General features: G+C 45.0%; 4 protein-coding genes and 2 pseudogenes across 4 annotated transcripts; 4 read left to right on the forward strand and 2 right to left on the reverse strand.

The window, feature by feature from the left end:
• The first annotated feature begins 10,392 nt into the window (after positions 1-10,392).
• On the forward strand, positions 10,393-13,070 carry LOC128298308 (uncharacterized). Its single transcript, XM_053034059.1, has 4 exons — positions 10,393-10,564; positions 12,166-12,637; positions 12,706-13,013; positions 13,063-13,070. Exons 1-4 carry the CDS (start codon positions 10,393-10,395, stop codon positions 13,068-13,070), a joined length of 960 nt encoding a protein of 319 aa, XP_052890019.1.
• Positions 13,071-13,379: 309 nt separating this feature from the next.
• Positions 13,380-14,372, forward strand: LOC128309863 (uncharacterized). Its single transcript, XM_053046346.1, has one exon. It carries the CDS (start codon positions 13,380-13,382, stop codon positions 14,370-14,372), a length of 993 nt encoding a protein of 330 aa, XP_052902306.1.
• A 6,531-nt stretch (positions 14,373-20,903) lies between these two features.
• On the forward strand, positions 20,904-22,717 carry LOC128298317 (uncharacterized; annotated as a pseudogene).
• Positions 22,718-25,034: 2,317 nt separating this feature from the next.
• Positions 25,035-36,223, reverse strand: LOC128298328 (uncharacterized; annotated as a pseudogene).
• A 5,963-nt stretch (positions 36,224-42,186) lies between these two features.
• Positions 42,187-42,804, reverse strand: LOC128298338 (uncharacterized). Its single transcript, XM_053034091.1, has one exon. It carries the CDS (start codon positions 42,802-42,804, stop codon positions 42,187-42,189), a length of 618 nt encoding a protein of 205 aa, XP_052890051.1.
• Positions 42,805-51,178: 8,374 nt separating this feature from the next.
• Positions 51,179-52,156, forward strand: LOC128298349 (uncharacterized). The gene has a single exon (XM_053034102.1). It carries the CDS (start codon positions 51,179-51,181, stop codon positions 52,154-52,156), a length of 978 nt encoding a protein of 325 aa, XP_052890062.1.
• Positions 52,157-72,089: the final 19,933 nt, after the last annotated feature.

Raw genomic sequence — 72,089 nt, forward strand, 5'->3', positions numbered from 1 at the left:
TTGAAAATCAACGGTTGGATGTTAAAATCCGAAAATCCGGAAACTTAAAAATATTGAGAAAACATAGCAAAAATATCATGTATAAAAATTTCAAAATATAAAACATTGAATATAGAACTTTTTTGTTCACATATTAGAAAATTCACTGGAAAGTATTAGAACTAATTCGTTACAACGTACTATTAAAAAAAAGGTTATTGGGTTGTGGTGTTTAAAAAATAGTCCTTAAAAATATCTCTAATCTCTGTTGCTTCACGAGATGAATGGTTGTTTGCTCTGTATCTATTGGCATTAGAATTATGTGTGGAACTATTGACCGGATTTACAACAGTGTCTTTAAAATCTATGCATAAGTTGTGCAATAAACACACTGTTTGCACGATTGTTGTAACGTGATCCGTAGTTATCTGCAATTCTGTTTTTAAGCATCGCCATTTAGCGACCAGTATTCAGCATTCTACGCAACGTCTTGCTATGCTGAGCGATTCGTTAAATTGTAATTTTGCTGGATCTGAATCGTTCTCTGGATAGGGTCGTAGTAAAAAACTTTTCAGAGGATAACCCTGATCGCCCACGAAAACGTGTGGTACACTGCGCGTAGTCCCCGGAAGAGGTTTAGGAGGAGGAATATTGAGACGATTTGATCGCATTAGTTCGTACAACCTACAACAGTTGAACACACCACTATCACTACGACTGCCGTATTCGCCAACATCTACGGTTATAAACTTGCATTTCGCATCTGCTACAGCTTGCAAATGCACAGAGGAATATTTTTTATAATAAAAATATTTTGTGCCAGAGTTTGCCGGAGCCTTCTGACGTACATGTTTGCCATCGATGGCACCAACACAATTAGGAAAATTCCACTTTTCGTAGAATTCTTTTTCTACTCTCTCCAAGGCATCTGTCGTTGGAAAAGGTAAGAACTCTGCGTTCAGTGTGTTCCAAATTGCTTCACATGTTTTGTAGACAATGTTTCCAATCGTGTTATTGTTGTGATTTGTACATTGTTTGAACCAACTCGAAAGACAACTAGCAGACAACTAACTCGTTTATTCGATGCAACCAAATATATACAAAATTTGCTTATACCTAAACTCGCGTTTACACGTTGGAACTGATTTCAGTATATCGCACCAGGATCGGATACTTGAATTGATCCTTTGACACCCTCGCACAATTCATGTATACTACCTAAACATTTTTAATTTCTTTCTGCAATCCTAACTTTTCACAAAATTCTTTGAATGTTTTTAATGGTAGACCCTTTGTCATAATGTCGGCTTGTTGCATTGATGACGGCATAAACTGAACATCGATCCGTTTTTGTTGAATTTGCTCTCTTATGAAATGATATTTCGTGTCTACATGCTTCATTCTTTTAATATCTCTTGATTCCTCTACAATCTTTATTGTAGATTGGTTATCTTCATACAGAGGTATCGGATCTATTATGGTAATCCACAAATCTTTCAATAAATGCAACAACCAGATTGTGTGACATGTTGCCGTACATAATGCATTCAACTCTGCTTCAGTTGAAGACAACGAAACACTTTGTTGTTTTCTTGTCAGCCATCCAACAGTATTACCATAAAGTTTCACTATATAACCAGATATTGAACGCCGATCAAATATGTCGTTTGCCCAATCCGCATCACAAAATACGTGTAAGATTGATTCTTTTCTGTCAGCTCTATACAACAATTTAACGTTCAAACTGCCCTTAATGTATCTCAATATACGCTTAAGATGAATCCAGTGTTCCTCATTTGGACAAGATTGAAACTGGCTGAAGAAATTAACTGCCGCTGATATGTCGGGTCTTGTTGTAACAGACGCATACGTAAGACATCCTATCAATTCGCGATACGGTTTAGATGTTCTTTGTGCTTCATTTCCTTTACTTAATTTTAAACGATTCTCAATAGGTATTGATATAGGCTTGCATTCAGTCATATTGAATCGATTTAACAATTTTTCGAAATAATCTTTTTGGCTAATTTCCATTATTCCCCTATTAATGTCGCGTTCGATTTTCATTCCTAAAAACATCTTTACTTGACCGTCATCGGTCATTTCAAAAATTTCAGCACATTTTTGTTTGATAATTTCCAATTCCGTCAACGAAGAACTTGCTATTAAAATGTCGTCGACATACAAAACAAGTATTATCTTTTCTGTTCCTTTTTGTTGTGTATACAGACACATATCATTCGAGCTTCGTATAAATCCAATACTTGATATGAAATTATGAAACTTTTCATTCCATGCACGCGAGGCTTGTTTCAATCCGTATATTGAACGATTCAACCGACAAACTAGTCCCTTTTCTTCTTCATAGCCCTCAGGCTGTTCCATATAAATTTCTTCGCATAAATCACCATTTAGAAATGCAGTTTTCACATCCATCCGATGGATGTGCAATTTTTCTTCATTTGCCAATGCAAGAACTATTCGTAGTGTATCTAGTTTGGCCACAGGAGCATATGTTTCAGTATAATCTATACCTAGTTTCTGAGAAAAACCCCTGGCAACTAATCTGGCTTTATAGATCTCTTTGTTATCTCCTCGTTTTATCTTGAAAACCCATTTACAGGTGATAACTTTTCTACCTTTAGGAAGTTCCATAAGTGTCCAGCTATTGTTCCTTTTCATGGATTGGATTTCTCTATCCATAGCAGATTGCCATTTTCTCCAATCAGACCTTTGACTTAGTTCGTTAATCGAACTTGGAATTTCATCCACAAAACTTAAAGCGTTTAATGCATAACCAGCATAGTTCATGTCATAATCTTCGTGCCATTTTGGCGTTTTTCTTTCGCGTTGAGAAGCTTCTTCTACTAATGTTTCTTCACAATCACTTAATGATGTATCTCTTGCACTGTTGAAACTTATTTCATTGGAATCTTCTTTTACTTCTAACTGTGGAATGATTTGCTCTTCTAATTGCTCTTTTTCTTGCAAATTATTGGAACTATCTTCATTTGGTAAAATCACTACACTGTTTTTCATACCGGAAACTTCTTCTTCATCAAAAATCACATCGCGAGAAGCGCTGATGCAATTTCTCTCAGGATTCCAAATCCTATAGCCGTTTGCAGTATATCCAACAAAAATCCCTTTCCAAGATTTGACTCCGAACTTACCTCGAAATTGTTTTGGGATGTGTACAAAAGCATTTGTTCCAAAAACCTTCAAGTTCTGCACGTTTGGTTTCCGCTCATTCCATACCTCATATGGAGTTTTTCCAAGAGAAGCAGCCGGACTCCTGTTCACCAAATAGGCAGCAGTTTCTATTGCAGGACCCCACAGCTTTTCTTCGACTCCTTTGTCTTCCAGCATGCAGCGTGCTTTCTCAACAAGCGTTCTATTCATCCGCTCACTTGTTCCATTTTGTTCGGGTGTGTATGCATTTGTCCATTCCATTTGTATGCCTCTTTGCTTGCAATACATTTGAAATTCGTGGTTTTTGTACTCACCACCGTTGTCACATTTAAGTTTGGAAATACGCCTTCCAAACTTAGCACATACCACCGCTTCGTATTCACGGAACTTCCGATAAACCTCGTCCTTTGTTTTCATCAAAAACACAACGGTGAATTTGCTCCAATCGTCGATAAAGGATACAAAATATCTCTCACCGCTCACTCCATTGTTTGGCATCGGACCGCACACGTCCGAGTGTATAATTTCTATAACTCGCGAGGATTGTCTTCCTTTCTGCGAACAATAAGAAGCCCTTGTTTGCTTGCCTGTGACACATGTTTCACATACTTTGTCCGTTTTACCAGGAAAAACATTCATCGGTAGTCCTAACACCAAATTGTTCTTGACCAGCATTTGAAGGTTTGTTGAACTTAGATGTCCATACCTTCGATGCCACAGATCTTGTTCCTTTGGTATTTTTCCACTAAATAATAAATCTGTTCCTGTTTCCACGTTTTCACGGTAAAGTTCAACTGTATAAAGCTTACCACATCTTTCACCGGCTAGCAACAATTCTGAGTTTTTGAATACTCTGACATTTCCACCCATGAAAATAACTTTTAAACCAGCCTCTTCCATTTTTCGAACGGACAATAAATTCACTCTTGCATCCGGAATGTACAACACGTTTTGTAGAGTGTTAGACCAGCTTTTTCACTTTTCAAACATTTCAATTGTTTTATATCACCTCTATGTGTAGCTGTGATTTCCGTACCTTCCTTTGCTACCGCAATCTTCAAAGGTTTTTCAATGTTTTCTAAACTTGAAAACATAATCATATTGTTCGTGATGTGCTCTGAAGCACCCGAATCAACAATCCATGTTGTTGATCCACATATAACCGAAGTGGTTGTTGTTGCACTTGTTGCACTCATGAAACATGTTTCATTATGCTTTTCACTTTTTCTTTTGTCTGTTCTAATGTTCGTCGACGTACGGCAGTCCTTTTTCATGTGTCCTGTTTTTCCACACTTATGACATTTTCCCGTAAAACCTTTACGTTTGTAATCCTTGTGCCCTACAAAGGCCGCTGGTGTACCACTGTCTTTTTCTTTTACGCGTTCACTTCTTTTACTTTCTTCCGCTAAGAAACGTTGCTTTACTAATTCCATACTTAATTCCTCTTCCGGGAGGTTTTCAAGCGCCGTGACCAGCGGGTCATATGAATCGGGTAAACTTAGAAAAAGTTGGGAAATTACTTCCCCTTCTATTACATTTGAACCAGCCGTCCGGAGCTGCCGCACTATGTCCTCGAAAGCATTAATATGCGCACGCATGGAATCACCTTCGTGCAACTTGAGTAGTGCCAGTTGTTTCCTCAAAATTGTACGACTTGTTACACATTTATTCGAGTACACTTCGTTTAAACAATTCCACATATGCTTCGCGGTTTTCGCATCACGCACTGTTTCTAAACATTGATCCGTTAGAAACCCCACTAACAGGCACTTTGCTTTTCGATCAGCAAGATCGAATTTCTCCTTGAGTTTTGTGTCCTCAGGAACTTCATCGGTAAGTGTGTGCAACACACTTTCCGCATCCAGCACCATTTTTATACGGAAACTCCAATTATCAAAATTTCCATCACCGTTAAACCGCGGTATTCCGAGAATGACTTTCTCCATGGTGCCTGGGCCCATAACCTGTTGTGATTTGTACATTGTTTGAACCAACTCGAAAGACAACTAGCAGACAACTAACTCGTTTATTCGATGCAACCAAATATATACAAAATTTGCTTATACCTAAACTCGCGTTTACACGTTGGAACTGATTTCAGTATATCGCACCAGGATCGGATACTTGAATTGATCCTTTGACAGTTATAGCTGAACACAATACAAACATAATACAAAACCCATATGACATTTCCCGAAGTTTGCGTTCGGTTTTTGCTGTACGAACACGAAATTTAGCGCGTTTGCTCTGGTGTTGGTGTCGAATTTTCCGTATCGAGCAATACGAATCTGTTTTTTTACTCAATTTTGTCAATGTGTAGTGGCAATTGCAACCGCGATCGGAAAAGATCGAGAGTGAAAGAAGAACACACTCATGCACACAGTCCGTGAGGCCGTCGGTAAATGTTGTGCTCAGCTGTGGTGAAGCAGCTTGCAAGATGGACGCTTGTAAGTCGGCCGTGGAGCAGTGAAATATTAGAGCATCATGTTGCATACGGTAAGATAAAGTGTAGGATAATGTTTGGGACCTTTTCTAATATCATTTTTTTCTGGTTCCTTGTGTTTCAGACGACGATTCCAGGAGCGACCGACGGCGTCATTGGAAGCGTCATCCGCACAGTCATGTACTCAGCGAGGGAAGGTTGCATTCGTTCAGCCATAAAAGTGATTTTTTTTTTCTATTGTTTCGCAGTGTTTTCGCAGTTTCTATTTTCTAAGTGCAGTGAAAGTAGTGTGCAAGTGACCTTATAATTATTTTTATATTAAAAATAAAGTTAAATATTTCGTGTTGCAAGTGTTGTGTATCGACTGTGTTTCCTTCGTCGCCGAACAGAACGAAAGAAATGGAAGGGAAAACTAACACTAACACATGGAAAGAAATATGTCTCGATACCCGAAGAGGACACGAACGCCGGAGAGACACGAACACGCACACATGTTCAAAACCTTCTCAATAACGACGCCTTTCGCGAAGGTATTGAGAAATTATTGAGAAGGTTTTGTATATGTATGGGTGGGATTTTGCCAGGTGGGAAGCCATACAAAAGCTGAACGACAGTGATTTGAAGGTTATTCCAGTTGATAAAAACCTAAAAATAGAAGAAAAAAATTTAACGGAAATTGAAGTTAAATTTTTGATGCGCTAACACTATTATAAGGTATATAATAAAGAATTTACTTAAGAGTACAATTATAGCAACGATATTTATTGTTTGTTTCAGGAATCGTTGCCAAAAACAAATGGCGCAACTTGCGCGAAGTGTTTTCGCGCAAACTGGCGGAAACGCATCAGCCATCTGGGTCTGGATACAAGCATATCCGATGGAAGTTCTTTCACCAAATGAGCTTCCTGAGAGATACCTTGGCATCCAGACCCAGAAAGGGCAATCTGGAAGCAGCAGTGGGTTCGTATAAAAAGAACATTGAAGTAACTATTCTTAAACGTTAACCATTTCTTATGTTATTATCTGCAGAACATGCTAACGAAGAATATGTCGAGGAGTTCCTCGAGGAGGACATTGACTGCGTCGGAGGGGAGTCCAGCAGCCATCAGCCTCCAACCACCAGCCACCAGCCGTTAGCGCAACCGTCAGGCAGTCGGCCGAAACGGGATGCCGACGGTGCGCTGTTGGTAGAGCTGGTGCAGTTGGAAAAGGAGAGGCATGCGATGCGGAAGGAGTCGAGAAGTGGCAATTATTATGCTATGACGAGCCTGGTGCCCCTGATGGACATGCTTACCGTGGAGGATCAGATGGACGCACGGGAAAAAATTTTAAGGTTTGGCCATCGAATTTTAAAAGAAAAGTTGAGTAGTTATAAGGATAGTTAGTAGTTAGATAGTTTCAGGAATTTTTTTAATTAGTTAGGTAGTTAGTTTTGTAGAATTTGTTTTCATGAGTTTATGTTTAGTTTATTAGTTATGTAGTTTTGTAGAATTTTTTTTCATGAATTTATGTTTAGTTTATTAGTTATGTAGTTTTTAGAACTTTTTTTTATGCAGTTTTTTTCCTACAGCAGTCGCCAAAAAATGAATAATGTTTCACTTCCATGGACTTCTGTTGCAGGCTGAGACCGCGAAGCAGCTATGGTGCCTGATAAGTAACTACAGAAATACAGACATAGCTTAACCAAAAACAAGCTGTTAAGAAGAAATATTTTATAAACAGAACAGTATGTTCCTATAAACCTACGTCTTTATAGGTTGAAAAGCAATTACATAGGCCTAAATTTAGAGTGCCCACCGAAAGTCTCTGACCGTAGAAAGCCGTGTTGTAATCATCATGGTTAACGAAGCTAGTCGTTTAGCCAAAAAGTAGCATTAATTAGTGTAACTATGGACTAATATATAACTAAACGGCGAAGCTGATAGATGCTTTATCATAAAATCGTAATGACGCAACGTGAATAATAAAATCATACATTTGAAATCACTAAAAGTGAAGACTATTGTGTTCGTGAGAGAACCTTCACAGATTTCTAATAATTATTATTTTAAGTAATAACAACACATACCTGAAAGTTACCATCTGCAGGGTAAAACACGAGTTTTCTCAACTTTTGTAATAACTGCCAAAACTGCGTGCTTTCAGATTCGTATAACGATGACTACTCTCGTTTATTTCTCACAAATACAACTAAGTTCGCTGGTCGACGAGTTCGATAGTGTTCCATACCAGTTGCTATAAAAACGCAATAATTCATCTATTCTCTCTCCCGCTCCACAGCGCAATAATTCACTCAACACCATCAATCTTTCTTCTGGAGAAATGAATGGTTTGTGGGTAGGCAATTTTGAGATGAGATGCTCTATCTTTCCTAATATATAAGAAAATGCTCGTTTCGACATCCTCATGTACTCGAAAAATTTGACTCTATCTTGCAAGAGCTTTGGAAATTACACATAATATTCTCCATTTTTTTGCGATCCTTGAAAATATCGTTGATTTCGTTACTTTTATTCCGCTTCCACAAAAAGTAGAGTAAGGCCATGCTTGTCCCCTCTTCCAGTTCGTCATCTGATTCCATTCTAAAAATAAAACAAAAATGAAAATAAACAAATATTAATTTTAATTGCAGCTTAGTACAGTAGTGCAGTAGTGATCATAACAATTTAGGTTGTGATACCACTGACTAAAGGCATATGTTTTTTAAGGTCGATGTAACGCAGAATCATTATTAAGTAGCAGCAAGCAACTTGACGCAATAGCGATTGCCAAAATATAAACTGTTTTGATGAAATGCATCGAATAAAATCGGCTTGTTGTTAAAATCTAATGAAGGCAGTGCTAATGAAGTACTTCGATGGTTCCATAGACGAGCTCTAACGATTAACGATGCCGGTAGAAACAAAGTAGAGAGACACTTGACTAACGAAAACACAAAACTTAAAACGAAAACTTGACTTACGAAAAGAGCTCAAAGCTGAATTGAATGAAAAAAAATCAATTTTTTTTTGTGGTAGGCTCATCGCAAAGGACGCGTCCGCTACGAACGCTACTACGTGTAATGTTTCAGCCGAATATTCTTTGGTGCCTCCCATCCAGCATGACCCACCGGATGGTGAGTAATGTGTGCAGCTTAACGAACATAATACTTCCAGCAGGAATATATAATATATCTTTCGATGTTGAATAATTGACATGGATAACTGGTATGTCACTAACATTCGTACTTCTATTCAAAGTTAAACTTCTTCCGGCCATCTGGATGCAACAATATCATCAACACTGCAAAGACAGGCGGTTCCTGATGTTGAGTATTTACGGCACGGGTTTCGTATCAGACCTCCCACCTGGCAAAATCCCACCCATACATATACAAAACCTTTTCAATAATTTCTCAATACCTTCGCGAAAGGCGTCGTTATTGAGAAGGTTTTGAACATGTGTGCGTGTTCGTGTCCCTCCGGCGTTCGTGTTCTCTTCGGGTATTGGGACATTTCTTTCCATGTGTTAGTGTTAGTTTTCCCTTCCATTTCTTTCGTTCTGTTAGGCGACGAAGGAAACACAGTCGATACCCAACACTTGCAACACGAAATATTTAACTTTATTTTTATTATAAAAATATTTGTTACATCACTTTCACACTATTTTCACTGCACTTTGAACAACCAATACCAAGAAATGAACGAACAACACTATTCACTATTTTCACTATTACGGCTGTACGAAAGCAGCCTTCCCTCGCAGTGCACATGACTGTGTGGATGACGCTTCCAATGACGCCGTCGTTCGCTCCTGGAATCGTCGTCTGAAACACAAGGAACCAGAAAAAAATGATATTAGAAAAGGTCCCAAACATTATCTTACACTTTATCTTACCTTATGCAACATGATGCACTAATATTTCACTGCTCCACGGCCGACTTACAAGCGTCCATCTTGCAAGCTGCTTCACCACAGCTGAGCACAACATTTACCGACGGCCTCACGGACTGTGTGCATGAGTGTGTTCTTCTTTCACTCTCGATCTTTTCCGATCGCGGTTGCAATTGCCACTACACATTGACAAAATTGAGTAAAAAAACAGATTCGTATTGCTCGATACGGTAAATTCGACACCAACACCAGAGCAAACGCGCTAAATTTCGTGTTCGTACAGCAAAAACCGAACGCAAACTTCGGGAAATGTCATATGGGCTGCCCCCCCCATCTGGCAAAAACCGACTTTTTCATATTGACCTCTCGTTTTTTCATCGTTTCCTCTCGCTCTAATTGAGCGCTTTCGGCCGCTCGGGAGCCGCGGTGAGCACTTCTATATATATATATAGAAGTGCTCACCGCGGCTCCCGAGCGGCCGAAAGCGCTCAATTAGAGCGAGAGGAAACGATGAAAAAACGAGAGGTCAATATGAAAAAATCGGTTTTTGCCAGATGGGGAGCACATTCTCGAACATTTTTTTCGTTTTTTCGACACGATCGTGTCATTTTGAGCAAAAATCTAAAAATTGAAAGAAGAAGTTGAGTGTTGCATCGGAAACGAAGGATTGGTTTTGTGGTATAAGTGCGGGAACGATTTTAACGCGATAGATGCAGAATAGAACAATTGTTTGATTGTGTAGTAGCCACAGAAAAATCACTTTCAACACGATTCAACGCATGCCGGTACGTTCAAGTGTTTTGTCAAAAGTTTTGTGAAATATAGGTTTAAAAAGTGAAATATGTACATGTTCGTGGTTTTAATTTGATACAGATGTTGTGTTATTTTAGTGATTAGTGATCAAAATGGATCCGAAAATGCCGAAATTGCCGAAAATGCCAAAAATGAATGGCTATTTCTATACGAAATATCGCCAAGCAATGGAAGAGCTGGACCGGGATTTCGATGAGGCAAAGGAGCGGCAGCGCCGTATAGGAAATAGTGGAATGTTCAATTTCGTTCCTCTTCCGGACATTGGTAAGTATTAAATAGTGTAGTTCTATTTATATACGAAATGTAAAGTGTGTCAAAGTATGTCAAGTGCGCGAAATAATAATTAAAAAGATCGTAATCGTAATTTAAAGTGTGTCAAAGTACGTCAAGTGCGCGAAATAATATTGTGTAAAAAGTGCGTTTGTGTTTTTGTTAAGTGTATAGCACGGTCCAGTTGTGGCTAAATTCTTGGCTGGTCCGTGTGTCCTATAGGCGACTGTAGGACATTTTTAAAACAGATAGTTTTTCACTGTGCATGGCAAGCCTTGACCGACTTAAGTTGTGCCTGACCAAATGATCAGAAATACAAACAAATATTATCTTCAAATTAAGATAACAAATTATTCAAAATTTTAAATGCAAGACCATCGGGAGGTGGCCCCGGTGGTGTGGATCGGTGCTCTCCAAACTTATTAGTGCCGCGGACCACTTTGGTTTAACCTACATATATTAATAAATTGCAATTGCGGCCCACACGCGCAGGCTGTGAGGCTGGGGTTGCCAATAATAATGGCAAAAGATTAATTAAAGTGTGTAATTAGCATACGATTAACTGCTCAGTAGAATAAATATATGTGTCTATGCACATTATATCCACCAAAGAAATTTGTTTGGCATAGAGTTTAAAGTGATAGCGATCGGTTCAAGGACCAAAGATTTTTTTTCCCGGACCACTTTTACTTGTGCCACGGAACCCCAGTGGTCCGCGGACTATAGGTTGGAGATCACTGATGTAGATAATAGTGCCGCTCGTCTTCAAACGATAGCAAAACCAATTTCCATCCGTGCTGTAATCTCGTACGCTGGGCTGTGCCTGTCGTACTACCTTTGATTCTGACAAGTCAGAAATGACATGCCAGGACATTTACTAAATTAAAAAAAACACAACTATGTGATAATATAATGCTACGCAGGTGGTGCAGCGGTTGCGGCTTTGCTACATTGCAGGTCCGGTTCCAAATCCCAGTTTAAAAAAGACGGAGTGCACGCAAGGGTGAAATCCTGAACAAAACAACGATGATGTTATCTCTACAATATAGTGTTACCCATCAGAAAGTGTGTTAATTAATTTTTTGTGGAATAAAATTAATGAAATTGTGAGTTATTAACTAAGTATTTAACTGATGAATAATAAATAGTTGTTCGATAATTTAATCTGCTAATGCAAAAACCGAACTAAAATGCTAAAAACAAACTAACATGACTGTAATGTAGTGAATAGTTCAAACAGAACTTAAACAAAAACTCACGCTCTGTCTCTTAATGAAAGAATTTTATCAGTAAGAGACCATGGACGAATTATAAGTATGAAGCTAACGGCAACAAAACGCTTTGAGATCGTAATAGAAAAACTTTTTAATTTACGTTATAATTAATTAAAGCGCAAAAACATTTATAGTGCTTCTGCGTAACGATCACGTAGCCGTAAAAAGAAACTAACATAATCGTTTCTTACACGCCCGGATAGTATAATCGCGAGTGCAAGCGTTAAAAGAATGAAAAGCTCGTACGCATTGTCATGTTATTTTGTAATATATATAAGATACTATTGTAACGAGATTGAATATTTCATGTTCTTCTTTTAGATTTAATCGCAGCATCACCCATACCTGACACCAGCGCAGCAATTGAAGGACCACGACCAGGAACCAGCAAACACGGAGGACAAAATTGCATGGATTTTAATTTTAATAATGGTGGAGGGTATAATAATATTACTAACATTAATATAGATACCGACCAGGAGGACATGTATTCGGACGGGGACGACTGTGCCGATTTTGAAGAAGATGCGGTCGGTTGGGACGATGCGTTCGACATATTCGATGACATGTCTTTAATTGACTGCCTGAGATACCTTGCTGTATCGCATCAGCTCCCCCGTTCGACGGTCAACATGATGCTGGCGATCCTACGGAAGAAGCTGAATTTAAATCTTCCCAAAGATGCGCGGACGCTTGTAAAGACACCCACTGGGGTTGGGAAAATTATAACTCCCATTCCTGGTGGTGATTTTTGGTATGGAGGTCTTAAGCCGGTCCTGACCCAGCATTTGCAGTAAGTATTTAATGATCCAATTTGTACACAACATAGAAGACTCATTTTCGTATATGATTTGATTACAGGAACGTCAATCCCGAAGTGACACCTTTTTCCTTGGACGTGTCAATCGACGGGCTACCACTTCACCACAGTGGGCCAACCCAGCTTTGGCCAATACTCGTGCGAGTGGTAGAGTTGCCAAAGCTACCGGTGATGGTGGTTGCTACATTTAGTGGTCCATCAAAGCCGGAAAGCATCATCCCGTTTCTTCGGCCGTTTATAGATGAGCTGAATCTGATTCAGCGGGAAGGCTTGGTAATCGGCGATAAAACGGTGCAATTTGGAGTTCGCGCTTTTATCGCTGATTCGCCTGCTCGAGCACTTTTAAAGGGTAAGATTTTTGAAAATGTTTTACTATTTTAATTTACTATTTATAATAGAGCAATAATAAGATAGACTATTAATAAATTTTTCGTTTTTACTTACAGCAACAACGAGCTACAACGGATATCACGGTTGTATGAAGTGTTCTGCTGTTGGCGAATACTTAAGCGATCGTAAAAAAATGATTTTTGATACCGTCGATGCTCCCCTGCGAACGGACGCAGGGTTTCGTAGTCGAGTGTGTAAGGACCATCATAAGTCTTGGCGATCACCATTGGAAAATTTAGACAATTTTGATATGATCAAAGGTGTTGTCTCCTGCGATCGTCAACACCTAATTGAATTGGGTGGAACCCGGAAAATTTTGCGGGGTATGTTGGATGGAGACTATCCAGGGGTTTGTGAAAAGTGGTCCACTCGAACGAAGGAAGTTGCATCGCGTTTTTTGTTAAGCATACAGCTTCCTTCGGAGGTGCATCGGCGTATGCGGCACCTAAAACACGTCGCCTTTTGGAAGGGAACGGAATTGCGGTCCTTCCTACATTATGTTAGTATTGTGGTCATGAAGGACTTTATGAATTATCGCACATATCGTCACTTCCTACTCTACTTCTGCGGTGTGACAATATTTTCTTCATTGGCACACCAGCGCCTTTGGCCTCTAGCAGACAAATTCCTTCGCTTATTCGTGAAGGAGTTTGGCTCGATATATGGTCGTGCCTACTTGACGAGCAATATCCACAATCTCCAACACGTGTATGGAGAGATTGCGTTGTATGGACCGCTCGATGGGTTCTCAGCGTATCCCTTCGAAAATCATTTGCAATTGATTAAACGCTGGGTCCGTTCGGGCACCAAATGTGCGCAGCAAGTGGCAGCCCGATCAGACGAACTTGCACGCGTCTATCGGGCTGTTAACGTAATTGCTCCACAATATCCTAGATTAAAGGTAAATGGTGATGGTGTACACGTGACCGCCGATTTTGCCTTAATGCCAACTTTTAAGGATCAATGGTTTTTAACCAAAGACAACGGCATTGTTAAATTTTTAGAAGCAAAGAAATCTTCTGCGCTTCCCATCTCCGTAGTTGGAGTCCGGTTTTTGTCAGTGGCGGAGCATTTTAACGTATCAGCGGACGACAATGCTTTTCCTCCATTGTCGTCCGCTGCTCTGCACATATATGAGGTGCAAGAGAATGCTCCGTCGCGAATGGTGGAAGTGCCATGGACTGAAATCAGGTGCAAGCTGGTTGCAGTCCGGTTACCTACCCACTGCCTTAATCCTAATTCCACACAACCACTTCCACGTCCTGCTCCCAATACTATTGTCTTCTTTCCTCTTCTTCATACTTTCATTCTTGAATAATCACTCAACTTTTAACAAACTAACTTTTTAATTAATTCCTCCATCACTACCTACTAATTTATCCCTACTACTTCAACTAAAACACTAAAAAACAAATAACAATATTTCCAATTGGTTGTTCACGCTAAATTTTAAATTTGCTCATAGTTTATGTTGTAGGAACTTTCTGTGGCCGCGTGAACAGCCTTATTTAATACGGGAGGTAACAAGTGGTAAGTTTTGATACTTCCATGGAATGGTTAAAAGATTCTAATTCAATGTTATGGTTTTATTTACAGACACTTTCATCGCGATTCCGGTACATCGGTGCCCAGTTCGTAGCCGACCCTTTTAACCGCATGGATGGCACCTCGATGATCCAACCCCATTAAACATGGGATTAAATTTCCTTTTGAATTAACCTATCTAATCACTATTTACGTTAATTAGGTTTTACAGGTTGTTATGAAGTTAGTTACATAAATGAATAGCTAGATAGATTGATAGATAGACAGATAGATAGATAGGTAGATAGATAGATAGATTGATAGATAGACAGATAGATAGATAGGTAGATAGATAGATAGATAGATAGATAGATAAATAGATAGATAGATAGGTAGATAGATAGATAGATAGATAGATAGATAGATAGATAAATAGATAGATAGATAGGTAGATAGATAGATAGATATATTGATAGATAGATAGATAGATAGATATATTGATAGATAGATAGATAGATAAATAAATAGATAGATAGATATATTGATAGATAGATAGATAGATAGATAAATAGATAGATAGATAGATAGATAGATAGGTAAATAAATAGATAGATAGGTAGATAGATGGATAGGTAGATAGATAGATAGATAGATAGATAAATAAATAGATAGATAGGTAGATGGATAGGTAGATAGATAGATAGATAGATAGATAAATAAATAGATAGATAGATAGATAGATAGATAGATAAATAGACAGATAGATAGATAGGTAGATAGATAGATAGGTAGATATGTAGATAGATAGGTCGATATGTAGATAGATAGGTCGATAGATAGTTAGAGAAGTTCAATCGATCGATCGAACGAAGAGATAGCTGATAAAATAAAGGTAGGTAGCTAGGCAGGCAGAAACTTTTTTGGGGTTTGTAACGAAAGGTTGGATCATCGAGGATTTTATCTTTAAGCTTGTGGGACATCGTGATCTGTCCAAGCCTTCTCCTAGACGTGCGCATTTGTCCTCTTGGTTGATGACTTTGGTTTGGTTTGGTAACTGGATGTGGTGTGTTTGCATCGCAGAAATGTAATGCGTATTAACAATACTAACATTACTAACAATACTAACATGTTCGGTAAGAGGGCGGATCCGACGCCACAAGGGGGCAGCTCATACAGCATATAAAAGTAACAGATTTAAATGTTACATTTGAAAATCCCCCTAAAGGCTAACAAAGGCTCTCCTCCCTAACTCCTACTCATTACGTCCACGACGTACCGAATGGCAACATGTAATTTTTTGCATGGCTAAAATGAGAGGGGAACTTTGGTTTTCTGCTGTGTGAATCTTTTGCTTACTAGCTACAAAAAAAGAAAAATTGTATGTTATGCAAAGGATTTTAACTTGTCCTAATAGTATATATATTAACAAATTGAATGTTTAATATTCTTTTCCCACTAATTCAATTGCTCTGGTTACGGTTATTTCATAATATATTTTGATGTTTATTAACTACAACTTTTCCTACTATATATATTTTTATAGCAAGCAGATATCCGTTGTGGTATGTATTTAGAATATTAATAATATATATTTTACGGCTGAATTGTATTTATTTTTTATGATTTTTTAATCTCATTTTAGTAGTGGTGCTGATTGCAGTTCACATGAATAGGAATTTCTGCACACAACATTTCCGGTATTTTGCACGACACGATGGCCTTTAAACGACAAAACTTTTGACTGACCGCAAACACGACACGCACCACTGACTATTCAGGTACGGATTAACAAATATGAAAATCAGTAATGCGTACATGCGTAAGATTCTTGTCTTTTGCGCTCATAGGGAGCACGTAAAAGCATCCTACACACAGTTGCGGATTCTATTACTGAGCCTGAAACGTTCACGCTCTCTGCACAAGATATAAATATTTATCCAACACCACCAATGATTAATGTTAGAAACAAGAATGCAAGTCGAATATTCTTTTAATTAACTTTATTGGTAGTCCTGAAAAGGACCTTTTGGAAAGGTAATAATACCTTTGATGGATATTGTTGTCCGTTACTGGCCCGTCCGCTCTACCGATGTCCTTTTGCGATATTCACAACTCCGCACGGTTTTTGCTGTTTTTTTGTTTTTTTTAAGTGTCATCAATAATTGAGTTTAGAAATGCAAGTCAAATATTCTTTTAATTAACTTTTTTGGTAGTCCTGAAAAGGACTTTTTAAAAAGGTAATAATACCTTTGATGTTCATTGCTGTGTTACTGGCCCGTCCGCTCTACCGATGTCCGTTTCCGACATGCACTTCTCCGCATGTTTTTTAAACGCAGCCTATCAGCTGCATGGAAAATTTTGAGCTTCAACATTCTTTCAAACTCTTTCATTTCCTGCCTTGAAAAACCAGAAACTCGTAGCAGTAAAGTTTGAATAGCCACATATGGTTTAAAGGAAATTTTGGATCCAGTTTTACCGCCCCCTAGCCAGCTACACTGCACCAACAAGTCTGCACTGATAATAATATGAAGCGCATCACTCAAACGGTTTGGTGCGTCACGACGAAGCACCAAACAATCTAATCGCGCAACCATACTTTGCATATTATGATCGTGGCTTAAAAATTCCTCCAGTTTATCCAACTCCTCCTTGGATTTCACAGGAGAAATTCTTTCAGGCATAGTTTCGCCGGCGGAGATTGCGCGTATCCCTGTTCCTTGAACACGCTGTTGTACAATTGTTCGCGTCAATTTGTACATATGAGCATTCATATGTGCCAAACCATCTGACATTCTTTTGATGTCTTCCCTCATTTCAGCCACCGCAGACATTACGTTGGCCATATCATCCACTGCTGGCTGATGCAACGAACGAGCATGCCCACTCTGGCTGGCAAGTGAAGGCGATGGCGTATTTGGTGCTGGCTGTTGCAGCGAAAAATCGTGGCCACGCGGATCGTGGAAGGCAGCCTGCGGAGGAGTTGGCCCATTTGCAGGCTGCTGTGGCGCACCAATCCGACCACTAAAATATATAAGTGGCGGCACCGGAATAGGCGCCTGTGGTACACTCACTCTCGGCTGTGGCGCACTTACACGGTCACTGAAGTACGCAAGTGGCGGCATAGAAATGGGCGAAAGAGCCGTCAACGTATCTTCAGATGCACTTACCGTTGTACCACTGTGCTCAGCAGTGGCGTTGATGTGCAGCGGTGGTAAATGCTGCACATGAAAACTAAAACTTTCCATTTGAACGGATTGTTGCGTGTCCTCGAACAACGGCGGAGAATTCGTACCTTCCATGTTGATCACAGCGTTAAACTAAGCTTGTCAATCCAATTATCTATCAAATACATCTAGGTAATCTAATAAGAAAATATCATTTTCCTAGAAATGATGTACCTTTCCCCCCTTTACCTATACGCTGCGAAAGAAACGGTAAAAGCGAAACCGAAATAGTAGCGGTTCATATTCACATACATGTATTGGTGCGGTCAAACGTGCGAGTACAATAGTATGCAGCAGTGGCGAGCGTCGAACGATCGGGATCTCAATCATGCGAGCAATTTTCGGATCCCAATGGTTCGGGATCTAAATCATTCGAGCAACATTCGGATCGCGATCGGATCGACCATCGGATCGCGCGAGGTCAAACGTTCGGGTTGCTTCGGTTTTTTTCGGAAAAATCATGCGACTAACTTCGACTAGTCTCCCGAACGTCGATGCTCTAGTCGCATGATTTTTGAGCGTCGTGAGTTACTCTCTGCCAGATGGGCCAATCCACCAACGATCGGTGTGTGCTCACCGGACTATAATTGCGCATGTTGCAACCGAAAACACACAACTGTGCTTGCAGCATAATGTTTGTAGGCTCCATCCCAACTACTGTCTTGCCGGCATCAGTAGACCGGCTTCTACAATATTGCCGGCGTAGAACGGGAGGCAGCTAGGAAAGCAATAGTTTCATACGTAATTTTGGTTAGGAAACGCACTGGCAATCTGGGACATAATAGCATAAAACATCATTTTTATGCACGTATACTAACCTTACTTTCACCTACAGTTCACAGTTCACAACACCTCGTTTTTTCGGGTTTGTTATTGCCCTGGCAGCACAATTGTACTGATTCCCTGGCAGCACAATTGTACTGATAGCGCACCGGTTAGAGCAATTGCAATTGTACGAGTAGGGGTACGAAGAAGAAGATCTATCCGTACAATTCAGATTGACAGCTCGGATGCTTCCCCCAAGGTTCATAATGATTATTATTTCTCAAGGTTATTAAATAGTAATTAAAATAATTTTTTATCCTTTTTTTTTGTTTACAATTTATATTTCACTACAATGTTTTTATATTACAATACATTACCGCACAATCTTTTAAATAGTTTTAGTCAGGCATTCTGACCGAAACTGGAACACACGTTCGGAACATCCTATCATGACGAACGCAGGATGATGATGATGATGATGCCCACCGGAATGATCATCTACTTCCAGTATTGCATTGTCCTCGTCCTCGATGTTTGTCCGTGTGTAGATATCGTCTTCCTGCGGTTGCTGCTGGTTCCTGCAGTGTAGCTCCCTTCTGTGCCATCTGGAAATATAGTTATGGTGCATGTTTAATAGAAACTGTGACTTTTTCAACAGTTCCAACTAATGTATGTAATAAGTACTTACTTGAAGGTGTATATTCCTTGCACTATCTTTGGTCAGTTGTTCTGTTCTCTTTGATAAACTTTTCACAAACTGCAACTACTTGGCACGAACGTAGAGTGAAACCTGTAGCCAAACAACGCAAGGAACAAAGCCACACAAGCCAATGATACGATGACGAGCTGGGTGATACACACGCTCGCGACCACGCACATATCTACATACGGGAAGCATAGGCTGATCGGTTTGACAGCTAGCCTATTCGTACAATTGTGCCGCCAGGGTTGCACCGGTTAGAGCAATTGCAATTGTACGATTAGGGGTACGAAGAAGAAGATCTATCCGTACAATTCAGATTGACAGCTCGGATGCTTCCCCCAAGGTTCATAATGATTATTATTTCTCAAGGTTATTAAATAGTAATGAAAATAATTTGTTTTCGTTTGTTTTGTTCATTATTTTATTTCACTAAAATGTTTTTATATCACAATACATATCCGCACAATCTTTAAAATAATTCTAGTCAGGCATTCTGACCGAAACTGCAACATACGATCGGAACATTCTATCACGACGAACGTAGGATGATGATGATGATGATGCCCACCGGAATGATGATCTACTTCCAGTATTGCATTGTCCTCGTCCTCGATGTTTGTCCGTGTGCCGAAATCGTCTTCCTACGGTTGCTGCTGGTTCCTGCAGTGGTTCCTGTGCCCTGTGCCATCTGGAAATATAGTTATGGTACATGTTTAATAGAAACTGTAACTTTTTCAACAGTTCCAGCTAATGTATGTAATAAATACTTACTTCAAGGTGTATATTCCTTGCACAATCTTTGGTCAGTTGTTCTACGCTCCTAGATAAACTTTTCACAAACTGCAACTACTACAACTTTACGAACGTAGAGTGAAACCTGTAGCCAAACAACGCAAGGTACAAAGAAACTCAAGACAAAGATACGATGATGAGCTGGGTGACAGGCACGCTCGCGACCACGCACATATCTACATACGGGAAGCATAGGCTGATCTGTTTGACAGCTAGCCTATTCGTACAATTGTGCCGCCAGGGTAAGAATTGTCTCTCTCATTCGCAGACTTGCCTTAACACACGGTAGTGAGCTCGGATTATGCATCGGCATCCGATCTTGCTCACATCTTCTGTACTGTTAGCTGTACGGTATGATCGCCGTGTGTGGCTATGTGTAGCGTGTGAGTGAACTGCACTCAAATTTTGCTCAGGCGAGTTTAACTGTTTTCTGTACGGTATGATTGCCGTGTGTGGCTATGTATAACATGTATGTGAACTACACCCACATTTTGCTCACGCAAGTTGAACTGTGTACTGTACAGTAGGATCGCCGTGTGTGGCTATGTGTAGCGTGTGTATGGACTGACGTGATCAGCTGAGATTAATAACCGCCAAAACATTAGCTGCTTCTGGATTGTGCAAAAATCGCTGCGATAATTCTGAACAATTTTGCCAAAATTATCAACAGATTTAATACAATTTTACGGCTGATAGGAGGAAAACGCTTTCTGACCAAAATTTATTAATTTTGAACAATAACAGTTTCGAGAAAGTGTTTTTCTTAGTTTTCATTTTCAGCCGGAAATTGCGGGTGTTCGTGTAATATCACCGTGTGCTTATCGTGTGATAATCGTGTAATATGTTCCCGAAAAAATTTAAGCGAAGTGGCATGCTGTTCAAGAGGTGTGCGCAACTAGAGGCGCAGTTTGAAAAAGAGTGGGCTGAACAGGACAATTTAGCCGGAACCAGTGGCCAAGCGACAGTTGTGCAATCTGCGGAAGGTTAATGATAAAGGTTAGTTAATTAGGTTAATGGTTTAATGATTTAAAACGTTGCACATTTTTTTAAACTATTCACTAATAAGTGCTTCTTATTTCTAGATGTTGCTGTTAATCGCGATATGGCTGACGAATATGTCGAAGAGGAGTATTTAGAAGACATTGAGGAATATATCAGCGATGAAGCATCAATCCTCAACGACGACTGTGATGACGGAGAGTGGTTTGAGGAAGAATATTTAGACGAAGAAATTTCATAAATTGATTCTGCAGGCTTGATGTTGCGAGACTCTTTGCGAACATGGATTATTCGCAATAAAGTTTCTCGCAACGCAAGTAATAATTTACTTTCGATACTGCGTAATGTGTCTTCTTTTTCTGCTTTTTCATCTCTTCCACAGGATGTAAGGACATTGCTAAAAGCTCCGGTAAACGTTAGCGAACAGATCGTTGCAGTTCCAGGAGGAGGCCAAATGTGGTACCAGGGTGTTGAATGTTGTTTGCAGCATTATTTCCGGTAATTTAATTATTTTTTCATTATGTGCATGTATTATGTGCAAATCATAATCCTATGAAAACCTTTTAATTGTATTTTCCAGAAATGTGGTTGTTACACAGAACAAATTTGAGTTTAATCTTTCGACAGATGGAGTTCCTGTTTACAATCGTAGCCCTATGCAGATGTGGCCTAATTTGATGCAGCTACATAATATTCCGGATGTTCCCGTGATGGTTGTAAGAATATTTCGTGGCGCTAACAAACCATCAGATGCCGAGACGTTTCTAAGACCATTGGTGACGGAGCTCAATAACCTGCAGGACAACAAAATTAATATTAATGGCAAAGAAATATCTATTTCTGTGCGAGTGTTCATCGCCGACTCTCCAGCACGGGCCTTCATTAAACGTAAGTATTTGAAAATTTATAAACAATTATATGGAGTATACAATTTTTGCTCTTGGTTTTTTAGAGGTTCGCTATTACAACGGCGTTCGCGGATGCATGAAATGTAAAGGACTCGGTACCAGCTTAAAAAAGCCCAAAAAAGTGATATTTGAGAACACTACAGCAGATTTAAGAACCGACCTAAATTGAGCCGACCGGAATGAGCCATGTAGCGCAAAAGGGCACCGCAGAGGTGAAACACCATTAACCGACCTCAAGCATTTTGACATAGTGAAGGATGTAAGTACTAACGATATTTTGCATCTGGTTCATGTTGGTGTTGTACATAAGCTTCTGCTAGGCTGGACCGAAGGTGATCTTAAGCCCTTCAAAAAATGGTCCAAAGATGAGATAGTTGAAATTTCAGAAGAGCTTGTGAATATACAATTACCTTCAGAAATCCACAGCAGATTTAGGTCCCTTGATTCATTGCATTATTGAAAAGCTTCTGAATTAGGTAGTTTTTTACAATACGGAGGTATAGTAGTTCTACAGGATAGAATAGGCAGACTAGCGTACGATCATTTTAAATTATTGTATTGCATTATTGTATTTTAAATTATTGTATGTTATCGTCTACGGCTTTTAAGGAACACTAGAACTATGCTAACATATTATTGCGGAAATTTGTTGAAGACTACAAAATAGTGTAAAACCGTATATATTTAGTCAGTAACGTTCATCTCCTAATCCATGTATACGATGACGTTTGTAGATTTGGCCCTATGAACACTATTTCCACATACCCTTTTGAAGATAAGCTCCAACATATTAAACATGGTTATGTACGATCTGGCTACCGAAGTTTACAACAAGCGATAGGAAAAATTACCTTGTTAAGAGATATTGAAACTGCAGATAGGCGTGATAAAATTGTATATCCCATATTAAAAATTAAGAAGGATGAGGTTATTTTACAGGTTAGAAAAGGGTTTCTGCTTAGGAATCGATTCAAGGATTGTTGGTTTTTAACTAAATGAAATATTATAGTAAAGTACGATAAATCGATAGAAGAATCAGGGACCGTCGTTGTATACGGGTATCCTTTGATAAGAAGTTTTCAGGCATTTTAAGTAGGTTTTTAAGTAGGTTAAGTATAGATTGTAAGCAACCGAGTAGACCCGGTATAAGGTCGGACTTAATCCAGAGGCAGAACTAAATACTCTGCCTCAATTTTGCCCTAGGTTAAGTATAGATTGTAAGCAACCGAGTAGACCCGGTATAAGGTCGGATTTAATCCAGAGGCAGAACTAAATACTCTGCCTCAATTAGGTTATAAGGTTATTATAAATTGTGGCTTAGCATGTAAGAAAGATATGTAATAAAACAAATGTTTGATTGATATTTTTATATTGAGCCTTTGGTTTTCAATGGATATTTTAATAAATATAAATGGTCCTTTGGTTTTAATGTATAATATCTGTAAGAGCAATAAACCAAAACGCGATAATATTCGTTGCTTGTTGTTTATTAACAGCGGTCCTCGTTTGACAGCAGACAGCGGGGCGAAAAAGACTGTCGAGAGAGAGGGCGAAACGATACGTCGGTCAGGCTTAGGGCCGTTCATCCGAACCGCTCGATCCTTCGGAGGTTCGGATGAATCTAGGAAGGAGTAATGACCGCTATCGGGAGGAAAGAAAAAGGATAAAAGTGCGTGCAAAGAGGCACCAGGCCTCTTTTTATCGCAGAAAGCAGAATTGAATTTTTTAATGTTTTAAAATAAAGCTAGATATTAAAGAAACTTCTAGCTTTCTTAATCGACGAAAAGGGCATCGTTGCTGGACGCAACAGTTTAAAAAATTCAATTGCTAGTTGGTGCTCACGGTTGGTACGCAAGCGAAACCGCAACGTTTAGCGAAACCGCAGCATCAGCGTGAAGTGCAACAAGAACTCTCTTACGACTGGACAATGGAAGGCAAAGTGTGTGGTGTGTGCAATGGTGCAGATACGGATAATGCAGTGGAATGCGATCGATGCGAACGGATGTTTCATCTGAATTGTGTGAACGAAGATGAAACTGTGTACAGTAGGGATTGGACATGCCTTATGTGCGCGCCCGGAACGCCGCCCCCCGCTTCGTCTACGCTGCATCGAGCAACACCCATTGTAACCGAGCCAGGCGTTAGTGAAATGGCGGATACGAACCAGGTGAATCGGGAACCATTCACGAGAGCTAGATCGACGGAAGTAATTTCCAATCTACCGAATCGTCCCTCCGATACATCGATCACATCGCCCGTCCATAATGCAAATCTCATATGGGATGAGATAAGTAGAAGCTTCCATCGTATGATGGAGGAAATAGACGCGGCCCGCGAACCGCGTAGGCCGGAGCATGACGTCATACATCGACTCGAGTCAGTGTTAGAAAAATTTGCCCAACGCATCAACAGAGAAGATTCGCAAGGGTCAAGACGCGAAAACAGGTCCGCTGCAACATCCTTCGCTCTAGACGAAAGTCAGGTATTAGCGAGACGTTCTGTTAGTTCCAAGTTACCAGCGTTTTCCGGTAAACCCGAGGAGTGGTGTGCATTTGCAAATCAATTCTACGAGACAACAGAGCTGAGCGGTCCATATTTACAGAAGTACAAAAAACGGAATTCCCAGAAGAATACCAGCGCCTTCTGGAAGAAAAGTCAGGTACGAACCAAAATAAAAAGAGCATTAATAAACATGATCCTCTTTTTAGACGCAGCGCTTACATCGACGAAAACGATATTTTACGTGTACGTGGAAGAATCGATGCCTGTCGTTATGTAGGTGACGATACAAAGAGGCCGATAATTCTTCCAAAAAGGTCCTGGGTGACTGATCTGGTGGTAGCAGAATTTCACTGGAAATATAAACACCAAAATCATCAAACGGTCATGAACGAAGTGCGGCAGCGGTTTGACATACCTGCATTAAGAAGCGCGTGTCACAGAGTGAGAAGCAATTGCTTTATATGCAGGATTCGACAAGCGTTCCCAAGATCGCCCGTAATGAATGAGTTGCCTCTAGCACGATTGTCACCGTTCACCAGACCGTTTTCCTATACCGGAATTGATTACTTTGGCCCCTTTTTGGTTGCTAACGGACGTAGACAAGAGAAACGCTGGGGCGTACTGTTTACGTGCCTAACAATTCGAGCAATACATATAGAGGTAGCCTATAGTTTGAATACGAGCGCCTGCATCATCGCACTACGCAATTTCATCGCGCGCAGAGGTACTCCGATCGAAATCGTGACGGACCGAGGAACAAATTTCATCGGCGCTGATCGTGAGTTGAAGGACGCTGCTAAGCAAATTGACTACGAAGAGCTGATTGATGCAGTATATCTTCCCGATACGAAGTGGAGATACAACCCTCCTGGAGCTCCACACTTCGGCGGTGCATGGGAGAGATTGGTACAATCTGTAAAACGCACTCTTTCCAGTATGCAGTTTACGAGAACACCAACAGACGCTATTTTCGCCAACTGGTTGATCGAGGTCGAACACATAGTCAACACGCGTCCACTAACACACGTATCAGTTGATAATGAAGAAGAAGCTCCACTAACACCCAATCATTTTCTACTGGGATCATCTTCTGGGGCAAAAGCAATAAATAAGTTTGACGACTCTTCCGCAGCATTAAAAAACAGCTCGAAAACATCACAACTTTATACGGATCAGTTTTGGCGACGGTGGGTAGCCTCATACTTGCCTACGCTTACTCGTCGCAGCAAATGGTTTCAGCCTCAACCACCTCTGATGGAAGGAGACCTAGTGCTAGTGGTGGATGACGCTCTACCAAGAGGATGTTGGCCCAAAGGAAGAATCGTCAAGCTAATACCATCGAAAGACGGCGTAGTTCGTCGAGTGCATGTGCAGTTAGGAAACCGGAAGATTTTGGAACGACCTGCTGTAAAAATCGCAACTATTAACGTTGAACCGCACGGAGGTGTTTAACGTGGTCAAACACCGGGGGCCAGTGTTGTTTATTAACAGCGGTCCTCGTTTGACAGCAGACAGCGGGGCGAAAAAGACTGTCGAGAGAGAGGGCGAAACGATACGTCGGTCAGGCTTAGGGCCGTTCATCCGAACCGCTCGATCCTTCGGAGGTTCGGATGAATCTAGGAAGGAGTAATGACCGCTATCGGGAGGAAAGAAAAAGGATAAAAGTGCGTGCAAAGAGGCACCAGGCCTCTTTTTATCGCAGAAAGCAGAATTGAATTTTTTAATGTTTTAAAATAAAGCTAGATATTAAAGAAACTTCTAGCTTTCTTAATCGACGAAAAGGGCATCGTTGCTGGACGCAACATTGCTAAAACTTTCACATGTATTTTTACGTCCGCACTCGGTGATGGTTGGAATCGAAGAGAATCCTTCCTATCCTATTCCAAATCCTCTGAACTACAAGAGTAGAGCTTACTTATACAACTGTCTCCCTCTTTACTCCCTCCTAGTGCTGCTGTCCTGACTGCCTACATTTTGGCGTAAACAATATCAATGTCAAGCAATACGGACTTAATTTCCTTTTTTATTGCGCGGCAGACTGTCAAACAGGCGCGGAAACGCGGCTTTGTTCAAGATGGACAAGTCTGCGGAACCGTTCACAACCGCGGAAATTGACAGCTTGCCGCGGAGAATGACAGCCTGCCGCGGAGATTTGGCAGGCGACCGCGGCCAAGTGGCATACAAGTTATACGCGTTTTCCGCGGTACCGCGGAAAACGCGGCCCATGTGGAGACGACCTAACAGTGATTAAAGTAAAAACAGCAATAGGTTACAAATGAAGAAAAACAGAACGATTGAAGAATGTGATTTGATTCGAAAAAGCCCATTGCGTTGCAGATTACAACAAGAATAGTGATTCGTTTTGTTACCCATTATTTTCTCCCATTCTGCTACCGATACAAGCCTATGCAGGATTTATTTTCGGGTTTTTCCATAAGCCTTTGGAGAATCTTTGGATTAGAATCGTTTGATTAGAAACCGGACCACCTTTCCAGCTGCAACCTGCAAACAATTCTGAACTGAAGATGATATCACGTGCCTCATTCATTCTGTTTTTCATATCACCTTTGGTAATAGTTTCGTCCAACGATTCAATAACATTATTTTTGAATTCCTTATTTGAAACTAATGTTTCATGGAAATTATCTAAATCCTGTTTAGTTTCTAATTGTCTAAATCCCTCTGGGGGATTTTTTTCCAAAGCTTTTCCTGCACATACAACTCCACTTATCTTCTCCACAAACGCTTGTAGTTGGAATATATTTTTTGAATGTTTGTTAAAATTTTCATTTAAAGATTTATGAGTTTCTTTTACTTCCATAATGTCCAACTTTTGCCGCCGCAACTCATTAATAATAATATTTTGGTTAACCAAAATTTGTTTCAACATTGCCATCATGTCGTTGACACCCTCATGCTGGCCCTGCATCGTCCCTGAATCGTCCTGGCAAGGGACCAATTCATCTACAAAATCATCAATAGACGAAGCTTCCGCGGTATGGCGTTGACGTTTAGCCTCATGTAAATCCATTTTTACTAAAATGGAAATAAAATTAAAAAAAAATATCAAAGGGGCTGAAAAACCTCCTACGTAAACACACACCTCACTGTTGCAGTCCGCAAATTTTATGCGCTTGCTGTTGATCGTAGCTTTTATACGGTTCTGTGCAACCTGCTATCAACGCTCCAAATTGGCCAAACGTAGATGATACTGGATCACTAAACACAGCGCACCACGGTTCAATCGATAAAATAAAGGTAAATCCCATTGAATAAAAATATAATTCTTTTTTTCTTCTCTACTTACAGCTCTACTCCTAAATGCAACACGATACGTTCACCATTGAAAGCTCACGCTGATATGAAAATACCCAATTGATAACACACATACACAATGCTCCCAATAGGCAATATCTCTCAAGATCGATTTTTTTTTTGTTACCGTTATTCGGTTTGTTTTATTTTAAAATTGTTTATCATTCTCCTTATTTTTCTCACTTGCTCTTGTTCTCACATTTTCAAGCTCTCATTCCTCTCATCTCATCACATCGCTCTCGCGTCGGATTTTGATTCAACCCAAATGACAATTTGACAGCATCTCACTATGGCGAGCGTGATGACAGCAGAAGGTTTCCATACTGAGCCGCTGTGACTGGTTGTGTTTTCCATAGTCATTCTGTTTCTCTCCGCCACGGTGAGACGATACAGGGTTTGGCAATAGATAGGATACGGCGTGCCCAACTTATGGAATCGCGCAAACGAATAAGATAAAGCGTACCATTGATAGGGAAACGCGAAACAGTTTATGGTATCGCGTGAAATAAATAGGGAATCGCGTGCACAATTTAGTGAATGCCAAATCGGCCGACCGGTATTGGAGCTGCGTATATATTACCCCGGTTGAAGAGTTGCAATTTAAAAACAAACATTTTAAATTAATGTTGCATGAAATATCGAATTTTGGAGGTAAAAAAAGGGATGTAAAATATTGTTTGATAACATTAGAGCATAAAATAATTGATTTTCACCGACAAACAACAACATTTAATAACATATACAACTAAAGCATTCAAAAATTTGAATTGGATCTTTCAAACATCGTATGTATACACAGGATTCCAAAACACGGGCATATGCTGTCGTTAGGTATAATTCACGGGTACTGAAAATATTTAATATTGGTCTAGCAAGCGAAGCGTCTAAAGTTAATCCAAGTGTGCAAAACAAGTACTTGTGTCCTGCGTTAAATTTTCTATTTAACACAAATCGTGCGTTCATTTTTGGTGTCGGTTAACATACTTGTAAAGGTACGTATTTGCGTACAGCGACTAAAAGATGCTCTTCATGGCACATATGATGGATATGTTCCGAGTTCTTAGCTGTGGGACGGTGATGGTGGCCGCCGCTCCTCTCGCTGATCGTCCTTTAAGCGTGCGCATGCTGACGTTGAACCCCACTTCGTCCAGGTAGATTAGGCCATTGTCCGGAATTTCCCGAGCTATTTCGTAAAACTGCGTAGCATATAAATTGCGATCTTCTATATTTGGCAGAGTGTTGCGCCGTTCTGGGATCAGCTTAATCATCTTCAAGGATTAATTGAAACCTTTTATTTCCCTCGCGATGGTAGTAGTCGAAACTTGTATCCCGTGTTCTTCCAATACTTTTTCGGCGAGCGTTTTCAGCGTCACCGTACAATCGTCGTCGATCCAACTCCGAACATCGCTTATAGCTTGCTGCGACAACACTTTCTGCCTGTTGCCACCACGTTTCTTGGCTTCGATCTGCCATGTTGTTTGGTACTTTTTGATGATCCCATAAACGGTCTGCAGTTTGATGTTTAGCATCTGGCTAATATGTGCATGCGTTGCTCCGTTCTCATACGCCGTTACCACACGTTCTCTATCTTCGTTGCTCGTGGTTTTTCGTCGACGGGGCGTTTGAACCGATCTGCCTGCATTTTGCACTTGCTCAGAGCTTTGATTGGAGCTCATGTCTGTTAGGATGTAAATAGAACGATGTAAGTTAGAGTTCGGTTGTTGCGGTCCGTAGCTGTATTTTAACTTACTTTATCCGCTTGCAGTTTGCTAGTCACAACAATTAAGCGAGTTGGAAATGATACCTGTTGTACCCTAGCGCCTGAAACACACAATAATGCAAGAGCGTTTTCAAATTTCGCATTTTTTAGTCGCTGTACGCAAATACGTACCTTTACAAGTATGTTAACCGACACCAAAAATGAACGCACGATTTGTGTTAAATAGAAAATTTAACGCAGGACACAAGTACTTGTTTTGCACACTTGGATTAACTTTAGATGCTTCGCTTGCTAGACCAATATTAAATATTTTCAGTACCAGTGAATTATACCTAACGACAGCATATGCCCGTGTTTTTAAATCCTGTGTATACATACGATGTTTGAAAGATCCAATTCAAATTTTTGAATGCTTTAGTTGTATATGTTATTAAATGTTGTTGTTTGTCGGTGAAAATCAATTATTTTATGCTCTAATGTTATCAAACAATATTTTACATCCCTTTTTTTACCTCCAAAATTCGATATTTCATGCAACATTAATTTAAAATGTTTGTTTTTAAATTGCAACTCTTCAACCGGGGTAATATATACGCAGCTCCAATACCGGTCGGCCGATTTGGCATTCACTAAATTGTGCACGCGATTCCCTATTTATTTCACGCGATACCATAAACTGTTTCGCGTTTCCCTATCAATGGTACGCTTTATCTTATTCGTTTGCGCGATTCCATAAGTTGGGCACGCCGTATCCTATCTATTGCCAAACCCTGTAATACTCTTTTACTCACTCTTGCAGAGTGATTATAATCCACAGAGTGATAAAACAGGTATACTCACTCTTGTGTGAGTTTCTAGTCGGCACAGAGAGTGCGAGTGAGTATAGGCACAAAAGAGTGGTAAAACATTAATGCAGTGTAATACTTTTAATGAATCTCAAAAGAGTGAGTAAACGTTTCAAATCTTTAAACCCACTCTTTGACTCTGATTCAAATCCTTGAAAAGAGTGATTATTCTCATCTCTAGTGTGTATAAATAATACATTTAATTAACCATTATAAATCGTTAATCAATTTTTTATTTCATTATCCGCAGAACCAGTAAGCGAGGAATACTTGGAGGAGTTCCTCGAAGAAGCGGAAGAGATCCACCACGCTGGGGGTTAGACCAGCAACAGCGGTCTCCAATCTATCCCCATCAGGAATATTCAGCCGTCAGGGCAGGCATCAGCCGGCCGGTCAAGGCGCGAGACCGACGGTGGCCTTCAAGAAGGAGAGGCACTCGATGATGTCGAAAAAAACCGGTAACTACCATACCATGATGAGTTTGGTCACACTCATGGACATGTTGACCGTGGAGGACCAAATCGACGCGCGGGAGGAGATCCTAAGGTTTGGACACCGCGTATTAAAGGAAAAGTTGCGTAGCTGTAAGGATAGTTAGTAAGTTAGTTTAGTTAGGTTATTTCATGATTTTTTTTTTGTTAGATAGGTTAATGAATTTTGTCTTTAGGTTAGGGTGTTTTTCGAATTTTGTTATGATGAATTTTTTTCCATGAGGTTTTTTAGTAGGTATACAGTTTTTGAATTATTTTCATGATTTTATTCTTCATAGTTAGTACAACATTTTTTTATTCTTTTTTTATTGTTTTAGTTTTAGTTAGTGTAGTGTTTTAGTGCCAAGAGCTTCTGTAGCAGGCAAAGACCGCGAAGCGGTTAGGGTGACCGATAAGCAACTCAGGTTGGTGGCAGCGATGCCGGTCTGTAACAGACACTGTTGCTTTATAACACCTTGGCGATTCCAGCCCCTACGTTGTTATATATCTTTTTTATTACAAAGTGATCGAGACGTCTGCTCATGATCTTGTTTCCAGCGAGAGTGTGTCCGCTTTTATTATTTAAAATAATCCATGCAGAACTGTCACCTGCAGTGCTGACATACCCAATACATTTTTCCCAAGTAGCAAAAAATTCAAATGGCAGACTGCCCGTTACAGTAAACGAATTCCAACATAGCGGCCACCTAAATTTCCAACATTTAAAAAGTAAATCTACTTCCTATAAGACATCTTAGTATTTTTCTTCAAAAGGCAATAGACTAAACCAATTCTGGTCTTTTGTATAAGCCGTTATTGGTTTTAACATTAACAACACGCACCTCACCCTCAGGGCCAGGAAACACGTCCGTAATACGATCTTGCGCAACTCCTCGTAAAGTTTGAATCTGTTGATAGGCACATCACCAACATTAGGTTCATTTGAGAACTGATGAGAAAATGCCCCGGCGTTAGCACATCACGTTCCTCAGGATCATCAGACAATGGAATCAACGGTCTACTATTAAGTTGTGCTACTACCTGCGCCAGCATCGTCGATATTTCCCCAAACGCCAACCGCAGCCTCCCAAAGACCGCCAAAGTTCGGCGCATGAGGGAGAATAAAATGCCACTTAATTTGGCAAAGCATTTAGCATTTTCGAAATATCATCCGTTGCCGCACTTTACATACCCCTTAAAAATTGAGACCATTGTCAGAATAGACTTCGCACGGCAATCCATGTCTTGACGCAAACCGACGAAACGCTGACAAAAACGTCTGGGTAGATAAGGACTCCACTAATTCAATGTGAACTGCTTTCACCGAAAAACACACAAAAATGCTAATGTATGCCTGTAAAATGCCTTTTCCGCAGCGGCTCTCCGATGTACTGGCTTCAAATAAATTGGTCCTCAGAAATCTACACCAACTATCGAGAACGCGCGAGCAAGCGTCACTCGAGCCACAGGCATCTGTCCGGGCGTTTGTTGAATTAATACCGGATTCATCTTGTAGCATACCAAACAACTTCTGCAAACATAGTTGACTAAGGATCGACCTTGCACCGGCCAAAATTCTGTCCTGAGTGTGCTTAATGTTGCAGATGGTCCGCCATGAAGCGTTAATCGGTGCTAGTATTCCGCTATTATTCGTGCAAAGCGAGATTTCTTGGGTAGCGTTAGCGGGAACTTGATGCCGCCCTGTAGTGCGTTAGCGCGATTCAGGCGGCCACCAACTCTGAGAAAACCGTCACCATCCAAAAAAGGACCCAATGCCTTCAACGGTGACTTAGATCGTATAGGTTGGCCAGTAGATAGCTCCCTAATATCAACTGCAAAATGTATTCTCTGCGCTATTCTCACGATGATCGTTTTAGCATCCATTATTTCTCTGACCGATAAAATGCTTTCTCTACGATGCTTGTGCTTCCGCTGGCAAAACCGTATAAACCTCAGGCAATAAGCAGTGATCCGCAGAAGATATCATAAGAAGAAACCCTATTGCACTACCGAAATTTTCCACCGCTCCAATAACTCCACATCCGGAGGTGGCATTATGCCACTAATCGGCCATTCTTCCTTTGCGCACTGTAGCCACGATGGACAATGGAACCACGCCCGCGACGCCAACAGCTCCAGCTAGGCAAGGCTCCCCTTGAAACGACGTCGGCAGGATTATCGATTCCTTTCACGTGCATCTAGGGACAACCATGCGTCAAATCCTGTATCTCGGAGACTCTATTGGCGACGTACGTTGCCCAAGAATGCGCTCGCAGCCAATGCAGGACGATTGTAGCATCCATCCACATTAAGATTTCCACCTCTGCTAGCTTTAATGCGTCCCGTACCGTTTTCTGCGATCTTGAAGCAAGCAACGCACCGCAAAGCTCCAACCGAGCTAAACCTACTCTTTTGAGCGGCGCTGGACGAGACTTAGCTGCGCATAGTTCTACCATCACCTTCCCGTTGCTATCAATAGATCGCAAATATACACACGCACCGTAAGCAGCCTCGGATGCGTCTGAAAAACAATGCATCTGAATAGCAATGGGGTTAGGCACGACAGCTTTGCGAGAGAACTTCAATTCCTTTAATAACACCAGATATGACTGAAATGTATTCCATCTCTCTTGCATATCAGCGGGTATGTCTTGACCCCAGTCGCTTGTTGACAACCATATTATCTGCATGTTGATTTTTCCCACGCCGTTACTGGAGCAACTAGACCCAGTGGATCGTATATGCGTGCTATTAATGAGTACACCTTTCGGCGGGACCAACACCTATTGTTCATCGCACTGTTGGACTCGTTGATCCGAAGCAGGCAGCCACGCTATGCCAAAATTTGTTATAGGCTCCTCGGGGTCTTCAAATATTCTTACCTCAGATGTTGCTCTTTCTTCTGCTGGCACGTTACGAAAGGCCTCCGGTTTGTTAGAGCTCCACTTCGTAAGATGTAAACCTTCTCTTCCTAACAGCATCGTGAGCTCAGTTTGCAACTTGATGGCTTCCTTCTCACTCCGATATAGTCATCCACGTAGAAATCCTTCAAAAGTGCTTGCTTTGCTAACGGAAACTGTACACCTTCATAATTTGCCAATTAGTGTAGCACTCGAATGGACAGGAATGAGGATGGTGCCAAACCAAACGTAACCCTTTGTAGCTCGTACACTTCTAATGGCTGATCGGATGACTCACGCCACAGGATACGTTGAAAACGAGTGTGGTCAGGATGCACCTTGACCTGAAGGTACATCTGCTTGATGTCTGCCACTAATACCACGCTCTTCATGCGAAACTTCATCAACAACGCCAACAAGCTTTCTTGGATCACAGGTGCTGTCATCAACAAATCATTAAGAGACTTACTGCTGTTGGTACTGGCTGAACCGTCGAATACAGGTCGAACTTTGGTACTGTTACTTGACCCTTTGATCACTGGATGATGCGGCAAGTAATAGTGTGCTTCAGCGCTATCTAGTTTTTCTGTGGCTTTGCTTAAAAAACCTTAACCGATGTAGTCATTAATCACAGCCGTATATTCTTGTTGCAACCATTGATCCCGCTTGAAACGGTGTTCCAATTGAAAAAATCTTTTTCGTGCTGTTAACTCTAATTGTCCTAATTGATTTCGCAATTCACATCTAAATGGGAGCTTGACAACATAACTGCCCTTTTCATACTTATTATGGTATTGCACAAAGTGACCTTCGCAATCCTTTTCTTCCTGAGTGTGTTGCGGCGCCTCACGAATCTCTTCGTTAATCCAAAACCGTTCAATTAAGTCCTCTAAACGAGTGCAAGAGGCACAAGTCGCAGTTTCACCATCATTTGCCACTGCTGGAGTTTTGCCTATTGCCACCCAACCACAAACGGTACCCAACGAGCAATTCGACTCCGCCTATCCATTTTTTATTCGGATCTCTCGTTCTGGCCTACATGCGACGCGAGATAAAAAATCGAACACACACGTGATACACACGCAAAATCACGGTACGCGATCCACGCCCTCCATCGCGCGTATACCGACACCGCAACGCACCAACACATTCAAAGCGACCGACCGACAACGCGTGTGTCGACAGGTACCTATGTACTGTGTGTCGAGTTTGAGCCGGACTTTGTCCAACAGCGTACGCGCCTATGTACTGTGCTCGCGTCTGCCGAGTTTGAGCCGGTGTTTGTCCTACAGCGTACGCGCCTATGTACTGTGCTCGCGTCTGTCGAGTTTGAACGGGACTTTATTCAAAGCGTCCAACTGACCGGCTTGTGTGGATTTCTGCATTTAATCGTACTTCTTCTTCTTCTTCTTTATTTAGTCGAGGGGGAAGATCTCATAGAGAACCAACATCCCAGAAGGGGAAGCCTGCTAGTTGACAGGAACCACCACGGTCATGGCACTGCCCGATTTGCATTATGCACCTACGGACTAGAAGCCCCTCTATCCTCGGCAATACTAGCGGATCGCCTGTAATAGCATTAACTTCACTAGTAAAGACCTTAGGGCACGCTCGAAAACCTCAATATCGAACCTCCCACGGCAGCACACTGTGGCCCTTGGTTAGAGGGCCAGGCGAAAATAGACAGCTCACAGCGCACGCAGTTGAAATTCAAGCAACTGACAAGCGCCGGTACCATCGCCGACCACGTTTAGCGCGGCCGACACCTAAAACGCACCTCTGTGTTTGGCATGAATCCAACTACACGTCCCCTTGGCAGAACCCAGAGGAAGGCAGAACGGAATCACGCCTAACACTCTACGGTGCCTTGGGTATGACCACATACCGTTTCGGGCACATGACACTAGCGGTCACGTGCCGTTGCGGTACGGGTCCTACACATTCCAAACAGACCACTTCGGACTTGCATTTGCAAGCCTGGTGGCCTGTTTCGCCGCACCTCCTACAGAGGCTACGGCGATCCTCCTTAGTGCAGCTATAGCTGTAGTGCCCCACGCACCAACATCTATAGCATCGCACTATTGTCCTACGCTCTCTAATGCGGCTCACACTGCATCCAATGGGCATTGAGCCCATCTTCAGCAGCTTCGCCGCCTCGGAGATCCCGAGCTTAACGTTGGCAACCTGGGTGCCAGCAGCATGACCCTTGCGGATACGGATGCTGCTTAGCGGCACGACCAGGTTGGCCCGCTCCTTAAGAGCTAAGGCGACCTCCGCTAAGTCGGTGATCTCGTCCAGATCACACAATTCAACGAAGAGCTTCGGTGAAAGGACCGTAGTCTTCGTTGAATTCTTCTCCTTGACCGCCCCGGCAAGGAGTGGAGCGACGGCGCTAGCCGACTCTCCCTTCTTGAGAGTAATCAGCAAGCCACCGTTCTGAGCCCGGCGGACTTTGCTGATTTTCTCCCTCGTACCACTTAGGCTCTCCTGTTCACGGAGCATTTAATCGTACTTAAATTATTCTTTATTTATAAACCATCGGTTGTAAAGTATTGTGTAAGCAGGAAAATTTTAACTGTTAGATACATACATTGTTCTACAAAGTGGATAAGAATAAGAAATGTAGTTTTTCTATGCATATCAGTGGTGATTTTTCCATAATTTTTACATATTTTAAAGAATAACTAGAAAAGTAGCAGAGATAGATAGAAATGCTTTAAATGAGAGATTGAATATGTGGGCTTCGAGCCGAACAAACTGAACCTACACGACCACAGTACATAGGCACCTACGCCGTTGGACGCTTTGAAGGAGCGCAAACTCAAGTCGGTTAAGCGGACACGCAGTACATAGGTACCTGTCGACACACGCGTTGTCGGTCGGTCGCTTTGAATGTGTTCGCCTATGTGTACATAGGCGCGTACGCTGTACGAACAAACAGCGATTCTATATCGGCAAACGCGAGCATAGTACATAGGTACCTGTCGACACACGCGTTGTCGGTCGGTCGCTTTGAATGTAGTTTTTCTATGCATATCAGTGGTGATTTTTCCATAATTTTTACATATTTTAAAGAATAACTAGAAAAGTAGCAGAGATAGATAGAAATGCTTTAAATGAGAGATTGAATATGTGGGCTTCGAGCCGAACAAACTGAACCTACACGACCACAGTACATAGGCACCTACGCCGTTGGACGCTTTGAAGGAGCGCAAACTCAAGTCGGTTAAGCGGACACGCAGTACATAGGTACCTGTCGACACACGCGTTGTCGGTCGGTCGCTTTGAATGTGTTCGCCTATGTGTACATAGGCGCGTACGCTGTACGAACAAACAGCGATTCTATATCGGCAAACGCGAGCATAGTACATAGGTACCTGTCGACACACGCGTTGTCGGTCGGTCGCTTTGAATGTGTTGGTGCGTTGCGATATCCGTATACGCGCGATGGAGGGCGTGGATCGCGTACCGTGATTTAGCGTGTGTATCACGTGTGTGTTCGATTCGAGTCCCCAACCAGCAAATGGACTCCGCCTACCCATTTTTTATTCGGATCTCTCATTCTGGCCTACATGCGACGCGAGATAAAAAATCGAACACACACGTGATACACACGCAAAATCACGGTACGCGATCCACGCCCTCACATTCACATTCAAAACAACCACACATTCAAAGCAACCGACCGACAACGCGTGTGTCGACAGGTACCTGTGTACTGTGCTCGCGTCTGCCGACTTAGAGTTAAATTTTGTCCTTGCAGCTTACGCGCCTATGTACGCATAGGCGCACACATTCAAAGCGACCGACCGATAACGCGTGTGTCGACAGGTACCTGTGTACTGTGCTCGCGTCTGCCGACTTAGAGTAAAATTTTGTCCATGCAGCTTACGCGCCATGTACGCATAGGCGAACACATTCAAAGCGACCGACCGATAACGCGTGTGTCGACAGGTACCTGTGTACTGTGCTCGCGTCTGCCGACTTAGAGTAAAATTTTGTCCATGCAGCTTAAGCGCCATGTACGCATAGGCGAACACATTCAAAGCGACCGACCGATAACGCGTGTGTCGACAGGTACCTGTGTACTGTGCTCGCGTCTGCCGACTTAGAGTCAAATTTTGTCCATGCAGCTTACGCGCCTTGCAGCTCAGCATATGCGGCTCGAAGCCCACATATTCAACCTCTCATTTAAAGCGTCTAACTGACTGGCGTGTGTGGATTTCTGCATTTAATCGTACTTAAACTATTATTTATTTATAAACCATCGGTTGTAAATTATTGGCAACACTTTAACTGAACAATTGGAACACTTTTTCCTAAGATATTTGAAGGACAAGCGCACAAATTCAATGATCAAAACTAGGTATAATTTGATACATTCGAAGACATTGCTTTGTGGCGATCGGTAACACACGGGAGTATTTAACAATAGCAGGAAAAGTTTAACTGTTAGATACATACATTGTTCTACAAAGTGGTTAAGAATAAGAAATGTAGTTTTTCTATACATATTAGTGGTGATTTTTCCACAATTTTTACATATTTTTAAGAATAACTAGAAAAGTAGCAGAGATAGATAAAAATGATGTTCTACAAAAATGTAAAGAATAAAATAATACATCTTTTTATGGTGTTTGAAAAGTTCTAAAACTTATACCAAAAATTTTTTTCATTATTTTTTAATGCAAAAATTATTTCAAAATGCCTTCAATTTTATGTTTTATTTAAAAACAGCCAATCGCCAAGCCATTTGAATGTTTTTCAAAATTTTCAATGACAAAAATCCTTCCCGTTAGGCTTTGTTTATAAACCGTTAGCAACGCACGTGAGCCAAGCTACTCGCGCGACCCTGAAGGATGTACCTATTGCTGCTGCTCGACCGACTTAATCCAATATTCTCTTTCATTACAGCACTATCGCCACGCAAATATATGGGGAAAAAGAGTATTATTCTCTGATAACGGCTCTCACGAGAGAGCCAGAGAGTGGTGCTAGTTCCCCCACCCCCCTTTTTTTGCATAGAATCATATTTTTGCTACGATCCGGCGTAGGTCCACACGCTGCAAAAGCCGCCGGGCGACTGAAGCGGGCGTGGTTACGCGCCGCTTTATATACCATGCGGTGAGAGTGTGTGCGTGAAGGTTGAAGTTCGTCTTCCTGTCGGTTGTCTACTCGAAAGATACTTGACTCAAAACTTGACTATGAGAACAAAAGAAACTCGACCAAGAGACTCCGCCTTTGTATGACTGGGTGTGAGGCAACGGGTGAGTACGAATAAAGGAAGAGGGTGTGCAATCGAACGTGTGTACGTGTGTGCGGTTTCATTTCAATGCATCCGAAAGGCCTTGGATATGAAGTATGGGAGAGGGAGGAGAGGATATAAGACGATACAACCCCACGCGACGTGTCACGGCGACATGCTCAATTCTGCTGCTATCGAGACTGTTTTTGAGCATGGTTTTGAGCATGTTGCGTTCATACAAAAATTCGCGTTTTGTCGCAAACTTTGCTGGTTGGGAGGTGTCAGCTGTACCACGTGCGACAGGATAAGGGCGCACCCATTTTTGGTGTCATCCTGCAGGCCAGGACGTTGGTACCTAAAAGCGTGACTTGATCTTAAGCTGCCGACAAGAGGAGACGTGCGTGGTGTGTTCGTGTTGCGTGTGCGCGAGGAGTTTATGTGTTAATATAGTGTTTTATCCTGTTATTTGTGTTCATTGTTTTATTGATATTATAACGTTTGTAATATCACCAAACTCCCCTACGCGAACACAAAAAATTCATACTATACTCCTTTCACAATATTCAATGTACCGGCCTGGTGGCGTCGTTCTTTCGCCTGTCAGTACCGGCAACGAATCCCGTCCGGACCGTTCCTTCGTTCGCAGAGCTGACTATTTTGCTAAGGGTAACTAAAGCCTCGGAAATCACGGTGACCTGGAGACCCGTGCACACATCGATCGGCATCTCACACTATCACTTGCATGATAGGTGAGAGCCTGTGCCCGACACACGTCGAGGGCCATCGGTACTCAATGATCGGCTTCTTCCGCTATCATCCAGATGATAGGGAAGAGCCTGCACCACGCCATCCCGTGCTCCAGGTCACGGCGAACGCACCCCCAAATAGAGCCAAGCCATGAAAAACAATTTCGACCATCAGGAGCAGGATCGCTATAGATCGTTTCTGCACTGCTGGCGAGCAACTGTGCGAAACATGGCCACTGCCACGCAGACACCCGAGGTGTCCTGTTGCTTTATAGGTTGATCCCGGCACAGCTGGCGAGCAACTGGGTGCAACGTGGAGACCGCCACGCAGACACCCGACATGCTCAGTTGTTGAACAGGGTGGTCCCAGCACAGCTGGCGAGTAACTGGGTGAAACGTGGACACTGCCACGCAAACACCCGACATGCTCAGTTGCTGTACCTAGTGCATTACAGCAAGATCGACAACCGCCAGGGCCACGATCGGCATCTTACGCTGTCATTTCCATGACAGGTAAGAGCCTACTCAACACACTCACTGTGCATTCACTGAGCATCGGCATCTTATGCTATCATCCACATGATAGGTAAGAGCCTGCTCCTGGTTATCAGGGTCATCCCGAAAAAATGCGTTGCTCTATTGGCCTGTAATATCGAAACAATTACGCACTCCCTGTGCACCTTGAAAGGTGTGATAACCTGGCATTTTTGGCTTCCCCTAACTTTATTTACCAGTACAGGATAGTCAGCACTGCGTTTGGTACCGGTTTTGTCGTGGGAAAGGCTGGTGCCATCGCCACCACCTACGACACTGGGCTGCTGGTTCGGTAAAAAAGAGACAAATTAATAAGAACATAGTGCCACATAAACCCTGCCGGAACTGTTCATCAAATCCGTAAATTCGAAAATAACCGATCCATGCGCAAACGCTTGGCACACACGCATATCGTCCGTGACCTGGACATCCATGCACACATCATGGGTCACGGCGAACGCGCCCATAAGTAAAACCATGCTCATCAATAGCATGGGGTAGAAATTAACAATCACATTTGCTTGTGTTACATTGTGGAACAACGTTTTCGACAACACAACAAAAGTTACACACATTGCACATTGCATTGAATGTGACAGACCCAACTTGCATTCTTACGCATTGTAAGAAGTTGTTTCACACGGTTGGATTCAATGCAAAATTGGTGCACTGTTCGCTCCAAATGCAATCAGCAAAGTTTCAGTTTGCCGCCTAATGCAACAAACAACAGGTTTTTGGTACTTTAAACTGTATGAAAATGCTTTAAGACTGTAGTTTTAGTTGGGTTAAGATAGATGATTCAAATAACTCTTCAGCTAACTAATTACTTACTGTGTGATTTGCGTAGCATTCTGTACCATTTTGCGCATTGCTGTCATTCAAATGTTGTTACCATCTGCGTTTGCAGTGGTGGTCCTAGTGGTGGCAACAGCAGCAGCAACTCCAACAGGCAACACCAAGCGCAGGAAGAGCGTCGCGAATGGTATAGCAGCGGTAAGTAATGACACCGCGTGTAGTAGTCAACTTAAACTGAGGACAATGTGTTCGAATTGTTGGTTGGTTAGTACTTGCAGATGGCAGCCGCAGCTGGTTCGCGCGAAGGGATACCGAAACCCTAGAGGAGCATCGCGAGTGGGTCAGTAGCTGTAAGTACAAACATGAAGGCATGACTGGTGAATTAGTGAAGGAAATCGGTGCAACTAATAGTAACGTTCCGTTTGTATGATTTTGGCTATACTTACAGTGGATGGCAACCGTGGCTACTTTGCCGTTCGATACAGCGAAACGCGCGTATACCATCGGGAATGGTACGGCTGCTGTAAGTAGTAAAGACTGCGAGTTAAACCGGCTCTGCCAGTTGAGTAGTATTGTTCACGATTTTGTTTTACTTACAGATAACAGCAGCAGTACCAATCGGTCCACTCGTGAACGAAACTGCGAGAGGTAAGAAAATGAGTGAACGGAAACGTACAGCGGCTAGATAATACTTACGCCTTTGCCGTTTTTTTTTTCTACAGCCGTAAGAAACAGATCCGGTCGCGACCATATCCACCACACCGATAGGACGGAGGATAATGCGGGCAAAAAAGCAGCTGTACCACGATGTAAGTAGATACAGAAGCAACGAATATCGTAACTAATGAGGAAACTAATTATCGTTTGTTTGTTTTTCTGTTTTTAGTACTTACCTAAACGCGGTATGGGGTTCAACTGTCGACGACCTCACGGTACACAATATTTTTGGTGGAGACACCTTCCTCGTCGGCACGTTCCGGGTTCGGGATCAGCACAGCTATGTTTGCCCGTGATGTTACACGCGATAGCGCGACGTACAGCTAGCCATGGGCAAAAACATCCTGCGGCAGATAGAGACCCAAATGGTGCAGTGATTGCCCTTGCGACTTGTTGATGGCCATCGCAAAGCACAGTTGCACCGGAAACTATTTACGGCGGATCTGGAACGGGTGCCCTTTATCGTTGCTGTCACAGTAGATGCGAGGCAGCAGCACGTCCTCACCTCGCCGCTTGCCCGTCAGTATTTTGGCTCGCAAACAATTTCGTTTTAGGTCCACAATCTGGAGACGCGTACCATTACACAACCCCATATCGGAATTGAGGTTGCGCAATAAAAGGACCGGCGCAAATCGCTTCTGCCGCAACCGGTATTCCGAAGGAAGCTGCAGATGTTCGTGTTCCTCCGGGTTGACCAACGGATCGACCGAACGGTACTCCTGTTCAGGCTCAGGTATTCGGTCTAGTACCACGTTGTTCACGCTGGTCACATCAACGTTCAGCGGCGACAAAATCGCGCGATCCGAAAAGAAGGCCGGGTCCCGATAGTACCGTGCGATGTCCGGGTAGATCTTCGCGATCAGGGCGTTGATGGCGTGTGCCGAATTCCCCGAACGGGGCACTACCATGTCCAGCGGTAGCTTCGCGAACGAACGGTCCAGCCCTGCAAACGTATCGTGCCGTCCTTCACCGATACGTAGCAGAAAGTTGGCGAAATGCTGCAGCTCGCTGGCTCGAGTAGCGTTTGGTGCCGTGCGTACCCGCATGTTGACGCGCAACCGAAGCGACCTGTACAGGGCCATAGCGTGCTCTTCTTGATGCTTTCGTTAACAATTTGTGCATCCGTGCCCTTCGGTACGATCGGCAAAATTTGCCGAAAGTCACCGGACAGCAGCACCACCTTGCCGCCGAAAGCACGCTGCACGCCCGTCACGTCCTGCAGGGTTCGATCGACTGCTTCGATACTACTCATAGACGCCTCATCTCACACGATCAGCGTTGCCTGATGAATTTGCTCGGCTCGTTTCGACTCGATCGGTATGCTGCAGGTGGAGTATTCGTTTAAGTCGAGTGGCAACTTAAACGTCGAGTGTACAGTTTTCCCTCCTGTTAGCAATAGTGCTGCTTTGCCACTTGCTGCGGTCGCAAGCGCAATTCCTGATCGCGACGAGTGTACGCTAAAATCGTTGAGCTGGTGTAACGTTCCAAGGGTAGCATCAAGCTCCGTGACCGGATATGCTCGCTCAGCAGTGATGAACTCGTTCACATCGTCATCGTCCATGAGGTGTGCCTGAACGTGTTCATACTCGGCAAGCTGAGGCATTCCCGGGAAGCCGGCCAAATCCGTCGCCGGTGTCGTCCCACGCAGGTAGCGATCGATCGCGCTCAGCACACGGAAGTGTTCGATGTCACGCAGCAGCAGGTTCAAATCGGACACTTCCGGCGTGTACCGGTCGCGATTGCGGCGGTGAAAATCTTCACACAGCTCGACCGCATAGCTGTCCCACAAACTGCGCGGGTTTTGGGGCATCCCGGAAGCGAGGATGAGCGCGAAGAAATGGCGCAACTGGGCGGGCATACGATAGGAGGCCGCTTCCCGGAGAGCACGATCCCACTCAGAGTCATCCTTCAGCAACCCTTCCTGGATGGCGGCTTGCTGGAACGTTTCGCACGTGTGCCGCAAGCTGGAAGAACCGTGTCAGCATAGTGTGTTTACCGCGGTTCAACACTCTCGAAACGTTTTCATTTGCCGGAAGAAAACGTTCTGACGACGGTGTGTGTTTTCGCCTGCAACTCGAATCGTATAATCCGCCAGCAGCTGTCCGTCGGTGACAGGTAGCGCGCGTCGATGTGCTGCTGAATCTCGTCGCCGCGTACCGCCAGGGAAACGCTGAGGCGGTCGTGCCCCTTGTACACGTATTTGTACAAATACTTGACGCTGCTGATTGAAGTACACGCCTCGATGTTGATGTGGCAGTTGTACTTGTGCGTCAACCATGGATTGTAGGGCACGACGTACCGGTTGTCCAGTTCGGTTCCTTGCTGGTACTACGGTACTGTAGATATCCATTTTCCGTGCTGTGCGTCTGGTCGGAGGATGGCTTCGGGAATCGCTTCGAGCATTTGCCGTCCTTCATGCAAGGTGCGGTGGGGTTGGCAGCTCCGCACGGTCCATGCATCATGCATGACTGCACCGTATGATACAGCTGCGGGCACGTTACCGGATCGGGCAGCTAGGCCGATCCGAACCGATCGTAGCTTTCGGGCGTCTGCGGTTTGTCTTCCTCGGAGAGAACCATGAACAAGTGAGTATGGGGTAGGCCACGTTTCTGAAACTCGATCACATGAATGCGAGCCACCTCAAGACCGAGCACTCCCATGCTTAGATCCTTCAGGATGGCTTTCAGCTTGAGCCGGAAAACACGCACGGTAACATCGGGTCGATCCGGGGCCCACTGTCCAGGGAGTAGGCTTCCTGTTATTTCCGGCCATTTTGGGTTGCTAGTGACGGTTACGAACAGGTCCGGCTTGCTCAACGCACGGGCAATGGCCATCGCGTCCAGATATTGCGCCTGCATGTAGCGGTTGCTACCGACGAATGACGGTCCAAGGATGACACGCGTACCCGTACGCGAGAGGTTCGACGGTTGTGGTATTTCCACAGGTTACAGGCATATTGTTCGGCTGAAGATTCGCGATCGTTCCTTCAGCGCCTGCCAGATCCATAAAACCCACGTACGCCTCGGTGCGAAGCTGTGCCTGGTGTTCTCGCAGATACTTCAAACGCTGTATCTCCATCTTGCAGTACAGGTCGACACGGTACTGCTGGAACAGTCGCCCGCCACGATGCAGTAACGTTTCGTCGTTTTCCCGCCAGGCTAAACGATACGCGGCATATTCACGTGGCGTGATTTGACTCGTCGAACGCTCCGACTGCGCCTCAAGATCATGCTCTTCGAACATGCCAGCACCACCATCGGCATGCATTCCGGCTGCTGCTGCTGCTGCTGTCTTGCTCGGCGTTGCACCTTTGGCATACTGTGCGTACAACCGGCTTCACCCCGCGGAAACAGGATGGGGTATTGCAGCGCGTCTACCAACTGGTTAGTTTCGAAAACTGCCTGCAAAGATCCCGTGGCACGATGTTGCAGCACAATATCCCGCGAAAAATCCCGGGCTCCGGTGGAATCATCGCACACGAACACGCCGCCAACCTCATCTGCGGTCGGTGCGTTGTAGCGGCGTTGATCGATGCCTGGTACCCGCGACCGGATAGAAAGGCGAAGGTCATCTCGCACTGACATGTGTTCGTACGCATGCGTGAACATCGCCACAATTGGGTTGTGTGTGGTAAACACACGCTGCAGAGTGGCCAAAATGTTGCGATTCACCGCTGCCGATCTGCCTTTTGGTCGCGAAGTTGGCGCACGTACGTTTGCAGCTGCTGTTGCACGGGCACGGTGATAACTGGTGCTGGTGCCGGTACCGATACCGATGCTGTTCTCGCTCAAGATGGGCCTGACTGTGGGCTGGTGGGATCGACTACAGCTGCAACAATCGGGGCTGGTACAATTGGTCCTCCTGAGGATACAACGCTGGTGGAATTGGCTTCGCGCCGCCGGGCTCGGTAGAGGGTGCTCCGTTTCCTAGCCAGTCTTGCCTTCCGTTCGGCTGCTGTTTCTCGCGGTGGGGTGGAGTACCGTGCGTCGATCTCCAACCGGCTCGGATCCAAAGTACGTTGCTGTCCAGATACAGTCGGCGACGTTGAAGTTAGTGCAGCTGGTGTTGCTGGTGCAGCTGGTTCGACTGCTGGTGCTGGTTCTGCTGCACCGGAAGAAGCAATCGTTGCTCGAGCATGGCATCGCTTTTTGGCTCTGTACAGTGCCTGCCGCTTTCGCGCGAGCCGTGCCTTCCGTTCGCTAGCTGTTTCTAGCGGTGGGGTGGGGTATCTTGCAGCGACATCCCTTTCTCTTGCGCCAGAATTTTGTTGCATCTCTTCGTTGATACCTGCTGTTGGCGTAAAGGAAAGACACTCTGGATTGCTGTGGACATTATGCTTAGCATATACGTTATAATACCTGACACGGTGTCAACCGGGACACTACTATTGTTCACACTGCTGTAACTCATCGTATAAAACGTGTAGCCTTAACACGGGAACGCAGGAAAGCGGAAACTTACTTTACTTAACGGTACGCAGCTTATTACTAATCCCTAATCGCTACAAACCTATCACTACAAATCAATAATCGGAAAACTCTTATATATCTAAGAATGCTGTAATCTAACACTAATCACTTTAATCACGATTAAAAAAACGAGACAAAACTATACCGAACGTAATTAAATTTTTTTTCTTAAACTGTTCCTAATGGAAATCAAAAATCGAAACAAACCTAACACTTTGGATACGTGTTGTAAATGCGTTTGTTTTGATAACGCTTACGCCCTACAACAGCCGTCTGCTGTTGTAGAGCTTCGAGAGCAGAAACGAAGGTGAGACAGTGCCCACCATTATTCTAGCGGCGGTTGCGATGGCGCCCTGGGAAAAAGGGATAAATAGAGCCGAAGGACGCGCCCTCGGTCTCTTTTAACCGCGACTGTTTGCCGAAATAAACCACTAATTTAGTGATTCTTCTGTAAAACTAAAGATGTCGTACAGAATTCATTTGGACTTTCGCGGCATTCTCAACACTTCACAAAATTAGTATCGTTTCACTCACTCGTTCGCGATATTTTAATCGTATTTAAATCTTCACTGCGAAGTAGTACGCGTAATACGAACAGACGATACCGCGCGAAAGTAGGCACGTAAATCTTGCCATCGGGAGTTGTGTTTTTTCGCGAGTGAAAGCATAGTTTTGTTGCAGAATGGAAAGAGCGTCGTTGGACGAAAGCTGCGAGGAGGTTGCGGGAGCGAGGAGCACATCGGCTGTTTCCCCTGGAAGGCGCCTAAGCGCCGTGGGAAAGCCATCGAAGGACGAGGACGCGGTACCAGCGAGGCAACATCGGAGCTTGGAGGCAAGGCGGAAGCGCCTTGAAATAGAGCGGAAGGAGTTTGAGCTCGAAACGGCTCGAAAGGAGTTTGAGTTCGCGAAAGCTCGAAGGGAGCTTGCTTTCCAAATGCAGGAAATCGAGCTCGAGGAAGAAATCTCCGACCGAAGCAGCCAGGTGAGTGCTTACGTGGGGAAAATGGAAACCTGGGTACGGGATACGGACTGTATCGGAGTGACGCCGTCGGGTCGTCACCATGGCGACGATCATCGAAATGGTGGTCCGGGTCATCTACCCTTGACCCCCAGTGCAACCGCGGGTGCCTGGGCGGCACGTATGGCTCCCATATCGTTTCGATACGACGGCGAGCTGGCGGACGATGCGCAAGGTCGCCAACCCTTGACCCCAGCAACAACCCGTTGCCCCCCAGAGTACGATCGCACTTGGGCAGCGGATCAAGCGGCGGCTCAGGAACGCGAGTATGCGGAGTGGAGACGCGCGGTGGAGGATTCCATCAAGACGCACCGCGAGACCAAGCTTGGACGGCCATACAAGCTTGGGAAAATGGCAGCAGCAACGCCAATTCAAAATGGGCCGAATGTAACGGAGGAAAAGGGCCCTACAGTTCGCGTATTACTCCTGACACCGAGCCAAGAGGCTGCACGCAAGGCGATCCCAAAAGAGCTCCCGATATTTTCCGGGACGGTCGAACAATGGCCACTTTTCATCGCGACGTACGAACGATCGACAACGCTCTGTGGGTTTGCTGACGATGAAAACCTAATTCGGCTTCAGCGGGCACTACGAGGACCAGCATTAGATTCGGTGGATCACCTGTTATTGCTACCGAACGGTCTAGCGAACGTGATAAATATTTTACGCACGGAATATGGCCGTCCCGACCTTATAGTGGACAGTCTAATCGAGAAAGTGAGGAGGTTACCGCCTGTTAGGGCCGAACGCTTAGAGTCGCTAGCGGTGTTTGGAAAAATGGTGCGGAAGATGTGTGCCACAATAGAGGCTTTCGGGTTACGCGATTATGATTGCAACGTTACGTTGCTACGGGAGCTAGTAGCAAAGCTTCCCGCCGAACGAGATCTAGAGTGGGCCAGGTACAAAGTTAAGCTGTCACGGGAAATCATAGGTGAATTCGATAAATGCTTTTTCGAAATCGCTACGGCCGCGGGCGACGCGACAAAGACTCTCGAACGAACGATACGACCCGAAACGACACGATCACTACCGGTAAGAAAAGCACCCGCACACGTAAACGGCCACAGTGCAGCGCGAAGAACGTCTTGTGTCCTGTACCACGATTCCTGCCGTACGCTAGCCGATTGCGCACGTTTTTTCGAATTGACGGTGCGGGAGAGACGCACACACATTCAGAGGCGTAAATTATGCTCTTCGTGCCTAGGAACGCATAGGGGCATATGTTTCGTCAGGACGCGCTGTGGTACTGACGGGTGCCAGGAAATGCACCACCAACTGTTACACAACACAGAACAACCAGGATCGCACAGGAACACACTAATCACTCACTCACTTAACTCACATCTCGGCAACAACACTAACGCTCTTTTCCGATATGTTCCCGTTGTAGTGTAGGGTGAGAAGGCGAATATAAACACCTATGCGTTTGTAGATGAGGGTTCCTCAGGTACATTCGTGGATCGCGGGCTGGTCGAAGAACTGGGTATAGAGGGTACTTTGAACCCCTTGTGCTTGAAGTGGACGGACGACACTTTGCGGAACGAGGCCGATTCGTTAGAGGTTGGGCTGCGAGGACTATTTACCTGTAACGAGGAAAATAGTCAGAAGCTGGACATGGCGTTAAAAGCATACTTCTCTCTGGATTCCATTGGAGTCACCGCTTCCCGCAAACTGATACCGAAGGAAGAAGAACGCGCGGTTGAGATGCTGAATACCGGAACTAAATTGATAGGTGACCGGTATCAAACGTCCCTGTTGTGGAAGTATGACGACGTGCGCCTACCATGCAATCGCGAAATGGCTCTCAAACGTTATGCGTGTCTGAAAAGGAAATGTGAAAAAGAACCGAAATTAGCGAAGGCGGTAAACGATAAGATGCGTGAATACGTTAACAAGGGATACATTCGGCGTATGTCGGCGGAGGAAATCGCGGAGCGAACGGAGAGGGATTGGTATCTCCCGATCTTTCCGGTTCTCAATCCGAACAATCCCGGCAAGCTACGTATGGTGTTCGATGCAGCTGCGCAGCACGCAGCGCGCACACGGAGTTAGCCTTAACACGTTTTTGCTCGCAGGTCCAGACCAACTGGTGGGGTTGGTTCAAGTGCTGTTCCGGGAGTATCGAGTCGCTGTAACGGGAGACATCCGCGAAATGTTCTTCCAGGTGCGCATGAATCCCGCCGACCAACGGAGTCAGATGGTTCTGTGGGACGATGGTAGAAGGTCAAGCGGAGAGCCCAGCGTCTATGCCGTCTCCGTAATGACGTTCGGGGCGGCTTGCTCACCCGCTAGTGCTCATTTCGTAAAAAACCTCAACGCGGAGAGGTTCGTGGATCGCTTCCCACGAGCAGTGCAGTGTATTAAATACGAGCATTACGTGGACGACATGCTGGCCAGCGTCGAGACCGTTGACGAGGCAGTCACTTTGGCGGAGAACGTAAGTTTCGTGCATTCGAAGGGCGGTTTCGAGATAAGAAATTGGTTGTCGAACGAGAAGGCCGTCTCACATAGGTTACGGAGCGGAGCTAACAACGATACGTCGATGGGCATGTGTTCAAATCAAGGCACCGAAAAGGTACTTGGTATGTGGTGGAATACAGCTGACGACACCTTCACCTTTCGAATAAATTCGCGTATCGATGTGAAGCTACTAAAAGGTGGCAGATTACCCGCAAGGCGTGAAGTATTGAGCACACTAATGATGATTTACGATCCTTTAGGACTTATTGGCCATTTCCTAATGTTCCTCAAAGTTCTCTTACAGGATCTATGGAGATCCGGTATTCACTGGGACAAACCAATTGAAGGTGAAGCTGCAAGGAAGTGGTTGAGATGGATCGGGCTACTACCAGAACTGGAGAAGGTAACCGTCAGGAGGTGTTACCGAATCACAACGTCATCGAAGGCACCGAACGTACAACTGCACGTTTTCACCGACGCTAGCGAAAGTGGAATGGCTACTGTGACTTACCTGCGTTTCGAGGAAGACGGGATAGTAGAGTGTGCTTTAATTGGGTCCAAAACACGAGTCGCACCGCTGAAACTTTTATCCATACCAAGGTTGGAACTTCAAGCGGCGGTGATAGGAGCACGATTCGCGGAGCACATCATCAAGACGCATCGGTTCAAGGTTACCAGGAGGGTGTTCTGGGCGGACTCGCGGAACGTTGTGAGCTGGATACGATCGGTTCATAGGCGATACAGCACGTTTGTCAACTTTCGGGTGAGTGAGCTGGTCGAGACGACAGAGATTAACGAGTGGCGGTGCCTTTCCACTAAGGTCAACGTAGCGGATGACGGGACGAAGTGGCAGGGAGTTCCGGACTTAACCTCATCCAGCAGATGGTTCCGAGGGCCAGGGTTCCTGTGGGAATCTGAAGAAAAGTGGCCAATCAATAGAAATGATCCGGGTGAGACAGCAGAAGAGATATGCAAGAGCGTGTTACACCATACCGTGGTTGATGCTGTAGTCGACTTCACTCGTTTCTCACGCTGGAAGAAACTATTGTGAGCGGTCGGTTATGTTCTTCGGTATATCGGGAACACTCGGCAACGGATTAGGCAAGTGAAGAAGGTAACAGGGCCACTGACACAGGATGAACTGCTAGCTGCGGAACGGACACTCTACACGTTGGTGCAGTCGGAAGGGTTTGCTGCCGATATCAAATGCCTGCGCAGCGATGCGCGGAAGAAATATCCTTGGAAACAGGCGATTAACCGGCACAGTGTGCTCTACAAGCTCTTGCCTGAAATTGATGAAAACGGTGTACTACGTATGAGGGGACGACTGACAAATTGTGCGTTGTTAGGGGGGCTTCGTTTGCAAAGCCAGTTATCTTACCAAGAAGACACCCTGTCACAGATCTGATCATCAGAGACTTCCACGAGCGCTTTTGTCATCAGAGCCACAGAACAGTGGTGGCTCAACTCCGGATGCGGTACTATATACCGAAACTGCTAGTGGAGTTTAACCGGGTACGACGAGACTGTCAGCAGTGTAAAATACGGAACGCCGTGCCAAATCCACCCCTGATGGGGGACATTCCTCGGCAGAGGATAGCAGTGTATCAACAGGCCTTCACGTATACCGGTCTAGATTATTTTGGACCGATACTCGTGGTCGTGCGACGTCACTCGGAGAAGCGCTGGGGAGCGCTGTTCACCTGTCTTACTACAAGGGCGGTTCACCTCGAAGTAGCTCATGCACTAACAACTGCTTCCTGTATTTTAGCCATCCGCCGGTTCATCGCAAGAAGAGGCTCGCCGAGGGAGATAATAAGCGATCGGGGTACTAACTTCGTCGGGGCGGCGAGAGAGCTAAAAGACGCCTTGAAGGAAGTAGATGAAAGCACGCTTAAGTCGAGGTTCAATAGTCCTGAGTTGAAGTGGAGCTTCAACCCGCCGGCAGCACCTCATTTCGGTGGTAGTTGGGAGCGTCTAGTCCAGTCGGTAAAGAAGATACTGTGTAGCTTCAATTTACCACGATTGCCCACGGATGAACTGTTACTGTCCACGCTAACAGAAGTAGAGATGATGGTCAATTCCAGACCACTTACATACTTACCGATCGACGATGAGCTGGACTGTCCGATAACGCCGAACCACTTATTGCTCGGTAGTGCCGATGGGAGTAAAGCAGCCGCTTTCTTCGATGATTCACCGACTTCAATACGGTCGTTATGGGGTGCCCTGCAAACCAACGCGGATATATTCTGGAAGCGGTGGATTGCAGACTATCTACCAACACTCACCCGCAGGACGAAATGGTTCCACCCGGTGCCGCCGATCCAGGTGGGAGACGTAGTGGTAATCGCGGACGGGAACTTACCGAGGAATACCTGGCCAATGGGACGCGTTCTAGAAGTGACCCGTGCTAAAGGCGGTCAGGTTAGAAGGGCAATGGTCCCTTAAGCTCTATTATAAATTGTTTGAATAGCTCGCGGTTTACAGCCCTAGTATGTGCCTTGTAATGAACTATGCCATACTTGTTCATTGCGCATATGATAGATATATTCCTCGATCTTAACTGTGGCACTACGATAGTTGGAGTTGTTCCTTTCCTCGATCGGCCTTGCGATGTCCGCATGCTTAAATTAAATCCCACTTCATCGAGGAAAATAATGCCGGTATCGGTAATTTCCAATGAAAATTCGAAAAACATCACAGCATACGACCTACGTTCCGTAATTGTACTTTCTGTGTTTCGTCGTTCAGGTATGTTGTGTATTCTTTTAAAGGTATAATTAAATCCTTTAATTTGTCGTGCAATTGTTGTCGTGCTGACACGCACGCCGTATTGGTTAAAAACCTTCTCCGCCAACGCCTTCAATGTTAAAGTGCAATCATCTTCGTCAGACGTTGTTTTGTTACGGCGTCGAGGTACAGCCTCCGATGTATCCATGTTTGCTGTAGGATTATCATGAAAACAGAATTATCTCCTTGTTGTATTGCAAGGATAAAATATACAGTACCTCTTTGAAATGCGTAGCTCTAAATGTGTTTCAAATGTGTAACACGTTGTGATACCTGTAAACAAGATCGTGAATGAGCTAGAGAATTTCGAACGAATAATTACGTACCTGTGTAATGAAACACAACACTATTGTTAGCAGCAACAGTTTTACTCTGGAATATATGAGATTAACATAAAATGGTTGCACCGCTGTTCGTGAATACATCTGAAGAAGATTAGAAATCCGCCGCCATTCTGTCGGTTAGCACAATTTTACCCCAATCCTATGGACATAGGTTTATCTCCAAGGATCCACTACTGCACATTTAAATAAATCTGTTGCATACATACAAATAGAGGGATTTGGGCACAATTCTTCAAATACGTTACCCAATACATGTTTTATAAACCCTCTCATAATTTATTAAACATATTTTGCACCAAAACTTATGCAGTAATTAAAAAAACAAACAATATTGCATATAAACAAATGCTACAAACTCAAACCAATCTTTCATAAGGGGGGTTATAAACATGCGGCCGAAAACCTGTCAAGAATCGGGCTGTTGAAATTAAATGCTCCCGATCAAAAATCCGGTGCTTGCAATCAAAAATGTGCGCTCGCGACAAGAAATCGAGTGCGGCGTGTCAAAAAATGTGTGCTGCCAGTCTGAAGTAAAGTGTAAAACCCTGTATTATAGCGGCGGTTGCGATGGCGCCCTGGGAAAAAGGGATAAATAGAGCCGAAGGACGCGCCCTCGGTCTCTTTTAACCGCGACTGTTTGCCGAAATAAACCACTAATTTTGTGATTCTTCTGTAAAACTAAAGATATCGTACAGAATTAATTTGGACTTTCGCGGCATTCTCAACAATACGCTTTTGGAATTTTTCTATCAGCCTGACAGCTACGTTATACCATGCTCTGTAGCATTTTTCCCTGAAAAAAAGCAGCTATTTTAAGCCCATCACAGTATTGACCACCGGAAATGGTGATGTTATGCTGAATGCATAAACTTTTTAAGGTTCCCGAGCTCGATTAATTTCCCCTTCGGGCGGATTATATGATCGTATGGGGCGGGTTTTTGTTCGTTGTGGGACATAGTTACAGTTCATGTTTGAAGGAATTCTAAGTAGTGGAACAGCGTTTGCACCGTTTTTCTTTCATTTGTAACAGTTCAACGGGAAACAAATGAATTCCAACCAGCAACAATGACATCAATTACTACGACTTTCTTCAGGCTGCTAATCGAACATGATTCTTCAAATATTCTAGTTAAGATTCATTGTAGTTCAGCACAAATTCGGTGTCAGTTGTTGAAAATAGTTAAATTAGTCTATGAGAAGTTTGCAAGCCAAATTGTTACAAACATAATTTCTTCCTAAACTATTCCTAAATCGTGCAAATGCTTTAAATTTGTCTAATATATTCTGGAAACTTTTTGATCAATCCTTCAACAGAGATTCGTAAATAATATGCGAAGTGAAAATAGTGATGACCGTACGTAAATATTTACCTTAACACGACGTATGAAATTTCTTCGAAAGATTACTAATTTTATTGAATTATAGCATATCTGCTATACAGTCTTAAAAACATTCCAAAATCTATTTATGTTGAAATTCACCCCATGCTCCTCTATCAAGATAATAGAACAAGAACTGCAATAAACAAGTAACACAAATAGCATAAACCTCAGGCGTAATTAAATCAAACATTAATCGCTCACAAGTTACAGGTACTCATTCAATGCACACAAGTTACAGGTACAAACCCAATAGGCAAAACATAACATAAACCATAACAAAACATACACCATAGAAGCGTCGACCGCGCAAAGAGCTTACGCAAAGCCAATCCATACCCGATCAATACGCAGCGTCAACAAAACCCATCGCGACCTCATTGCAAGACAGTACAGGTGCGCTTCACGCCAGAGTTGCAACCTTTGCAATATAGCAATAGACCCTATTGCTTGACTTGGTTCAAGTTAACAACAGGAAATAACCCGTCCATACATAGTTTATATGAAACAGAACTAGGCCACCCAATTAATAAGAACTAGAACTCAAGAAAACAAATAAACCAACCAATCAAAATTCAGACAAACAAAAGCATCAAACTTCAACTAGTTCGATATCTAGGTTAATGGACATTTCCATTAATTTTGTTCTCACGATGTTTACTCGAAATTATGTTATAAAATAAAGATTGACAGTTGACTAGGCAGTCACTCGGAGGCACTCGCAGCTACGTGCACACGCTGTTTTACTGTCGTAGTTGATCGTTATGCTCAACTAAAGAAGTCTAGTGTTTTATTGGGGACTCTGTCCCAATCCGTACTGAAAGAAATGTAGACCTATACATGGTGTGTTGTCCCGTGGTGATCACGTATGACCGTGTTGTATCTATGGGACAAGCAGTTATATTACAGAATTGTTAAATATTTGACACTTATTGTTAATTCTTGGTCCTCATGTTATTTTTATGAATAATTGTAACTAGCCGCTACTCTTCACACAAATACCACACTTTACACAGTTTTCTTTCTATGAAAATAATGCTAAGTATTTGTTTTATGTTTGTAATTTAAGATCTTGTATTGAAATTTTTATTTTACGTAATAACTTATCCGTATGAATATCGATCATAAAAATATCTGATATATGGGAGGACGGCCCGATGATGTATTTGGTAGTGGGACACCGGTCCCAGCTAACAGGATCGAAACAAAATCCCATTTGGACCGTTCCTCGTATTCGACTCGTAGCGACTGACGATTCGGCCACCCTCGTAACTGACGATTCGGCCACCTTATAAATTAAGTCTAGAAAGCCAGAAATGGCAGCCATTACCCACTAGTTCGTTACGCCGCGAGGAAAATGAAGAATATCTGACAGTCTTCTTCTATTTATTTTTTACACCTTTAGTCAGTAAAGGATAGTCAGTGCTGCGTACGGAGGTTTGGTGGTCCAAATGAAATTTTTCCGTGGTCCTGTCTTGTACAGACCGACTGCGCTACCAATACACCATCTGGCCGCCCCGTGAACCCTTGAATTTCTTGGACGGGATTTTTTCATCTGCTCGTAAATGATCCTACCGTTAGATGCTAGAATAGAAACCATGCTTGTTTTCACTACCGCAATATTCGCAAGCTATTGCCATTGCGATTCTCGTGGTGTGGTATTGTTTTCTCTCCCCCATTGAACCGTGAAAATGTCCAGCCTACGTGTTTCGAAACAGTATTGTGGTGGAGTATTGTGTTTAGTATTTCGATTGTCACAATTTCTGCAAGTTTGCAAGCCGGTAATGATGTTATAACCGACACAATCTGTCAGTGTACTACGAAATAGCTAGCATTGTCATAGAATATGAATAAAATCATATTACAATCATTAGAACTCTCTTTTACGTTTGATATTTCATACCTCATGGTTCTTGGAACACCATTTCTGTCTTTCTTGATTATTACTTAATCGAAGCTGGATTGTAGGTCCAGATTATGTCCACCCATCCCAAACTGTCCAAACACTTCATCATATCCCCGTGTAGAATACTGTTCAAACTACATTGTTGTCATCTCGGTAACATTTGCATCGTTGTTAGACTGAAATTGTTTTAAAATTTCCAATTTCCATACGGTTGAAGATCATCGCCGCGAAATCGTTGATCTAAATTTAAAAAAGAACACGTAAAAAATACTTGAAGAAATCGATACATTGATATAAAAACGATGTGTTCAGTGAAGAACCTATCATAATAGTCTTGCTAAAACATTGTCGTGCGTGCTGAAAGCGGTCTCGTTTTTTTGCATTGAAAACTCAGTTTGTTTGAGAAAAATTAGTGAGTGTTTTGAGGTATTGCATCCCTATAATTGGCTACTGACTATCAAATTGTGCCTGAAGAGCACGTAGTGTGTTTCATACTGATGTAAATGTGACGAAATGATCGCAAGTGTCTTCACGATGACCGACGAGATCGGCCCAGAAATTCTTGGATTTCTTGACGCACGGACAACCGACCTAAAATTGGAGCATCAAATATAATACGCGATATTTAATCGAACGATCGAAATTCACATTAATATGTGCAGGGCCACGAGAGTTGACAAATTTGTCCAATGACCAAATAAACTGGGCTACTGTGAAAACCACTATACCGTTGCCGTTACCGTTGCCGCGCACACAATTGTTTTCAGATTTCCGATACCAGGAGAGCATGTTTTTCCAGAGGAGACATCTGCAGCTTGGGACAAATTTGCATATCACAATTGCTATTGCATACTATCAAACACGTGAGAACGATCGCTAATAAGTAAGATCAATAAAACGGAAAGCACCCTTCATCTCGCTCAAACATTCCGTCGGCTGGTACGAAATTCCATACAAAACCAGCTGTTTTCCGATTTCCGATACCAGGAAAGCATCCACGGAAGAGATCACCTTGTACAGCAATTTTGCTCGAAAATCGCCGAAAAGTATGCAATGTTTAAATACCAACTTTCCCGTTGGTGGAGCAAAATTTCTTCGAAAACTACCGGTTCTCGAATGTATAGTACCAGGCGAGCATCCACGGAAGAGGTAGCTCCTGGTACTGCGCCGTAAGGTATGCAATGTTTATACACTAACTTTGCAACCAATTTTTCGCCGTAAGGTAACTTTTCATACAAACCAGTTGTTTTCCGATTTCCGATACCAGGAGAGCATGTTGTTCAAGAGGTAACATCTTCCATCCCCCTCCCCTTTCCCCACCAAGATGGCGGACCACATGGCGGCCAAGATGGCGGACAAGATGGCGGACAAGATGGCGGCTAAGATGGCGGACAAGATGGCGGAAACAAGATGGTGGCCAAGATTGCGGACAAGATGGCGGACAAGATGGCGGACACAAGATGGTGGACACAAGATGGCGGACACAAGATGGCGGACACAAGATGGCGGACACAAAATGGCGGACAAGATGGTGGCCAAGATGGCGGACAAGATGGCGGCCAAGATGGCGGACAAGATGGCGGCCAAGATGGCGGACAAGATGGCGAACAAGATGGCGGACAAGATGGCGGACAAGATGGCGAACAAGATGGCGGACACAAGATGGCGGACAAGATGGCGGACAAGATGGTGGCCAAGATGGTGGCCAAGATGGCGGCCAAGATGGCGGACATGATGGCGGTCAAGGTGGCGGACAAGATGGTGGCCAAGATGACGGACAAGATGGCGGAAACAAGATGGCGGACAAGATGGCGAACACAAAATGGCGGACAAGATGGCGGACAAGATGGCGGACCAAGAAGGTGGCCAAAATGGCGGCCAAGATGGTGGACAAGATGGCGGACATGATGGCGGCCAAGATGGCGGACACAAGATGGCGGACAAGATGGCGGACAAGATGGTGGACACAAGATGGCGGCCAAGATGGCGGACCAAGAAGGTGGCCAAGATGGCGGCCAAGATGGTGGACAAGATGGCGGACAAGATGGCGGACACAAGATGGCGGACAAGATGGCGAACAAGATGGCGGACACAAGATGGCGAACAAGATGGCGGACACAAGATGGCGGACAAGATGGCGGACAAGATGGTGGCCAAGATTGCGGACAAGATGGCGGACAAGATGGCGGACAAGATAACGAACACAAGATGGCGGACAAGATGGCGGCCAAGATGGCGGACAAGATGGCGGACAAGATGGCGGACAAGATGGCGGACACAAGATGGCGGACACAAGATGGCGGACGCAAGATGGCGGACGCAAGATGGCGGACACAAGATGGCGGACACAAGATGGCGGACACAAGATGGCGAACAAGATGGCGGACACAAGATGGCGGACAAGATGGTGGCCAAGATTGCGGACAAGATGGCGGACAAGATTGCGGACAAGATGGCGGACAAGATAACGAACACAAGATGGCGGACAAGATGGCGGACCAAGATGGCGGCCAAGATGGCGGCCAAGATGGCGGACAAGATGGCGGACAAGATGGCGGCCAAGATGGCGGACATGATGGCGGACACAAGATGGCGGACACAAGATGGCGGACAAGATGGCGAACACAAAATGGCGGACAAGATGGCGGACAAGATGGCGGACCAAGAAGGTGGCCAAGATTGCGGACAAGATGGTGGACAAGATGGTGGCCAAGATGGTGGCCAAGATGGCGGACAAGATGGTGGACAAGATGGCGGACATGATGGCGGCCAAGATGGCGCTGAAGATGGCGGACAAGATGGCGGCCAAGATGGCGGACACAAGATGGCGGACAAGATGGCGGACACAAGATGGCGGACAAGATGGCGGACACAAGATGGCGGACAAGATGGCGGAAACAAGATGGCGGACAAGATGGCGAACACAAAATGGCGGACAAGATGGCGGACAAGATGGCGGACCAAGAAGGTGGCCAAGATGGCGGACAAGATGGCGGACACAAGATGGCGGACAAGATGGCGGACACAAGATGGCGGACAAGATGGCGGACAAGATGGTGGCCAAGATTGCGGACAAGATGGCGGACAAGATGGCGAACACAAGATGGTGGACAAGATGGCGGACCAAGATGGCGGACACAAGATGGTGGACAAGATGGCGGACACAAGATGGCGGACAAGATGGCGGAAACAAGATGGCGGACAAGATGGCGAACACAAAATGGCGGACAAGATGGCGGACCAAGAAGGTGGCCAAGATGGCGGACAAGATGGCGGACAAGATGGCGAACAAGATGGCGGACAAGATGGCGGACAAGATGGCGGACACAAGATGGTGGCCAAGATGGTGGACAAGATGGTGGCCAAGATTGCGGACAAGATGGCGGACAAGATGGCGGTCAAGATGGTGGACAAGATGGCGGACAAGATGGCGGACAAGATGGCGGAAACAAGATGGTGGCCAAGATTGTGGACAAGATGGCGGACAAGATGGCGGACACAAGATGGTGGACAAGATGGCGGACACAAGATGGCGGACACAAAATGGCGGACAAGATGGTGGCCAAGATGGCGAACAAGATGGCGGACAAGATGGTGAACAAGATGGCGGACACAAGATGGCGGACAAGATGGCGGACACAAGATGGCGGACACAAGATGGTGGCCAAGATGGCGGACAAGATGGTGGCCAAGATTGCTGACAAGATGGCGGCCAAGATGGCGGACAAGATGGCGGACAAGATGGCGGCTAAGATGGCGGACAAGATGGCGGGAACAAGATGGCGGACAAGATGGCGGACAAGATGGCGAACAAGATGGCGGACACAAGATGGTGGACAAGATGGCGGACACAAGATGGCGGACACAAGATGGCGGACACAAAATGGCGGACAAGATGGTGGACAAGATGGCGGCCAAGATGGCGGACAAGATGGCGGCCAAGATGGCGGACAAGATGGCGAACACAAGATGGCGGACAAGATGGCGGACAAGATGGCGAACAAGATGGCGGACACAAGATGGCGGACAAGATGGCGGACACAAGATGGCGTACACAAGATGGTGGCCAAGATGGCGGACAAGATGGTGGCCAAGATTGCGGACAAGATGGCGGCCAAGATGGCGGACAAGATGGCGGACAAGATGGCGAACACAAGATGGCGAACAAGATGGCGGACACAAGATGGCGGACAAGATGGCGGAAACAAGATGGCGGACACAAGATGGTGGCCAAGATGGCGGACAAGATGGTGGCCAAGATTGCGGACAAGATGGCGGACAAGATGGCGGTCTAGATGGTGCACAAGATGGCGGACAAGATGGCGGCTAAGATGGCGGACAAGATGGCGGAAACAAGATGGTGGCCAAGATTGCGGACAAGATGGCGGACACAAGATGGTGGACAAGATGGTGGCCAAGATGGCGGACAAGATGGCGGACAAGATGGTGGCCAAGATTGCGGACAAGATGGCGGACAAGATGGCGGCCAAGATGGCGGACAAGATGGCGAACAAGATGGCGGACAAGATGGCGGACAAGATGGCGAACAAGATGGCGGACACAAGATGGCGGACACAAGATGGCGGACAAGATGGCGGACAAGATGGTGGCCAAGATGGCGAACACAAGATGGCGAACAAGATGGCGGAAACAAGATGGCGGACAAGATGGCGAACAAGATGGCGGACAAGATGGCGGACACAAGAAGGTGGCCAAGATGGCGGCCAAGATGGTGGACAAGATGGCGGACATGATGGCGGCCAAGATGGCGGACAAGATGGCGGACACAAGATGGCGGACACAAGATGGCGGACAAGATGGTGGCCAAGATGGCAGCCAAGATGGCGGACAAGATGGCGAACACAAGATAGCGGACAAGATGGCGGACAAGATGGCGGACCAAGAAGGTGGCCAAGATGGCGGCCAAGATGGTGGACAAGATGGTGGCCAAGATGGTGGCCAAGATGGCGGACACAAGATGGCGGACACAAGATGGCGGACATAAGATGGCGGACAAGATGGCGGACAAGATGGCGAACACAAAATGGCGGACAAGATGGCGGACAAGATGGCGGACCAAGAAGGTGGCCAAGATGGCGGCCAAGATGGTGGACAAGATGGTGGCCAAGATGGTGGCCAAGATGGCGGCCAAGATGGCGGACAAGATGGCGGACACAAGATGGCGGACAAGATGGCGGACCAAGATGGCGGCCAAGATGGCGGACAAGATGGTGGACAAGATGGCGGACATGATGGCGGCCAAGATGGCGCTCAAGATGGCGGACAAGATGGCGGCCAAGATGGCGGACAAGATGGCGGACTTAAGATGGCGGACAAGATGGCGGACACAAAATGGCGGACAAGATGGCGGACACAAGATGGCGGACAAGATGGCGGACACAACATGGCGGACACAAGATGGCGAACAAGATGGCGGACACAAGATGGCGGACAAGATGGCGGACAAGATGGCGGACAAGATGGTGGCCATGATTGCGGACAAGATGGCGGACAAGATTGCGGACAATATGGCGGACAAGATAACGAACACAAGATGGCGGACAAGATGGCGGACAAGATGGCGGCCAAGATGGCGGACAAGATGGCGGACACAAGATGGCGGACAAGATGGCGGACAAGATGGCGGACACAAGATGGCAGGCAAGATGGCGGACGCAAGATGGCGGACACAAGATGGCGAACAAGATGGCGGACACAAGATGGCGGACAAGATGGTGGCCAAGATTGCGGACAAGATGGCGGACAAGATTGCGGACAAGATGGCGGACAAGATAACGAACACAAGATGGCGGACAAGATGGCGGACCAAGATGGCGGCCAAGATGGCGGACAAGATGGCGGACAAGATGGCGGACAAAATGGTGGCCAAGATGGTGGCCAAGATGGCGGACATGATGGCGGCCAAAATGGCGGACATGATGGCGGCCAAGATGGCGGACAAAATGGCGGACCAAGATGGCGGACCAAGATGGCGGACAAGATGGCGGCCAAGATGGCGGACAAGATGGCGAACAAGATGGCGGACAAGATGGCGGACAAGATGGCGGACAAGATGGTGGCCAAGATGGCGGCCAAGATGGCGGACATGATGGCGGCCAAGATGGCGGACATGATGGTGGCCAAGATGGCGGACAAGATGGCGGAAACAAGATGGCGGACAAGATGGCGAACACAAGATGGCGGACAAGATGGCGGACCAAGAAGGTGGCCAAGATGGTGGCCAAGATGGCGGACAAGATGGCGTCCAAGATGGCGAACAAGATGGCGAACACAAAATGGCGGACAAGATGGCGGACAAGATGGCGGACCAAGAAGGTGGCCAAGATGGCGGCCAAGATGGCGGACAAGATGGCGGACACAAGATGGCGGACAAGATGGCGGACGCAAGATGGCGGACACAAGATGGCGGACACAAGATGGCGGACACAAGATGGCGAACAAGATGGCGGACACAAGATGGCGGACATGATGGACATGATGGCGGCCAAGATGGCGGACAAAATGGCGGACCAAGATGGCGGACCAAGATGGCGGACAAGATAACGAACACAAGATGGCGGACAAGATGGCGAACAAGATGGCGGACAAGATGGCGGACAAGATGGTGGCCAAGATGGTGGCCAAGATGGCGGCCAAGATGGCGGACAAGATGGTGGACAAGATGGCGGACATGATGGCGGCCAAGATGGCGGACACAAGATGGCGGACAAGATGGCGGACAAGATGGTGGCCAGGATGGCGGACAAGATGTTGAACACAAGATGGCGGACAAGATGGCGGACAAGATGGCGAACAAGATGGCGGACACAAGATGGCGGACACAAGATGGTGGCCAAGATTGCGGACAAGATGGCGGAAACAAGATGGCGGACAAGATGGCGAACACAAAATGGCGGACAAGATGGCGGACAAGATGGCGGACAAGATGGCGGACACAAGATGGCGGACAAGATGGCGGACAAGATGGTGGCCAAGATGGCGGCCAAGATGGCGGACAAGATGGTGAACACAAGATGGCGGACAAGATGGCGGACAAGATGGCGAACAAGATGGCGGACACAAGATGGCGAACAAGATGGCGGACACAAGATGGCGGACAAGATGGCGGACAAGATGGTGGCCAAGATTGCGGACAAGATGGCGGACAAGATGGCGGACAAGATAACGAACACAAGATGGCGGACAAGATGGCGGCCAAGATGGCGGACAAGATGGCGGACACAAGATGGCGGACACAAGATGGCGGACAAGATGGCGGACAAGATTGCGGACAAGATGGCGGAAACAAGATGGCGGACAAGATGGCGAACACAAAATGGCGGACAAGATGGCGGACAAGATGGTGGCCAAGATGGCGGACAAGATGGTGAACACAAGATGGTGGCCAAGATGGCGGCCAAGATGGCGGACATGATGGCGGTCAAGATGGCGGACATGATGGTGGCCAAGATGGCGGACAAGATGGCGAACACAAAATGGCGGACAAGATGGCGGACCAAGAAGGTGGCCAAAATGCGGCCAAGATGGTGGACAAGATGGCGGACATGATGGCGGACATGATGGCGGCCAAGATGGCGGACACAAGATGGCGGACAAGATGGCGGACAAGATGGTGGCCAAGATGGCGGCCAAGATGGCGGACAAGATGGTGAACACAAGATGGCGGACAAGATGGCGGACAAGATGGCGAACAAGATGGCGGACACAAGATGGCGAACAAGATGGCGGACACAAGATGGCGGACAAGATGGCGGACAAGATGGTGGCCAAGATTGCGGACAAGATGGCGGACAAGATGGCGGACAAGATAACGAACACAAGATGGCGGACAAGATGGCGGCCAAGATGGCGGACAAGATGGCGGACACAAGATGGCGGACACAAGATGGCGGACAAGATGGCGGACAAGATGGCGGACACAAGATGGCGGACAATATGGCGGACGCAAGATGGCGGACACAAGATGGCGGACACAAGATGGCGAACAAGATGGCGGACAAGATAACGAACACAAGATGGCGGACAAGATGGTGGCCAAGATTTCGGACAAGATGGCGGACAAGATTGCGGACAAGATAACGAACACAAGATGGCGGCCAAGTTGGCGGACCAAGATGGCGGCCAAGATGGCGGACAAGATGGCGGACAAGATGGTGGCCAAGATGGTGGCCAAGATGGCGGACAAGATGGCGGACCAAGAAGGTGGCCAAAATGGCGGACAAGATGGCGGACAAGATGGCGGACAAGATGGCGGACATGATGGCGGACACAAGATGGCGGACAAGATGGCGGACAAGATGGTGGACAAGATGGCGGACAAGATGGCGGAACAAGATGGCGGACAAGATGGCGGACAAGATGGCGGACAAGATGGTGGCCAAGATGGTGGCCAAGATGGCGGACAAGATGGCGGACACAAGATGGCGGACAAGATGGCGGACACAAGATGGCGGACAAGATGGCGGACAAGATGGTGGCCAAGATTGCGGACAAGATGGCGGACAAGATGGCGAACACAAGATGGCGGACAAGATGGCGGACCAAGATGGCGGACACAAGATGGCGGACAAGATGGCGGACAAGATGGTGGACAAGATGGCGGAACAAGATGGCGGACAAGATGGCGGACAAGATGGCGGACAAGATGGCGGACACAAGATGGCGGACACAAGATGGCGGACCAGATGGCGGACACAAAATGGCGGACAAGATGGCGGACAAGATGGCGGACAAGATGGCGGACAAGATGGCGGACATGATGGCGGACAAGATGGCGGACAAGATGGCGGACACAAGATGGCGGACAAGATGGCGGCCAATATTGCGGACACAAGATGGAGGACAAGATGGCGGACACAAGATGGCGGACAAGATGGTGGCCAAGATTGCGGACAAGATGGCGGACACAAGATGGCGGACACAAGATGGCGGACAAGATGGTGGCCAAGATGGCGGACAAGATGGCGGCCAAGATGGCGGACAAGATGGCGAACAAGATGGCGAACACAAGATGGCGAACAAGATGGCGGACAAGATGGCGAACAAGATGGCGGACACAAGATGGCGGACAAGATGGCGGACAAGATGGCGACCAAGATGGCGGCCAAGATGGCGGACAAGATGGCGGACAAGATGGCGGACAAGATGGCGCACACAAGATGGCGGACAAGATGGCGGACCAAGATGGCGGACAAGATGGCGGACAAGATGGCGGCCAAGATAGCGGCCAAGATGGCGAACACAAGATGGCTGCTTAGATGGCGGACAAGATGGTGGGTATTGGGTGGTGACCCGTGGGAGGTGTGTGGTGACCCGCGGGAGGTGGGTTGTGACCCGTGGGAGGTGGGTGGTGATTCGTGAGAGGTGTGTGGTGACCCGTTGGAGGTGGGTGGGGGTCATTGGGAGGAGGGTGGTAACACGAGGGGGGTGGTGGTCCGTGGGAGGTGGGTGGTGTTCAATGGGAGGTGGGTGGTGTTCAATTGGAGGTGGGTGGTGACCAGTGGGTGGAGACCCGTGGGAGGTAGGTGGTGACACGTGGGAGGTGAGTGGTGACACGTGAGAGGTGGGTGGTGACCCGTGGGAGGTGGGTGGTGACCCGTGGGAGATGGGTGGTGACCCTTGGGAGGTGGGTGGTGACTCGTGAGTGGTGGAAGGTGACACGTGGGAGGTAGGAGGTGACACGTTGGAGGTAGGTGGTGACACGACGGAGGTGGGTGGTGACACGAGGGGGGAGGTTACACGAGGGGAGAAGTGACACGAGATTGGAGATGACTGCTAATTGACGGCTAATCGACGGGTAATTGACAGCTATTTGACAGCTTATTAGCGGCTAATCAACGGCTAATCGACGGCTAATTGACGTCTAACTGACGGCTAATCAGCGGCCTTTTTTCAGTGCCGGTCACTCAGTAACTCAGGGGCTCAGGGGCTCAGGTGTCTGAGTGGCTGAGGGTCACCTCTTGAAGTACATGCTCTCCTGGTATCGGAAATCTGAAAACAGCTGGTTTGTATGGAAAGTTAGTGTATAAACATTGCATATCTTTAGGCGGGCAAAATTACCTCTTTCGTGGATGCTCTCCTGGTACTATACACTCGGAAACTGGAGTTTTCGAAGAAATTTTTCACGACCAACGGGAAAGTTAGTGTTTAAACATTGCATACCTTTCGGCGGTTTCGAGCAAAATTTCTGTACTAGGTGCTCTTCGGTGGATGCTCTCCGGAAATCGGAAATCTGAAAACAGCATCTGCCTTAAACTAGTGAACGCTCTCACGGGTTCACAGGATCTTCCATCCTGCATCGTTTTTAAAATTAGAGGCCCCAACTATAATTCCGCCCTGGGCCTCCAAGGGGATTGATCCTCCACTGGTGGAACGACATTTTAAGCGAAGATCTCCTTATGGCGTACGAGCACCGAGGGAACAGGTTTTGTTGCCCTTGCCATTTCGAACCCTGTGACGAAAATGCTACTCTGATGCGTTTCTGTGTGCGAAAGCTTCATTATCCGTATTTCTTTCCCTCGTTTTTGGTAATTGTTTTTTTTTCTAAATATTTTCTTTATTTTCCTTTTACTTGTAGGTCAGTTATTATGCTATTGAAGGAAAAAAAATGGTAAAAAATTGCTTTTCTATGGGAGTATACCATCGTAATAGTCTGTAGTGACCAGCACCATCTGGTGAACAAACGCTACGCTCCTGCCGGCGTTTCCGAATTCACCACTTTTGAGAGTCCACCTGTGGTAGTGCAAGTAGGTAGGTAGCACGCACAGGACACGAGCGATCGGATGCGCCGATCCCTGTTCTCTAATCAGTATAGATAGCAAGCACAGGACACGAGCGATTGGATGCGCCGATCGTCGTTCTCTAATCAGTGTAGGTCGCACGCACAGGACACGAGCGATCGGATGCGCCGATCGTCGTTCTCTTATCATTCTGACCGCCGTCGAGTAAGGCTTTGATTCCTGTTAGCTTGAGGACTTGAGTGCAATAAATAAGAACTGTATCGCGCAACCTCTACAAGTCTGTTGGGATACAATATTTGTAACCTTATTGTGAAACCCTGTATATATTTACGTTGTCGTTGTCAGTTTAGCAACTCTGTTTTTGGTGGCATACGAAGCCATCTTCAGTCAGTCGTTCTTGATCCTTCGATCAATAAACATCGTGAAGTCAGTACTCGGAAGTCGTGTCCACTTTATTCCTTTAATTTATTATAGTCCAAAATAATTATTCAATATATTGCATTATTACCTACTTCTAGTTTCATTTTTTAAAGGTTTCGTTTTATTTATACTCTCGCTTCGATTATCAACGTTTAGCTTAATTTTACATTTTACTTATTAACGACCTCATCACATACTGTAATGTACGAAGTTCTGGGTTACTAGTGTCATGTCATACGATCACTCGCACGTTCTTTCCGTAGCGCATAACGCGTGCACTCGCGAGCACACTTTCCGGGTGCGGTAGGTCGGGTACGTTACCGTATTCATTCGTTTTGCTTCGTGGGTGAAACATGATCGTCCAGGCGATCGTTGGGCATTCTAGACGTGATTACCCCTTACTGGAACGTTGGAGACATTGTTGCCTTACCTTGGGTAGGGGAACTTCCAATGTTCTTGAAATAAAACTTTAGACGAATAGTTTGGTTTGATAAACTTGCGGTACCGACACCAGATCGATAACCGTCTGATCGTATGATCATCCGGATCTCTCTCCGTCTACGACTGTCGCTGTGTCGTCTACATCGCTTTATTTATACCAATTCTGATGGGTACTTTTTGCTTAACCTATTTACAAAAGTTCTGTTTGTTTATTAAGTTATAGCCGAGATGTTTATAAATTGTTTGGTAATTGTGCCATAAATTGGTTTGTCCCTAGTTAAACAGATTGCTGTGCAGCTAGCTTTCTTGCGCAATTATTCCATTTGCATGCGGTTGCGTTTGTTATCATTTCGTTGTCCTCAATTAATTATTGTTATGATTTACTGCTGCATTTGTTTAAACTGTGTCACCTGTGGTGCACTATCCGATCGAGGTGCAATCGATTACTTTGTTGGCTGAACGAATTGTCTTTTTGTAAACAGTGTCTAGCTGTTTCCTGCTTATGTTTTTACTAAATGTGTCTTGTTGATTTATGTTTGCGTTAGCTGTCTTCTGTCAAGAATGGTGCAATGTTCTGAGCTAATGAAATGGTCACCTATGGTGATTTGTCTTTTTGTAAAATGTGCTAGTTGTTTAGCATATATGCTACAATACGTAATACACTCTAAGTTAAATAACAACATTTACTGGGTACGGCACGCCCAATATCTTTTCTCAGTAATCATATTAAAAGGTTCATTTCACCGAGTTACGATCGTTTACTTCCGGCTCCTGTCCTGGGTCACTTCGTACCGATCGATACGGCAAAACTGTTTTATCTAAATGTAATCTGCTATGTAATTCTAATCCCTGCAATAGCGATAAAAATAAACGAATCAAACCTGTACTAAACTTAAATCAAAGCAAACCCTTTTCCTACACAGAACTTCGCAAAAACTTGGCACAAAAATCAACGTGCGTTGCAATGGCGTGATGACTTTAAAATGAATTGATTTTTGGTAATGATGAAAAGTGATCACCAATATATATATGAAAGAAAGAGTAACCAATACTATCTATCCATCGATCTAGCGAAAGGACAAACACGGACAGCGATTAGAACAATGATATGCATATACTTCCACTATCCCGCTCTACCGGCGCCTTTGCTCACTAAAACTGGGAGTGAGAGAGGAAAATCACATACGCACACTCAGGAAGAAGGAAATGGAGGAGAATTGTGCACGGAGCAATTCCGCAGAAATCTGTGCGTATGTCGTCCTCGATCATCATGATCGCTATTATGCATATATAATATATAAGAGAAAAGGAAAAAAGAAAGAAAAACCAAAAGTGCGTATCCATCTCTTCCCACCCGCCGGAAAGCCATATCCGCTGCACATTTGTTATTCGGCAAAGGACAACGCAACGTTCTACCGCTACAGGGTTTGCAGAACATTTCCGATCGCCAGCAGCAATAACCATTTCGACAACCGACGGGAAGCTTTCAAGCATTTTCATCGCTTTGCAAAAGGAACGTAACCGCAATATATAGCCGCTGAAGTTATTGTACATGCAATTGAAGATAATCACTGAAATGAAATTTGCATCGGTTGACGAAACAATCAATTACAGAACTGAAAACAATCCAATGTTTCCGTTCGCAAACGGTCTAAAAACCCCTACCGCCTTCGGCTGGCCAAAAACTGGGGTAGCAAAAGAGAAGAAACACCACACATGCAGGAAGGAGGAACGGGGTAGAATTCTGTACAGCGGCGGCGGACGGTGAAAAGATGTACAGGTAGTCATCAATGTTTTTTTTCATCATTATACGGGTCGCGAATATACATGTATGAGAGAAAGAGGAAGAGAGAGAAAGTAAAAGGAAAGTATTATGCGCATACATCAGGGGTGGTGTATTTGGTAGCGGCGCCGGTCCCACGGCAACGTGGTAAAATAAGTCGATATGGCCTGGCCGTTCTAACGAAAAAAAATGTGCATACATCTCCTCTAGATCGCATCCATTGCGGATAATTTTTTTTTTAATTGCCAAAATGCAACTATCGATAGCGATTAACAAAACGATGTACTTTTCCATCCTTAACATTCGCTGCCTTCTTCTTCTGGCAAACAACCGCAGCATTGTGGGCAACGTGTGTGCCCCCATTAAAGTATAGAAACGGTTCAGCTCCTTTCAATTCGTTACCAAGAATCTCAGCTCGATACGTCTCGGCTCGGGGTAGTTTGTTTGTGGAAGTGTTGCTTTGCAGGCAGTATTTAGTGTCGGCGAACGGCGATCAGTAGTGCAGACCATAATCAGAAAGCAAAACCTATTACATACAAATGGAAAGTACTAAAGGTAAATATTCTCACCATTAGTTGGATAAGTAATAGTTAGATAGAGTTTTTTTTATGTCGATCAGTGCGTGTATCACATCGTTGTGGCACGATTATCGTTTTTGTGGTTGCGTGTCCAGACCATTCCCCGTTGCGGTGTCAATTGTGTATATGTGTGTGTGTGTGTGTGTGTGTGTGTGTGTGTGTGTGTGTGTGTGTGTGTATATATGTGTGTGTGTAAGTGTTTTTATAAAGTTTATTTGCGAAAGTGTGTCGACGGTGTTGTGTTTTGTTGCCGCCTTGGCAAATAAAAAACAAACCAAAGTTTCGCTTTGATATGCATCAAATGACATCGGCATATGGCACCGACAGGCAGCCAGCTGGCGGATCAGGACCCCCGGGACAGGATGGACACATTCGGCGTACTCGCGTTAGTGGCTTTGCACTGGAATGTGTACCGGAACGGTTTGTACCATACGGAGTGCATTGTGTTGTCCCAATTGTATCTTGCGCTCCCGTGTGTGTGTGTCATTCAAACGGAGTACACCGCGTTGCCATACACTAAACATGTACACAGTCCTGTAGCGTTTTTGCTCATCATGCACTGTGTGGTGCATGCATGCATGCGATAAGGTGGGTGGAAGCGAAAGTGCAACGGATTGTGAGACTGCGTTCGGTGCATGGTTCTTGAGCGAGCGACCTTTTGGATATTTCAAGCGCTTAGCTTAATGCGTCGTCCTGCCGTGACTGCGCAGCTACCAACATGCGTGTGTGTGTATGTGTAGATTGGGTTCAACTGTTAACTCGCTCGCTCGCTGCCGACGGTATCGGAGAAATGTGTTGAGTGAAAATAAAAACGGGTGCGCAAGGAATGGTGGGTCTAGCCGGTTCGGTAACCGGACCAATTGTCCGGTACGTTCAGTTTTCCGTCCAAAACCTCCATACACTGAACCGGAACCGTCCAATCCGTACGGTTGCATGGCCAATTGTCCGAACCGTTCAGCTTCCTGGCCAGTTGTGCGATCCTCACACACATATATAAACACACAGGCATACGCATACATACTCGCACAGGCACAAAACATTTTAAAAACTATTGGTTGAATATATTTCTTGTGCAGCTTGTGTAATCCAAAAAGTGCCAAAACGCTGCACTAAGTTGCGCCGGTAAACGTGCCCTCGCGCGCGCCCGAGTGTGTGTGTATATTTCCTGGGCAGATTGGATAATCGGAAAAGAGCGAAACAGCCACACAAAGTTGCTCCGGTTTACTTACACGCACACGCATGTGAGTGTGTGTGTGTGTGTGTGTGTGCGCGTGCGCGCGCGCTCGTTTTGAAAACTGATAAAAAATTGTCGACGAAATACGCTTAAGTGGTGGTGCCCTCTTCTCGCGTTACGTGGCGCATGGAATCCTCCATGTTGCGCGACCACTCGTCGAACTCCGGCTCACGTGTAGGATGCGTGCCACGTTCTATGGCTGCCATACGGTCTTGCCGGTCCGCGTCGTAGATCATCGACATTTCGCGTTCGATCTCGAGTCTTCTGCGACGACGTTCTTCATACGCCGTCCGCGCTCTCTCCGAATCAAACCACGCATCATCTTGACTCGTTCTGAGACGATACAACTCACCCGTCTTACGGTGCTAATAGATGACGAGAAATTTCGCACAATGAGAAAAATGAGAAATGTTATTTTAGTACAATCCAGCTTTTTAGTACGGGAAATTTCGCAAATCTGAGAAATGAGCGTTTGTCGAAATTTGACAAACAAGGAGTTTCTCGCTTTTGAGAAACGCGGTTATGTAAACAATCATTCGTCAACACGCGGTGCATGCGGTAAAGTGCTCAAAACTGTATTCAAAAAAAGTGTTTTGAAAAGTTTGATAAAGAGAAATGGGTAAGTCTTAATGCATTTATTTGTTCACAAAGTGTTCAGCAGTTCTGTTCACTTCCTCTTCCAAACGTAAACAAATGCAACTCGATGCAGATACAGGGTTTTACACTTTACTTCAGAATGGCAGCAC

This window comes from Anopheles moucheti, chromosome 2 (assembly GCF_943734755.1).
Source record: "Anopheles moucheti chromosome 2, idAnoMoucSN_F20_07, whole genome shotgun sequence".
NCBI classification, from domain to species: Eukaryota; Metazoa; Arthropoda; class Insecta; order Diptera; family Culicidae; genus Anopheles; species Anopheles moucheti.

Bases quoted from the DNA above. Each gene is read 5' to 3' on its own strand.
- LOC128298349 (XM_053034102.1), top strand. From the start codon at position 51,179: ATGCGGTACTATATACCGAAACTGCTAGTGGAGTTTAACCGGGTACGA.
- LOC128309863 (XM_053046346.1), top strand. From the start codon at position 13,380: ATGTTGGATGGAGACTATCCAGGGGTTTGTGAAAAGTGGTCCACTCGA.
- LOC128298308 (XM_053034059.1), top strand. From the start codon at position 10,393: ATGGATCCGAAAATGCCGAAATTGCCGAAAATGCCAAAAATGAATGGC. The intron at 10,565-12,165 runs GTAAGTATTAAA...TTCTTCTTTTAG, and splicing joins CGTTCCTCTTCCGGACATTG to ATTTAATCGCAGCATCACCC. The intron at 12,638-12,705 runs GTAAGTATTTAA...ATTTGATTACAG, and splicing joins GTCCTGACCCAGCATTTGCA to GAACGTCAATCCCGAAGTGA.
- LOC128298338 (XM_053034091.1), bottom strand. From the start codon at position 42,804: ATGCGGGTACGCACGGCACCAAACGCTACTCGAGCCAGCGAGCTGCAG.